This window comes from Papaver somniferum, chromosome 6, assembly GCF_003573695.1.
Source record: "Papaver somniferum cultivar HN1 chromosome 6, ASM357369v1, whole genome shotgun sequence".
Classification (NCBI taxonomy): Eukaryota; Viridiplantae; Streptophyta; class Magnoliopsida; order Ranunculales; family Papaveraceae; genus Papaver; species Papaver somniferum.
The window spans coordinates 75295582-75367670 of NC_039363.1; the positions used below are offsets into that span (position 1 = coordinate 75295582).

Sequence of the window (72089 nt, forward strand, 5' to 3'; positions counted from 1 at the left end):
GGCGAGGTATACTCGGCTCGAAATACCAAATGTGTATAATCCAATTCTATATATATAGCATACGACTTTTTGTCTCAAAGAGTAGGACAGTAGATAGACTTTTGAGTGATAGAGAAGTTCAAGTCTCCACATACCTTTTAGTCGACGAAGTTCCACCAGTTCCTTGAGTAGTTCTTCTTCTTGTATGATGATCTCCATGGAGTTCATGAGCTCAACTACACTTTCTATCCTAGTCCGATACTTAGCTATAATAGACTATAAATCAAGACTTATAGTTTTTATCACTAACATTGACAAACATGCTTGAGATAGCAACGCATGAGAGTTCGACCGAGCGGTGCTCTAACAGAAAGTATCCTAATTAGGTGAAATCTCTTACGACCGCTCGTTTAAAGACTTCTGTGCGATCAATAAGCTATACGAGTACCGTTGAGGGGAAACTAGATAATTGCAGTGTTATTAGTTTTCGATTGATTTGATTGACTAATGTTTGTTGAAACTTTGATTGCACCTAGTTTGTTTATTCTTTAGAATCTTCTCTTCTAATATAAGATTCACTCAAACTAGATCGAAGTATCGACAGGATCTTTAGAATTGTTTGTAGATCTAAAGACACCGTGTGTTAATCCATAGTTAACAGACTCCGTTCTGTGTGTGAATGATCACAAGAGATTCAAGTTGTGTTGTGCAGGTGTTTATTGAAGATCAAAGAAGATTTGAAGATGAAGAACATTTAGTTCTCATATCTTTTGTGTGCACAAACCTTGATCGGCTGGGATCCAACTACAATCGGATTTATTTGATTGAATAGTTGCGTGATATCGACATCGCTTTATAGTTTCTCGTTGAGATCTATCCTTATTGATTGCGAATCTAAACTTGACTACTTTGGTAGTCATTGGATATATTGATCTAACCAGGCAAAGGAGTTTATTAGATTCAACGGAAGAGCCTTTGCGTATGACTTGAGATATCTTTATCTTGAAAGAATCGCAAGAGTTGATACCTAACCGATTTTTTGTTCCTTTACTGTTTGGAATACGATCCAAAGGAATTGTTCCAGTACGTGCACTCATCGAAGTCGGAAGCGCAGGGATACTGAGGAAACTAAGTGAACTAGGGGTAGTTGCTTGGTCTCAACTATACGAAGTTGGTGTAGATTTTGTATAACGGCTAATTCTGAGAGTATATTATACTGGACTAGGTCCCAGGGTTTTTCTGCATTTGCATTTTTCCTCGTTAACAAAATCTTGGTGTGTGATTAACTTTTGTTTTCCGCAATTATATTTTTTTATATAATTTGAAGTAAATTATACAAACGTTAACTAAAATATACTTGATAGTGATCCTATAGAGTTTGATTAAGTCTGAGCCTATTATCAAGTATCACACTTTGGTAGTCGTATTGTCTTGATCTCGTGTCGATAGACAATCACATAAAGTGTGAATACCGATTTGTTGCATTGTCTAGACTTTGTCCATAGAAGATCACTTTCGGTAAGAGGACTTATAGGTGGATAAATAAAAGATTGTGGTGTATTTGGTTACCCTTGTCTTTTCAGTCGCATAGCTAATTAGACTAGCTTGCATAGACAAGAATTTCGAGTCGAGAACTAATTATTTAGTTTACGACATGAACATTTGTTCATACTTGATAAAATTTTGGTGGAGAACAATCTAACATTTGGAACCAAATAATGATTCAAGTTTATCATTCAAAAATAGCCTGTAACAGTGATCTATGTGGTTGATGTTATTGAAGAATGTTTTGGATTGATTTAGAGAAATATAAAACTAATATATATGGACTACACGAAAACGGTTATATGTCTGAAGCAGTATTACATGTACTTGTACACGTAGCGGAGTAGCTGTATATCGACTTTCAGATTTGTGTGATATGCGTATTCGTATGTACATCATGGGGAAATCTGTTTGTTTCGTGATCCGGATAGGTATGCATATTTGTATGCAAACCATTTTGGAACTGTGGTAAGGGAACCGGGTTAAGTTAATCAAACCGGTATGCGAGCCATTACAATTCTATGTTCTAGAACTAGTTTAGTACCCAAACTGGTAGGTGAACTGAATAAGTTCTATGAACTCCGAAATCGGTAAAAGTCTTAAGTATGTAAACCGGTACGTGAACTGTAAAAGTTATGTCAACTCTGGAACTTTGAGTTGCACCTAATTTTATAAACCGGTACATGAACTGAATAAGTTTTGTCAACTCCGGAACTCGGTTATTGCTTATAAGTTTGCAAACTGGTTCGTGATCTGTGACTCCGCCGACTCACGAACGATTCAAGTAATTGTACCTTGTACATTTACCAACTATGTCGATTATGATTCAATTGCAATTAAGTTATTTCTACGAAATGATTTTCATTTGATCAATTATCTAATTAACACTAGCTCATTTGATCACATGATTGTGACTCAAGATTAATGTCTTAGTAAACAAGAAAATGATTGTTAGGCTTTAAAAGTTCAAATCGGCTAGTTTTGGCTAACCAAGTTGGACATAGTCTTTATACACGGTTCGGTTACAGTTTACCTAACCAGAGTGTATATCTTGTTTATGTGAATAAGATTCAAACCTATTGGAGATAAATCTCGAGCAAATCTTAGAGAAGATAATACTCAATACGATAGAAAAAGTAATATCAGAACACACAACTACAGAGAAAATAGTTGGGTCTGGCTTCAAAATCCCAATGAATTCTTTAAGTCGTTAACCTATAATGGTTTTAGGAAAAACCTAGTTTAAAGGAGAATCAACTCTAGTCACAACTATTATCACATAGGAGGTGTGGGGATTAGGCTTCCCAATTGCTAGAGTTCTTCCTTATATAGTCTTTAAATCAGGGTTTGCAATCAATGTTACCTTGGTAACAAAGCATTCAATATTCACTGTTAGATGAAACCTGATTTAAGATTCAAGCTAATATCTTTCCACCGTTAGATAGTCTTTAGCTTGTTACTCACAAATGAAATATACCTTCTTTTAGATATGGGCAACTGTACCTAAACGTGTATATTGAGTTGGCTCAATAACAGTTAACCGAAGTTAGCCATATGAACACTTTTATCTTAACCTTGTTCATCTTAAAACTTCTAGATCAATTGATAATCAAATGAATCTAGTTGTGTTACTCATAGAGTTGTTCAATTGTTTATATTCTCATAGAAGTATACAAGACACAATTGAAGCAAAATCGGATTGATTCAAAAAAATCAGTTCATGAACATTTTAGCCACGGTTTGCAAAGATTGCATTCCTTAATTTATAAATGTATTTGTTCATGAGTATGAAATCATACATAATTAATTTAATAACTTGAACCACTTAAGTTTGCAAACGGGTACGCGAACTTAAGTTCCAGACATTGGTCACAAGCGACAGTTTGCAAACGGGTACGCAAACTTTAGCTCCGGACCGAATTCAGTTAAAAACGTTTGCGAACAGGTACGCAAACTTGGTTCCCGGACTTCAACAATTACATCAGTTTGCGAACGTGTATGCAAACTTAAGTACCCTGACTTAAACATTTGAATAAGTTTGCGAATGGGTATGCAAACTTCCGGTCTTGAATTCTATCAAAACAGTTCGTACACTAAATACACAAACCATTATGTATCCAGACATGGGTTTTAGCTCTTAACTCCAAATTCAATCATTGAAACATTCTTAGAAGACGACAATAGTTGTCTCACACAAACTAGCTTATAAGAAATTTTCAAGTGATCGAATGATCAATACGAAACATTCCGAGCCTACATGAAATGACTGTCTCACACAAATCATGTAAGATGTTACCAGCTAATTTTCACATGATCATCTTTTGACTTTCTTCAAGAATGATGATGAACGTGGTTAAAGCAAAAAGCTTACGAACACATATTTCGAGAAAGATATAAGCGAATTAAACTCAGCTCGAAATATCATATGTGTATAATGTAAAGTATATATAGCTATACGACTTTTGTCTCAATAGGAGATAGAACATAATAGACTTCTGAGTGATAGATGAGTTCAAGTCTCCACATAGTTTATGAAGTTCCACAAGCTCCCCTTAGTAGTTCTTCGTCTTCAATCGATGAACGTCATGAAGTCTAAAACTCAATTACACATTCTATCCTAATCCGAGACATAACTATAAGTAAACTAGAAATCAAGACTTATAGTTTTGACAACTAAACTTCACAAACAAGCTTGTGATAGCAACGCTTGCGAGTTCGACCGAGCAGTGCTCTAACAATCTCCTCCTTTGTCAATTTTAGTGGCAAAACTATCAATACATATGGATTACAAAATAAATAAACTCTGTAGCTCCTCATCCAAATGCTTGATTTCCTTGGTTCTTCATCACTCCAAGTACTCCAGAGATTCTGAACATGTTCAACTCAGCATCATAGTTGTTGAAGATCCGTATCCATAACAATAAGAAAAAAATTGTTCTCAATTATTGTTATACGGTGTCATAGTATTATTACACATCATCAAAGTTCAATTGTATCACAACTTTGAAAATAATACTACGGTGATATGTATCACTCCCTCTTAGTCAATACTTTATCTCACAATGAAAACCACTCCCCCTTACATAATGATCCGTAAACCATATGTATATGTAGTGTGAACTACAAAATAATTCTCCCCCTTTTTGTCAATATAAATTGGCAAAGGTACGAAAACTAGCGGGATCATAATGAAATTCTCAAAGAGATACTTTATGACCAAAAGAGAACATATCAACTTTGTTTCGATGATTTCACATAGTCGAAACTTAGTGTATTCATAAAGGAGTTAATAAATATACAAGATAACTCCTACAATATTCCACAGCCGCACTCCCCACAAAGATTTGGCAATTAAGTACAAGTTTAATTAAGAACTCTCCCCCATAAAATGTCATTCCCGAAAGAACAACAAGAGCGACCTACTTTTGCAAGAAAAGAAATATTTATTTGGACATTAACGAATCACTTGAAACATGAATTTGTATCCAATAAACTCAATTAAGTTAACCACAAAGGAACCTTAATGACTAATTTAATCGGAAATGCTCAACATAAGAAAACTTACGGAGCCACACAGTACTTTCACATAGAAGTGGATCAGGGAAAGATCAATACTGCGGAATATTCAAAGGTTCATTCTATTTTTCATAAATATTTGCATAATGATACCATAAACTTAGTCTTTGACATATATTTCAAAAGTTCATTCTATTTTCCATCAATATTTGCATAATGACTCAATAGACTTAACTTTTGACATATGTGGGACAATCATAGTTCACGGACGTAAACACACATATCCCATAACATTTTTTGCAATATACGAAATCAATAAAGATTAATACTGCAAAATCATCTTCCAGATAACTTAGAATTTAAATAAATAAATCTAAAACATTGCAAGATGAAAATCGTTGGCAATAGATATGTGTAAACACAATATATACTATTCCAAACCCTAGTTATCCTTCTTAAAACACAATAATAAACTCTCATAAGAAGTTTCCTAGACAAAATAAACACCAACAAGCTAAAAACAAAAAGAATCCTAAACTAACAAAATCGATCATGAAATGAAATCAAAGAGCTCTTCTGAAACCTTCACAAGTTTTGAGACCTTTGAGCTTGTGATTGACAACATGTACTGCTTTTTCATAGAAGATATCCTCATTGAAAAGATATTTAACATGTGTCTTCATGAGAACAAGGTCAGAGTTAACCTTTTTCAACTCATTTATTAACACATCGAGACCTTTCATAGTACAACGAGCTGCAATTTTGCTTCCTCAAAGTACTTAAGAAAATCATGAACCACTTCGGCCGAAACCATCTCATCATTCTCAACATCTTGATGAGTATAAGCATAATAGCATGAGACATCAGAATAATCCTTAGGATTTTGATATTTGATATCATCTACTATGGTTCTTTTCTTCTTCCCGTTGGACTCGAAACCAATACCTTTATCAAGAAAACCTCTTGTAAAATCACAAGTGAGAGGAGGTGAAGACATTCTTGACAAGAAGAAAATAACCTAGAGTACGCGTACGTGACTCAATAGGATTGGTATTTAAATGGTTTATTATGGAATGACTTTAGGGTTTCTAAAAATTGGTTTGTGACAAGTCAATGTGGATACCCGTACGAAAACCAATATAGTCCCAAAAACTTAAAAATTTTTAAAGTACCTCTTTACAAGGTAAAAGAATATAGCAAAAATTTTGCTACAAGAAAATTTTCTTTCACAATTTTTGGCTCAATAAATTTTATATTCTCACAAAAGGAAAAATTTAGAGCACAAAAGTAGCTCACAAAATGTAAAAAAAAAAAAAAAAACTTTTTCAAAAAGTGAACACTCTATTCTAAACCAAACAATACTTCAGGCAAAGCTATCTGTACACAATAGTTTAGCTATGGACGATAAGAAAATAGCTCAACTAAACGGAGAGCATTATACCAAGAAGTATACCTGATTACTAGCAAATCTTACTCAACATGATTTTTATGAGTAAGAATTCAACCCTTGTGATTATTTAGCACAAGTATGAGCTTTATGCTCATCAAATGAATATTCTTCGTGGTTAATCCTATTTTTCCTTTTAATTTTTTGAGGAAACCCTTTTTGATGTGAAAAAGTATCATAAAACTTACTGTCGTCAAAATAAGAGACTAAGTTTGAATCCTTACTAGAAGAAGTTTGTATGGAGGATTTTGACAGCCTGTTGATAAGATCCTTGTATCCTTCAATTATCAGATTAAGGTTTTTTTTCATATCTTCATTGTTGTTTCCGCCTACTGGCACCTTTCTCACATCTTGACCATCATCCTTCACTTTAGGTTGAGAAGGACCTTTCTGAAATCTCCTTAACCGATTTGTATTAATACTACAATTATTTCGAACGTTCGATGAGCATATTGAACTGACTTTTCTAGAAGAATTTACAGGGTGAGTACTGATAGACACATTTTTGTGTCTAATTTGTCCTCAATGTCCGTATTGTTGGAACTCTATTTTTGTACTAATTTTGTGTTTTTATGTATTTTTAGGAAATAAACATTTTTGGAAAATTCGGCTCGAAAAGTTGATTTTGACACCCGGAAGACAAGTGTTATTCGGACTCTCGCTTTTGGATAAGGGGTAACCTAATTACTAAGGGGCACCCCCAGGTCACCCCCAAGGAAGCTGCTATTTGCACCCCTACTCTGGATAGGGGACTACCAGTTTCTTCCCCATTTGAAACGATTTTGGCGGGAAATTTCTAAACAGTTCTGGCAGAATTTCGATCGTTAAAATGAAGGGGTTATGGGTCGATTCAATGGTTGAAATTTGGTGTAGAGATGTGATATAGGTTAAGGAACATAGTATGGGTGACATGATCGATGAAATTTGGCTGGAATGTTCGGTATGATTCACACACCCAAAACAGAGCACGTGTACTGTAACACGAGCAAAATTGAAGTTCTTGTGTGCATGGGGGAGTTCTGCTGGCGTTGGAAGAGTGTTGAGGCGTGAATAAGTCGAATGGGAGCGTGCAGGAAGCAAGTTGACGTGAGAAAATTCTTTAAATGGCAATTATTTCTCTATTTTTGGCAGCGAGGAATAATCGAATTAAAGAGAGTATATACGCAATCAATGATAGGATTTTTGGCCTCAATTCACTATAAATACACGTACAATTGAAGTGAGCCGGGGGGTCGAGAGTTTTGGGAGTCGATAGGAGGGCCAGAGAAGCAGAAATCACGAGTTTTCAGAACTCTGCTGCTGCTGCTGCTGATGATGAAGAACGTGAAGAACACGAAGAACGGACCTGCCAGAGCAGTCGTTCTTCAACTATAACAGCGACAGCGGAACGTGGGTCGTAGTTTTCCAACGACTACAGCACTTAAGAGATATCGTTCTTTGTAATGGATTATGCAACGATTATAAACGTTGCAAACACCTGATTTTCACCATTTTCTCTCCGTTTCATCATTGTGAACCATTTTTTAGCCATAATAAATTATTTTGAGAGCATTTTTACTATGATGAGTTAATTCCCTCGTAACCAAGGCAATGGAGGAAGCTATTCACACAACATAAATGGGTAACTATTTCATTTAATTATATAATTCACCTAATCGCTGCTTTTGCAGAGTTTTAAATTGTTTGAATGATTGTCTTAATTATTTGTTATTCAGTTTGATAGGTTATGCTTGGTTTAATCTCTTGATAATCTATGCTTAAGGTTTACAAATAATGTTTGAGAATCTGTATGATTGATAGTGAATTAAAGATAAAAGAGGACTTAAGAATTGAATAGAGTTTTGAAATATTTATCATTCAATTTTGCATAATAGTGGAATCTAGTGTCTTGGTTACCTCTCGCACCCATTGTTAATAATTTTGTATATAATTTTATTAAATCTTTAAATTTAATCTTCACAAGTCCGAGAGTTTGAACCTCATTACTACAACCCACGAAAAATATATAATCAAGTACTAAAACCAATCGGTTTAGACATCCGAATGTCAGTTACACCTTTGAGTCGACCAAAGTAATTGTCATTCAGCTTCAGTTTGCTCTTCCGTTGAACTTGTCCTTTTGAATCACAAAAAAGACATACTTTATGATCACCAGAGTGATTAGAGAGTGTAGCATTAGTAACATCGTTAGAATATTTCTTCCTTCCATGAGCTGTGGTAATTCCATGATCAGTGGAGGAACCAAACACCTCTTTAGTGACAGGAAGGGTTTGCAGTTTAGCTTCTGAAGCAGTTTTCATTAGAGAAAGATGATTAGGACTAGTCATGTTTTCTAGTATGATAGAAGAGTCAGAAGCAATTAGTATGGCGGACTCCTCAGAACAAATTTTATCTTGAATATCGAGATTACTCAGTAGTCGTTCTATTTTACGAGCATCCTCTTTGAGTTTAGCCTCGAGTAAGGTTCGAGAAGAACAGACTATAACAATTTCCTCACGAAGAACCCTTAATTGGGAATCACGATCTTTTACCATACCAACCATTGTATTAACTTTTTGTTTCAGCCTGTTGATTTCAACTGCCTGGATTCTAACAAGTTTTAGAATCATTGCACTCTCTTGGGCTGCTTCCCTTTCTACTTCAGAGTCAGACTCGTCAGTAAGATAATTAGGGTAACACATATCAATACTTGTCTGTTTCGTGTGAACAACATGTTCATCTATGTGCGAGATAGACAAGTCTTTCTCTTTTATAGATTTCATAGATACAAAACTTTTATCTCTGGTGGTGCGTTTGTCAGAGATAACACAGTTGTCCATAGAGTCAGATTCCTACAAACACATACTTATGAGGTCTTAAACGTGTTTGCCTGCTCTGATACCAATTGAAAAATCGGGGGTCTAACAACCACACCCAATATTTCGTTTAGGCAATCTGTATGGAATAACTCCAATATAATTCCAAGAGAATAAACTAGACAGTCAGACTCAATCAAGACAAATATATCCAAGAGTTATATCTCAATTTCTCAAATCAATATGCAATCGAACATATAGGAATCTGTGATCTGGATCAATATGAGAAATAACTTGGATGGTACCAAAGACCAATATCCAAGCGTCAATCAATTTCAATCAACAACCAAAGGTTGGATTTACCAATTGATTGAACTATGTACAACCTGTAATATTTCAATTATATAGAAAATATAATACGGAAAAGAAATAAGACATACACCAGAAGTTTTGTTAACGAGGAAACTGCAAAGGCAGAAAAACCCCGGAACCTAGTCCACATTTGACCACCACACTGTATTAAGCCGCTACAGACTCTAGCCTACTTCAAGTTAACTTCAGACTGGAATGTAGTTGAGCCCTAACCAATCTCACACTGATTAAGGTACAGTCGCGTTCCTTACGTCTCTGAATCCCAGCAGGACTCTACGCACTTGATTTCCTTAGCTGATCTCACCCACAACTAAGAGTTGATACGACCCAAAATCGAAGACTTGATAAACAAATTTGTCTCGCACAGAAAAGTCTATTAGAATAGATAAATTTGTTTCTCACAGAAATACCTACAAAGTTTTTGTTCCATCTTTTGATAAATCAAGGTGAACATAAACCAATTGATATACCATACTTATATTCCTGAAGAACAACCTGGAAATATTAATCACCTCACAATAACTTAACTATATAGTAGTAGAACTAGTTATTGTGGAATCACAAAGAATGAGACTAAGATCTTTGTGATTACTTTTTATATCTTACCTATCGGAGATAAATCTCGAGCAAATCTTAGAAAAGATAGTACTCAATACGATAGAACAAATTAAGATCATAACACGCAACTACAAAGAAAATAGTTGGGTCTGTCTTCAGAATCCCAATGAAGTCTTTAAGTCGTCAACCTATAATAGTTTTAGGAAAAACCTAGGTTAAAGGAGAATCAACTCTAGTCGCAACTAGTATCACACAGGAGGTGTAGGGATTAGTTTTCCCAATTGCTAGAGTTCTCCCTTATATAGTCTTCAAATCAGGGTTTGCAATCAATGTTACCTTGGTAACAAAGCATTCAATATTCATCGTTAGATGAAACGTGATTTAATATTCAAGATAATATCTTTCCACCGTTAGATGGTCTTTAGATTGTTACACACAAATGAAATATACCTTCTTTTAGATATGGGTAACTGTACCTAAACGTGTATATTGAGTTGGCTCAATAACAGTTAACTGAAGTTAGCCATATGAACACTTTTCTCTTAACCTTTTTCATCTTAAAACTTCTAGATCAATTGATAATCAAATGAATCTAATTGTGTTACTCATAGAGTTGTTCAATTGTTTATATTCTCATAGAAGTATACAAGACACAATTGAAGTTAAATCGGATTGATTCAAAAGAATCAGTTCATGAACATTTTAGCCACGCTTTGTAAAGATTGCATTCTTTAATTTATAAATGTATTTGTTCATGAGTATGAAATCGTACATAACCGATTTAAGGACTTGAACCACTTAAGTTTGCAAACGGGTACGCGAACTTAAGTTTTGAACATTGGTCACAAGTCGACAGTTTGCAAACGGGTACGCAAACTTTAGCTCCGGACCGAATTCAGTTGAAACCGTTTGTGAACAGGTACGAAAACTTGGTTCCCGAAATTCAACAGTTAAATCAGTTTGTGAACGGGTATGCAAACTTAAGTACCCTGACTTAAACAGTTGAATAAGTTTGCGAACGGGTATGCAAACTTCCGGTCCTGAATTCCGTCAAAACAGTTCGTACACTAAGTACACAAACCGTAATATATCCAGACATGGGTTTTAGATGTTAACTCCCATTTAAATCATTGAAATTCTTAGAAGACGACAATCTCTGTCTCACACAAACTATTAGCTTATAAGCAATTTTCAAGTGATCGAATGATCAATACGAAACATTCCGAGCCTACATCAAATGACTGTCTCACACAAATCATGTAAAATGTTACCAGGTGATTGTCACATGATCATCTTTTGACTTTCGTCAAGAATAATGATGAATGTGGTTAAAGCAAAAAGCTTACCAACACATATTTCGAGAAAGATATAAGCGATTTAAACTCAGCTCGAAATATCAAATGTGTATAATGTAAATTATATATAGCATATGACTTTTGTCTCAATAGGAGATAGAATATAATAGACTTCTAAGTGATTGATGAGTTCAAGTCTCCACATACCTTTTGTTGATGAAGCTCCACAAGCTCCCCTTAGTATGTCTTCGTCTTCAATCGATGAACGTCGTGAAGTCTAAAGCTCAACTACACATTCTATCCTAATATGAGACATAGTTATAAGTAGACTAGAAATCAAGACTTATAGTTTTGACAACTAAACTTTGTTAGAGCATTGCTCGGTCGAACTCACATGCTTTGCTATCTCAAGCATGTTTGTCAATGTTAGTGATCAAAACTATAAGTCTTGATTTCTAGTCTATTATAGCTAAGTCTTAGACTAGGATAGAAAGTATAGTTGAGCTCAAGGACTTCATGGAGATTCATCATACAAGCAGAAGAACTACTCAAGGAACCGGTGGAACTTCTCGACAAAAAGGTATGTGAAGACTTGGACTTATCTATCACTCAAAAGTCTATCTACTCTATCTCCTACTCTTTGAGACAAGAAGTCGTATGCTATATATATATATACTTGGATTATATACATTTGGTATTTAGAGCCGAGTATACCTCGCCTCTATATCTCGAAATATGTGTTAGTAAGATTTTCACTTCGATTAATTTTATCTTTACCTAGTGACGAAAGTCATGATATGTTTCAATCACTTTGAAAATTGCTTTGACGAGAAATAGTGTAACAACTACATAACGTACTCTAAGAATGTTCCAATCTAGTTGCGTCCGCGAACCAAGTCCGCGAACCGGTGAAAGGTCTTTTGCCGAGATTTTCTGCTCGAGTTTGTAAACTCTGCCCGGTTGCTTAAGTCCGCGAACCTAGTCTGCAAACTTAAAAAAAATTATATATCTGAAGATGATTTATGAACTTAAAACCAATTCAAGTGAATAAAATCATCTTTGCGTCAATTGTGTCTTCTGTAGTACATAAGATTTCCTTGCAATTGAACAACTCTCTAACTAGTTCATTTGAAGTCATTTGAACTTGTTATGGTGAAGAAGAACATGGTTGATATGAAATGCTCATATGGCTAACCTTTTGGTTAACTATTATTGAACCAACAAGTGCATACGTTTGGATACGGTTAACAAACCTAGAAGCGTGCATTTTCAAGTGTGTGTAACAAGCTAAGTTTTCGGTCTAATGGTTGAGAAATATTATCTTGAATCTAAATCAGGTTTTCATCTAACGGTGGATATTGTTTGCTTTGTGACCAAGGAAAAACCCTGATTTGAAAGACTATATAAAGGAGACATCTAGTATTGTGCAAAACTAATCCCCACACCTGATGTATGATATTAGTTTGCATACTAGAGTCGATTCTCCTTTAAACTTTGATTTTCTCCTTCAAAAACCAGGTTAACGACTTAAAGACTTCATTGGGATTGTGAAGCCAGACCGATACTACTTTTATCTTAGTTGTGTGGTTTAATCTTGCATCTTCTATCATATGAGTACGATCAGATTGATTGGATTGAGATTGATATCTCCGATAGGCAAGATATAAAAAGTAATCACAAACATCTTCGTCTCATTGTTTGTGATTCCTCAACATATTGTTTCACTACCATACGATTAAGATTGTTGTGAGGTGACTGATAATTATAGGTTGTTCTTCTGGAATATAAGACCGGATTATCAATTGGTTCCTGTTCACCTTGATTATTATCAAAAGATGGAACAAAACCTTCAGGGTGTACCTGTGGGAGACAGATTGATCCTTTGACAGACTTGTCTGTGTGAGACAGATTTGGTTATTGTCATAGCCTGCGATTTTGGGTCGTAGAAACTCTTAGTTATGGGTGAGATCAGCTAAGGGAATCAAGTGCACAGTATCATGCTGGGATCAGAGGCGTATAAGCATAACTGTACCTTGGATCAGTGGGAGATTGATTGGGGTTCAACTACAGTCCAGACCGAAATTAGCTTAGAGTAGGCTAGTGTCTGTAGCAGCAAAATACAATATGTATTCAATCTGGACTAGGTCCCGGGGTTTTTCTGCATTTGCGGTTTCCTCGTTAACAAAATTTCTGGTGTCTGTGTTATTTCAATTTCCGCATTATATTGTTTTATCTTTATAACTGAAATAATACAAGTTGTGCGTCAGATCATCAATTAGAGTAATCCAACCTTTGGTTGTTGATCGTTATTGATTGATCCTTGGATATTGGTCTTTGGTACCATCCAAGTTATTCCTTGTGTTTGATTAAAGACTCGCTGATTTTTATTATCTTGAGTAAATCAAAAAAAGAGAGAGATATTAACTCCTCGACATACTTTAGTCTGGATTGAGTCTGATTGTCTAGTTGATTCTCTAGCAAAGTATATTGGAGTTAGTCCATACAGATTGCTAAGCGAAATATTGGGTGGTGTTGTTAGACCCCCGCTTTTTCAAACTTGACAAACAAGCTTGAGATAGCAACACTTGTGAGTTAGACTAACAAAAGGGGGATATTGTTAGAGCATAGATCGGTTGAACTCACCATACGTTGGTATGTCAAGTTTGGTTTGTCATATTTTAGTGTGTCAAAACTCATCTAAAGTCGCTTGATTGTAAACTAGAGTCAACTTCTTTAGGTTAGATTAGAAAGTCTAGGAATGTTGAGACATACAAGTATTACTCCAAAAACCTGAATAATGTAAAGAAGAAACGAACTACAACGACAACATCATCCTTCCCTTTGAGGTTAATAATATTGACTTGAATTGTTTCATTCCTAACGTACCTTTCAAGTTGTGCTATACTGCGAAACTGTATATATTGTACATATTGTGTAGTATTCTAGTGATATGACATGGTCATAATTGTATGATCATAGTATTAGGGAACTAGATTACGAAGTATAACGCTTATTGTTAGAGCACTGCTCGGTCAAACTCGCTTGCGTTGCTATCTCAAGCATGTTTGTCAATGTTAGTGATCAAAACTATAAGTCTTGATTTCTAGTGTATTATATCTAAGTCTCGGACTAGGATAGTAAGTGTAGTTGAGCTCAAGGACTTCATGGCGATTCATCATACAAGTGGAAGAACTACTCAAGGAACCGGTGGAACTTCTCGACGAAAAGGTATGTGAAGACTTGAACTTATCTGTCACTCAAAAGTCTATCTATTCTATCTCCTACTTATTGAGAAAAAAGTCGTATGCTATATATATAAACTTAGATTATACACATTTGGTATTTCGAGCCGAGTATACCTCGCCTATCTATATCTCGAAATATGTGTTGGTAAGCGTTTCACTTCGACTATGTTTTTCTTTACCTAGTGACGCAAGTCATGTATGTTTCGATCATCTTGAAAATTGCTTTGACGAGAAATAGTGTAACAACTACATAACGTCCTCTAAGAAGGTTTCAATGATTGGAATGAGAGTTTAGATTACATAACCATAGTGGACATAAGTATGTTGTGGAAACACATACGTGCATAAGTCCCATGCTGGAAATCGGCTAGTAGCCAAGTCTGCGAACTGCCGAAGTTCTCAAACCCGAGAATTTCTGTTGAGTTATCCAACTGTGTTGCGTGAACCAAGTCCGCGAACCCAGTCCGCGAACCGTCGAAGCTCTCGAACCCGAGAATTTCTGCTGGAGTTTGAAAACTCTTTCTAGTACTTCAAGTCCGCGAACCGAGTCTGCAACTTGTTTAAGTTATATATCTAAAGATGATTTCTGAACTTAACTCATAAAGACTAAGGAATGCATTTGCAAACCGTGGATATAAAGTTCATGAACCGATTCATGTGAATCGAATCATCTTTGCTTCAATTGTGTCTTGTGTAGTACATGAGATTTCCTTGCAATTGAACAACTCTATAACTAGTTCATGTGAGTCATTTGAACTAGTTATGGTGAAGAAGAAAGTGGTTGGTATGAAATTCGCAAATGGCTAACCTTTTGGTTGACTATTATTGAACCAACAATGCACACGTTTGGGTACGGTTTTACAAACCTAGAAGCGTGCAGTTCATTTGTGTATGACAAGATAAGATTTCGATCTAACCGTTGAGATATATTAGATTGAATCTAAATCAGGTTTTCATCTAACGGTGGATAGCGTTTGCTTTGTGAGCAAGGCGAAACCCTGATTTGAAAGGCTATATAATGGGACATCTAGCAACTCTATAAACTAATCCTCACACGTCTGTGTGATACTAGTTTGTATGCTAGAGTCGATTCTCCTTTAACCCTCTGGTTTTCTTTTCTCAAACCGGGTTAAACGACTTAAAGACTTCATTGGGATTGTGAAGCCAGACCGATACTACGTTTATCGTGGTTGTGTGATCTGATCTTGCATCTTCTATGTACGAGTATAACCAGATTGATTGGCTTGAGATCGTGAGAGTTCTCCGATAAGAAAGATATAAAAATAATCACAAACATCTTCGTCTTAACGTTTGTGATTCCACGACGTCTTATTTTGCTACCATACGATTAAGATTGTTGTGATGTGATTGATTAATCTAGGCTGTTCTTTGGGAATATAAGACCGGATTATCAATTGGTTTCTGTTCACCTTGATTATATATCAAAAGACGAAACAAAACCTTTAGGGTTTATCTATGAGAGAAAGATTTATCCTTTGATAGACTTTTCTGTGGAGACAGATTTGTTTATTGTTAAAGCCTGCGATTTTGGGTCGTAGAAACTCTTAGTTGTGGATGAGATCAGCTAAGGGAATCAAGTGCGCAGTATCTTGCTGGGATCAGAGGTGTAGGGGTGCAACTGTACCTTGGATCAGTGGGAGACTGATTGGGGTTCAACTACAGTCCAGTCCGAAGTTATCTTGGAGTAGGCTAGTGTCTGTAGCGGCTTAATACAGTGTGTATTCAATCTGGACTAGGTCCCGGGGTTTTTATGCATTTGTGGTTTCCTCGTTAACAAAACTTCTGGTGTGTGTGTGTTATTTCTTTTCCGCATTATATTTGTTTATATAATAGAAATAATACATGATGTGCGTTAGATCAATCAATTGGATAGTCCGACCTAACGGTTGTTGATTGATATTGATTGATCCTTGGATATTGGTCTTTGGTACCATCCAAGTCTATCTCTATTTAATCGAGACTCGCAGTTTGCTTGAGTAAGATTAAACCGAGAGATTGAGATATAAACTCTTTGATATATCTTTTATTGATTGAGTTTGACTGTCTAGTTGATTCTCATAAAAATTATATTGGAGTTAGTCCATACAGATTTCTAAGAGAAATATTGGGTGGTGTTGTTAGACCCCCGCTTTTTCACTTATCTTTTACACTTCGTAGATATGACATCGACATAATCTTATATATACTGTTATGACTATGTGAATGGGTTATGGTGAAGATTTCATCCTAGGAAACAATGTTTTACATTTGTCTAAAGGAAGTACATTCATGAACTTGTTTTATGAATCGAAGGGAAATCTTTCGGCTTATTGGTACGGCTATTCATTGCAAATCTTTGGATTACCAATATGTGTGAGATGGTAGAACCGATCGTAAATTTGTTATGTATCTGGGTACAACTAATCACAAGTGCTTGACTTATGATTTGGTATGACTAATTTTTATTAATTAGTGTAACTGATCCTAAGTAATCACCATGAGATGATATGATCGATATTTGTAATTGGTGTGACCGATTCTAGTAATTGGTGTGACCGATCACAGAGTATTGTGTAATCGATCCTTGTAATTGGTGTAACCGGTCCTGGTAATTGGTGTAGCCCATCCTGGTAACTGGTGAGACCGATCACAATTGATACCATAAGAATATGGTAACCGGTCTTGGTAATTGATGTAACCTATCCTGGTAATTGATGTAACCGGTCCTGGTAAGTGTAACCAATCACAAGTATTTCCATGTTGAGGTATAACCGATCCTAGTGATTGGTAGAACTGATTGAACCCATGTATGTGTTTTGATATTTGATCAATCACATAGTAATCTTGGAATTCAGGTGAACCAATTCTAAACTTGTTTGGAAGTGTGGTATAACCAATTCCAAGAATGTAAATCCATGTAAATATTCTCAAGATAGTGTAATCGAACATGGACATAGTAATCTAGGAATTCAGGTGAACCGATATCTTAAGAATATTTTCGGTTTTGGAAATTCCTTGGTGTCCAAACATCCTTGGTCCATAAATACTTAAGTTTTCTTTTCTAGCAAACTATCTTAAGTGCCAGGAAAACTTCATACTTGTTGTTTCTGGTGGAGCCGTCTAATCGTAGAGGAAAGTATCCTAATTAGGTGAAATCTCTTACGACCGCTCGTTCAAAGACTTCCGTGGGATCGAGAAGCTCTACGAGTACCATTGAGGGGAAACTAGATAATTGCAGTGTTATTAGTTTTCGATTGATTTTATTGACTAACGGTTGTTTAAACTTTGATTGCACCTAGTTTTTTTATTCTTGAGAATTTTCTCTTATGATATAAGATTCACTCAAACTAGATCGAAGTATCGACGGGATCTTTAAAACTGTTTGTATATCTAAAGAAATCTTATGATAATACATTATTAACAGACTCCGTTCTGTATGTGAATGATCACAAGTGATTCAAGTGGTGTTGTGCAGGTGTTTATTGAATATCAAAGAAGATTTGAAGACGAATAAGATTTAGTTATCATATCTTTGGTGTGGAAAAACCTTGATCGCCTGGATCCAACTAAAATCGGATTTATTCGATTGATTAGTTACGTGATATCGGCATCACTTTATAGTTTTTCGTTGAGATCTGTACTAATTGATTGCGAATCTAAACTTGACTACTTTGGTAGTTATTGGATAGATTGATCTAACCAGGCAAAGGAGTTTATTCGATTAAACGGAAGAGCCTTTGCGTATGACTTGCGATATATTTATCTTTAAAGAATCGAAAGAGTTGTTACCAAACAGATTTGTTGTTCCTTTACTGTTTGGAATACGACCCAAAATAATTGTTCCAGTACGTGCACTCATCGAAGTCGGAAGTGCAAGGATACTGAGGAAACTAAGTGAACTAGGTAGTTGCTTGGTCTCAACTATACGAAGTTGGTGTAGAGGCTTAATTTTGAGAGTATTCAATTCTGGACTTGGTCCCCGGGTTTTTCTGCATTTGCATTTTTCCTCGTTAACAAAATCTTACCGTGTGATTTACTTTTGTTTTCCGCAATTATATTTGTTTTCTGCAATTATTATATACAAATGTTAACTCCGATATACGTGATAGTGATCCTATAGAGTTTGGTTAAGTCTGAACCTATTATAAAGTGTCACACTTTGGTAGTCATATTGTCTTGATCTCATATCGATAGACAATCACACAAAGTGTGAATACCGATTTTTTGTATTGTCTCGACTTTGTCCATGACGACCACTTTAGGTAAGAGGACTTATAAGTGGATAAATAAAAGATTGTGGTGTATTTTGGTACCCTTGTCTTTTCAGTCGGATAGCTAATTCAACTAGCTTTCATAGACAAGAATTTCGAGTCGAGAACTAATTATTTAGTTTACGAAATGAACATTCGTTCATACTTGATAAAATTTTGGTGGAGAACAGTCTAGTATTCGGAACCAAATAATGATTCAATTTTATCATTCGAAAATAGCCTGGAACAATGATATGTGTCATTAATGTTATCCAAGAATGTTTTAAATTGATTTAGAGAAATATAGAACTACTATTTTCGGATTACACGACAGTCTTACAAACTGAGAAAAATGTTACATTTCTGAAGACGTATTTGAAAAAGCGGGGGTCTAAAAACACCACCCAATAATTCGATTAGCAATCTGTATGGACTAACTCCGAAATACTTTGCTAGAGAATCAACTAGACAGTCAGACTCAATCTAGATTAAAGTATCTCAAGGAGTTAATATCTCTCACTTGTTTTGATTTACTCAAGCTAAAACAATAGCGAGTCTTTAATCAAACACAAGGAATAACTTGGACGGTACCAAAGACCAATGTCCAAGGATCAATCAATATCAATCAACAACCAAAGGTTGGATTTCCAATTGATGATCTTAAAGCACAACCTGTATTATTTCAATTATATAAAAATATAATGCGGAAAAGAAATAACACAGACACCAGAAGTTTTGTTAACGAGGAAACCGCAAATGCAGAAAAATCCCGGGACCTAGTCCAGATTGAATACACACTGTATTAAGCCGCTACAGACACTAGCCTACTACAAGCTAACTTCGGACTGGACTATAGTTGAACCTCAATCAGTCTCCCACCGATCCAAGGTACATTTGCACTCCTACGCCTCTGATCCCAGCAGGATACTGCGCACTTGATTCCCTTAGCTGATCTCACCCACAACTAAGAGTTGCTACGACCCAGAATCGCAGGCTTTAACAATAAACAAATCTGTCTCACATAGAAAAGTCTATCAAAGGATAAATCTGCCTCCCATAGATAAACCCTAAAAGTTTATTCCGTCTTTTGATAATAATCAAGGTGAACAGGAACCAATTGATAATCCGGTCTTATATTCCCGAAGAACAGCCTAGATTAATCAATCACCTCACAACAAACTTAATCGACTAGCGAAATAAGATGTTGCGGAATCACAAACGATGAGACGAAGGCGTTTGTGATTACTTTTATATATTTCCTATCGGAGAACTCTCACGATCTCAAGTCAATCAATATGATTGTACTCGTACGATATAAGATACAAGATCAGATCACACAACTACGATAAAAGTAGTATCGGTCTGGCTTCACAATCCTAATGAAGTCTTTAAGTCATTAACCTGGTTTTAAAAGAAGAAAACCAAAGGTTAAAGAAGAATCGACTCTAGCGAGCGCACTAGTATCACACAGATGTGTGGGGATTAGTTTTTCCCAATGCTAGATGTCTCCTTTATATAGTCTTCAAATCAGGGTTTTGCCTTAGTTACAAAGCAATCCATATTCACCGTTAGATGAAAACCTGATTTAGATTCAAGATAATATTTCTCAACCGTTAGATCGAAAACTTAGCTTGTCACACACACTTGAGGTATACGTTTACTGGGTTCGTGAAAACCATGCCCAAACGTGTACGTGTATGCTGGTTCAACATAGTAACCCAAAAAGGTTAACCATATGAGCTTTTTATATTAACCTTGTTCTTCTTCACCATAACTAGTTCAATTGACTTCAAATGAACTAGTTAGATAGTTGTTCAATTGCTATGAGATCTTATGTAACTACACAAGACACAATTGAAACAAATATGATTCGATTCGATTGAATCGGCTCATGAACTTTAGCCACGGTTTTCATAAAGCATTCCTTAGTAGTTTAAGTTTCATGTTCAGAGCACATCTTTAGATCATAACCACTTAAGTTCACAAACAAGTTCGCGGACTTAAGATAACTGGTTGAGATTTCCAAACTCAGCAAAAATTCTCGGGTCGAGAACTTCCGCCAGTTCGTGGACTTAGCACACAAACGAGTTTTTGGAAATCCCAGCGGAAATTCTCGGTCGAGAACTTCCGTCAGTTCGCGGACTGGGTTCGCGGACTTGGCAAGCCAATTCCACAATCCCACCGATTTCTCTTGATCAACAAAGTTAGAACAACTTCGGTTCAAGGAATACATGGTTACGTAATCTAAACTCTCATTCCAACTATTGAAACATTATCAGAGGACCTTATTCAGTTGTTGTTCACAAACCTTTCTCGTCAGAGCAATTTCCAAAGTAATTGAAATGTTTCATGACTTTCGTCACTAGGTGAAGATAAACTTGATCAAAGAGAAATGCTTTTCCAACACACAATTTCGAGATAAAGATAAGCATTGAATACTCATCTTGAAATATCAAATGTGTATTATCCAGTCTATATAGCATAAGACTTTTTGTCTCATAAGAAGTAGGAGATAGAATAGATAGACTTTTAAGTGATAGATAAGTTCAATTCTCCACACACCTTTTTGTTGATGAAGTTCCATGGTTCCTTGAGTAGATCTTCGTCGTTGTATGATGAATCGCCATGAAGTCCTTGAGATCAATTACACTTTTCTATCCTAGTCCGAGACTTAGCTATAATAGACTAGTAATCAAGACTTATAGTTTTGATCACTCACATTGACAAACATGCTTGATATAGCAACGTATGCGAGGTCGACCGAGCTATGCTCTAACAATCTCCCCCTTTGTTAATTTTAATGACAAAACTATTAATACATATGGAATACAAAAAAGATAAACTTTAGTGGATCCTATTCCATAGTCTAATCTTCAATGTTCCTTGAAATATCCGTCCTTCCAAGTACTCCAATGATCCCAAAGGTTGTAAGTTTAGCACCACCGTTGTTGAAGATCCGTAGCTATAACAATGAGATAAATCGAGATTCTCGATCATTATTATACAGTGACATAGTATTATTATGTAACATCAAAGTCCAATTGCATCACGACTTTAACAAAAATACTATGGTGATATGTATCGCTCCCCCTTAGTCAATACTCCATATCGATTCTGGAAACCACTCCCCCTTACACAATGATCCGAAAACCATATGTATTTGTAGTGTGAACTACATTATTTCTCCCCCTTTTTGTCAATGAAATTGGCAAAGGTAAAAGAACGGGATCATAATGAAATTTCCACAAGAGACATTTCATAGACTAAAAGAAAAAATACATACAAACTTAGTTTAGATGAAATCATGCATTCATCAAGGAGTTTTAAGATACAAGATAACCTCTCTAAAATTCCACAGCCGCACACCCCGCAGGATATCACCATTAAGCACAAGTTCAAAAGAACTCTCCCCCATTTGATGTCATTCCCGAAAGAACAACAAGAGTGAACTTAATTTCGAAAGAAAATAAGGTTTTTTTAATTGGACACCAAAAACCAAAGGAATGATTTTCTATATCCAATACTCAACCAAATTAATCACAAGTAAACCCATAATTAATTTAATTGGAATACGCAACTAGATCAAACCACAAAAGTGATCGATTTAATTGAAAGTGCTCAACATAAGTAAACCTATGGAGCAACGACTAAGTTAATCATATGGAGGTGACTAACTTAACCGTTCAAATACTCAACATAAGGAAAACCTTACGGAATTTATGACTACATTAACCAATAGAACATGATTAGTATAGCCGTTCATATACTCAACACAAGAAATTATGGAATATATGCAAACTCAACTAGATTAATTACAAGAGAACCTATAATTAATCTAATTGGAATACAAACAATCAAACTAATCACCGACGTAATCAATCTAATTGTCTTGGGCTCAACATAAGAGAAATTATGGAACCCCGACTAAGCTTATCATAGAACATGACCACCTTAGCCGTACATGCACTCAATCATAAGAAATAAAACTTATGGAGTACAAACTAAATAACCAAACTAGTTGATTAATTTAGTTCCTAATGCTCAACATATAGCATCTTATGGAACAACCAACCAAGCCAATAAGAATAATCGACTTAGTCGTATTGTGCTCAACATAATACACACAATGGAGCCTTCACGGTAATACATAACAAAATGGATCAATAAAGATCAATACCGTGGATAACATACAAGGATCTATTCTATTTTCCATCATTATATGCATAACAATATAATAGACTTTATCCTTGTCTTACAAAAGATTTTAATCCTATTTTCCATCAAATTCATGACTGCATAGGCATAACTTTTGTAATTGTCAAAAGTCCATTCGTTCTTTCATCAATACGAATATCAATTTATAAACGACTTTACTTTTGACAAAATTTGGGACCTTCAAGTTCACGGACGCAAACAATACATATTCCATATAAATATTGCAATACTTCAAAATCAAACAGATTAATACTGCAATAACCATCATCCTCCAAATATTTTTAGAATTTAAAACCATGAACCTAAAAAATAATAAGAAGAAGATGAAAATAATAGCTATGTGTAGTCACAATCATCGCTATTCAAGTCACTAGTTATTCTTCCAACTAATCCAAAAAGAAGACATACTAGGCATATAAGAAGATGCATCACTCATCACCTTCATCATCGGACAATTTCCAAGAAGATTGAATTGAGTCTAACTCTTCCTTGAGCTCGGGACACTTGGTTCCAATTAACGACACTTGATCTTTTAAGCACTTCACTCTTGCATTTACCTTGCGCACACCCTTGTAAACCTTCTGAATAAGCCTCAAGGTGGTAGGGTCTTCAATATCAATAGGAGTACCTCTTTGTCGCTTGCGAAAATTTTCCCTTATACGCCGAAAGGTACATGGACGAATAAGTTTGGGAATCCCAAGAGAATTTCCAATAAAATCAAGTCCACGATCACTGAAAATTTGGCTAATTAAACAAGGATAGCCCAACATCTTGACGTGAGAGGTCATCGTCATCATTTGAAAGATGGTAAAACCACAAATGTCAAGATTTGTATTACCGGATTCAAGGAAGTAGACTAATTCCGCAAAATCATAACTCCACCAAGAATTCTCAATTGTGGAAGGACAAAGGTTAGAGATACCGAGTTTTCCAAATGCTATTAAAGAAATACTAAGATCATTAGTAGGAAACTTTCCTTGACTCCACACAACTTTCTTTCCACAAAGTCCAATAGAGATATCATCATATGATGGACATTCATCACTTGGTCTAGGTAACCGTACGTTTCCCAACGGTATTTTGGTGACCCTTAAAATTAACTCTCTATTAACAAGAAACCTTTCTCTATTTATCATGGATTTGAATTCCATCTTGTTAAAATCAACATCATAAATGTTAGCATAGAAAATCCTTGTTAGAGAATCAAAACCTTCACCAATACCATTAAAGATATTCCCAAGATTGAACTTTTTGAAGAAATCTAAATCCTCTTCATGTCCACTAAAGGTTTCCAATCTCTTTTCTAGAATAAAACCTTTGGAAGCAATTCTATCAAAAGTTCTCGCACAAGAATCATCCACAAACCTAATTCTAAGAGAATTTTGATCACAGGGAGGATTCAAGCTAGGGTTTTTTGAGTTCTTTGAATTCGTTTTCATGCTCCTAGAGATCATCATACAGAGATATACAAGAGGAAATTACTTACTTGAAGAGAACCTCAAACACCCTTCCTTTTGATTTCTTCAGCGAAGCTTTAATGGTGGAGAAGCACAAACCCTAATTCACATACGCGGACGGAAGATGAGGAAGGAGAGGGTTCGTGGACCACATACATATATATCCCTCATTCATGGGCTTGGACTTAACACGAACTGAGACCCTCATAAGACTTATGGAATTTTATTAGCCCATTTTCACATTAAAGGTATGCAACCTACAAACATGTGAAAGAAAATATAAGCAATAGAAATCTAACCAAACATAACTCAAACCATTTCTTGCCCCACTTCAAGATATATACAAATGGAGAAAATGCCAACCTTGTTACCAAGAGGCATAATGCGCAGAAAAGTTCTCATGCGACACGTCTGGTTGATAAGTGTGAACAGTCCATGTAGTATAATCAAAATAATGATGATAGTCAGGATAGCTGGAGCTTTCAACCCTTTGTTTGTTCGGTCTAGAAGGAGGATATTTCCCATTTCTGGGTTGTACAGTACTAACGGATTTAATACATCCAATACCCTTTCCGGAATAATTCTTAGACTTAACAGAATTAAGTTTTTCTAAGAATTCAATAACACCTTCGAACGCTTTAAACAAATCTTTATCAATTGATCCATTACGATAGTATTCCTCATAGAGATCAAGAGTTAATCTAGTGAGGTTCCATATCCTTGAGCGTGTTGAACGTTTTCCCGATCTTTCCTTCTTTTTATTTTTTCCTTCTGATTGCTTCTTAACATCGAAATCTCCCCTTTTAGATGAAGTGAGATTATCATGAGTACCCAGGGGTTTTAACCATAATAATCTCTGAACAATCTTTAAGGAACTCTGGCGTGCGTTACAGATGCCAGGAGCAAGCTTTCCAAAGAAATTTCCCACAGGGAAATTTATAAGGAACGATCAAACACAAACTTATTAGGTTTACCGTGTTTGCCTGCTCTGATACCAATTGAAAAAGCGGGGGTTTAACAACACCACCCAATAATTCGATTAGCAATCTGTATGGACTAACTCCGAAATACTTTGCTAGAGAATCAACTAGACAGTCAGACTCAATCTAGATTAAAGTATCTCAATGAGTTAATATCTCTCACTTGTTTTGATTTACTCAAGCTAAAACAATAGTGAGTCTTTAATCAAACACAAGGAATAACTTGGACGGTACCAAAGACCAATGTCCAATGTCCAAGGATCAATCAATATCAATCAACAACCAAAGGTTGGATTTCCACTTGATGATCTTAACGCGCAACCTGTATTATTTCAATTATATAAAAATATAACGTGGAAAAAAAATAACACAGACACCAGAAGTTTTGTTAACGAGGAAACCGCAAATGCAGAAAAACCCGGGACCTAGCCAGATTGAATACACACTGTATTAAGCCGCTACAGACACTAGCCTACTACAAGCTAACTTCGGACTGGACTATAGTTGAACCCCAATCAGTCTCCCACCGATCCAAGGTACAGTTTCACTTCTACGCCTCTGATCCCAGCAGGATACTGCGCACTTGATTCCCTTAGCTGATCTCACTCACAACTAAGAGTTGCTACGGCCCAAAATCGCAGGCTTTAACAATAAACAAATCTGTCTCACACAGAAAAGTCTATCAAAGGATAAATCTGTCTCCCATAGATAAACCCTAAAATTTATTCCGTCTTTTGATAATAATCAAGGTGAACAGGAACCAATTGATAATCCGGTCTTATATTCCCGAAGAACAGCCTAGATTAATCAATCACCTCACAACAAACTTAATCGACTAGCGAAATATGATGTTGCGGAATCACAAACGATGAGACGAAGGCGTTTATGATTACTTTTATATCTTGCCTATCGCAGAACTCTCACGATCTCAAGTCAATTAATATGATTGTACTCGTACGATAGAAGATACAAGATCAGATTACACAACTACGATAAAAGTAGTATCGGTCTGGCTTCACAATTCCAATGAAGTCTTTAAGTCGTTAACCTGGTTTTAGAAGAAGAAAACCAAAGGTTAAAGGAGAATCGACTCTAGCGAGCGCTGATAGACACATTTTTGTGTCTACGTTGTCCTTAATTTCATATATTGTTGGTACTCGATTTTTTGCACTTATTATGGTATTTTATGTGTTTTTAGGTATTTTTGGAAATAAACATTCTTGGAAAAATCGGCTCGAAAAGTCGTCTAAAGCACCGGAAGGAACGTGTTATTCAGACTCTCACTTGTGGATAAGGGGCGCCCAAATGATAAGGGGTACCCAAAGGATATTTGCACCCAAGCAGCTGATCAGAGACACCCCTCATGGCATCTGCTATTCGCACCCCAGGACCGAATATGGGGCACCCATCTTCTTCTTCACGGGAAAGATATTTGGCGGGGAAAGAAATCTCAACTGTGTGAGATTCTGGTCATGATATTATGGGGATATTTGTGTCTTTAAGACATGATTATCTTCTTACCATGATAGTAAGATTTTGTACGTGTCTTGAATGGAAGGAAATCGTATACTTTTGGATATTTTCGAAAACATGGAAGGAATTATTCACGGAATTAATTGAAGATATTATCTTCATTATTTGGCTCAATTAAATGAGAAGATTTGGATATACCATACAACTCAGAAGACGTGTGAAAATGGAGAGGAAATATTCCCGTGAAATACTTTCATTAACTGCAAAGATCTTTTGGAGTAATTGAGATGATTGTCGACCTAAGATTGGCTTCACAGTATAAATAAGAGTGTCTTGGGTATCAGTGAGGGGATGGAGAGTTTGGGGATCGTTTAGAGCAAACCCGTTTTAATCATTATTTTCTCCCATTTCATCACTTGTAAACACTTTTGAGCAATGAAAAATTATTTTGAGTGTGTTTCCAATATCCGGAGCTAAACCCAATCCCTGGGGCTATAGAGGAAGCCGTTGTTTCGGTAAAAGTTATATATTTTTATTAATTAATTACAACAACTCTATTATGATTTTTGCATTGAACTAAAAATTGTTTATATGATTTTGATTAGTTAGGTATATTTTCTCTTGATAGAATATGCTTGCTTTAGGGTTTTGATATTCTATGCTTGGATTAACATCTATTCTTTTGGAAATCTACATGTCTAGGCAATACTATTAGAATCAATCTGAATGTTGAGTTGCATAATTATTGTTTTATTAAATCACTAATATCAACCAATGGTGGAATCCTAGTCCTATTCTCTCCATAATTTTCACAACATCTTTTTAATTTAGTTCGCTATTTTTATTTATTAAAAAAAATCTAAAAATACGCTTTCACAAGTCTTGAACGAATCATACTACTACAACAACTTTGAAAACACATCAAGCGCACTAGTATCACACAGACGTGTGGGGATTAGTTTTTCCTAATGCTAGATGTCTCCTTTATATAGTCTTCAAATCAGGGATTTACCTTAGTTACAAAGCAATCCATATTCACCGTTATATGAAAACCTGATTTAGATTCAATCTAATATTTCTCAACTGTTATATCGAAAACTTAGCTTGTCACACACACTTGAGGTATACGTTTACTGGGTTCGTGAAAACCATGCCCAAACGTGTACGTGTATGTTGGTTCAACATAGTAACCCAAAAAGGTTAACCATATGAGCTTTTCATATTAACCTTGTTCTTCTTCACCATAACTAGTTCAATTGACTTCAAATGAACTAGTTAGAGAGTTGTTCAATTTCTATGAGATCTTATGTAACTACACAAGACACAATTGAAACAAATATGATTGGATTCGATTGAATCGGCTCATGAACTTTAGCCACGGTTTACATAAAGCATTCCTTAGTAATTTAAGTTTCATGTTCAAAGCACATCTTTGGATCGTAACCACTTAAGTTCACAAACAAGTTCACGGACTTAAGATAACCGGTTGAGTTTTCCAAACTCAGCAGAAATTCTCGGGTCGAGAACTTCCGCCAGTTCTCGGACTTAGCACACAAACGAGTTTTTGGAAATCCCAGCAGAAATTCTCGGTCAAGAACTTCCGTCGGTTCGCGGACTGGGTTCGCGGACTTGGAAAGCCAATTCCACAATCCTACCGATTTCTCTTGATCAACAAAGTTAGAAAAACTTCTGTTCAAGGAATACATGGTTACGTAATCTAAACTCTCATTCCAACTATTGAAACATTCTCAGAGGACGTTATTCAGTTGTTATTCACAAACCTTTCTCGTCAAAGCAGATCCAAAGTAATTGAAATATTTCATGACTTTCGTCACTAGGTGAAGATAAACTTGATCAAAGCGAAATGCTTTTCCAACACACGATTTCGAGATAAAGATAAGCATTGAATACTCAGCTCGAAATATCAAATGTGTATGATCCAGTCTATATAGCATACGACTTTTTGTCTCATAAGAAGTAGGAGATAAAATAGATAGACCTTTGAGTGATAGATAAGTTCAAGTCTCCACATACCCTTTTGTTGATGAAGTTCCACGGTTCCTTGAGTAGATCTTCGTCGTTGTATGATGAATCGCCATGAAGTCTTTGAGCACAACTACACTTTTCTTTCCTAGTCCGAGACTTAGCTATAATAGACCAGTAATCAAGACTTGTAGTTTTGATCACTAACATTGACAAACATGCTTGATATAGCAACGCATGCGAGGTCGACCGAGTTATGCTCTAACAGTATTACATGTACTTGTACACGTAGTGGAGTAGCTATATATCGACTTTCAGATTTGTGTGATATGCATATTCGTATGTACATCATGGGAAAATCTGTTTGTTTCGTGATCCGGATAGGTATGTATTTGTATGTAAACCATTTTGGGATTGTGGTTAGAGAACCAGGTTAAGTTAATCAAAACGGTATGCCAGTCATTACAGTTCTATGTTCTAGAACTAGTTTAATATCCAAACCGGTACGTGAACTGAATAGGTTTTGTGAACTCCGGAATCGGTAAAAGTCTTAAGTTTGCAAACCGGTACGTGAACTGAAAAATTTCTGTCAACTCTGGAAAATTGAGTTACACCTAAGTTTGCAAACCGGTACATGACCTGAATAAGTTATGTCAACTTCTGAACTCGGTTATTACTTATAAGTTTGCAAACCGGTTCGTGTACTATGACTCAACCGACTAATGAATGACTCAAGTAATTGTACCTTGTACATTTACCAACTATGTCGATTATGATTCAATTGCAATTAAGTTATTTATACGAAATGATTTTCATTTGATCAATTCTCTAATTAACACTAGACTCATTTGATCACATGATTGTGGCTCAAGATTAATGTCTTAGTGAACAAGAAAAAGAGTGTTAAGCTTTTAAAGTTCAAATCGTCTAGTTTCGGCTAACCAAGTTGGACATAATCTTTATACACAGTTCGGTTACAGTTTACCTAACCAGAGTGTATATCTTGTTTATGTGAATAAGCTTCAAAGCTTTCATCTAACTGTGAATATTGATTGCTTGGTTCCAAATCTATCTTAACTTAAACCTAAAGCAACATAGGCTTTGAAGTCTATATAAGGGGAACTCTTGGGAACTGGGATCTTTGAATCCTGACACTACTTTTTGGTGTGTTCTAGTTGTGTCTATAGTCGTCCTCTATAGAAACACATTTGGGGTTTAGCGAATACAAAGACTTCATTGGGATTCGCGAAGCCATGTCCAGTTATCTTTTATCTTGATAACTCGAGTATCCTGATCTTAATTGTTTATTGAGCTTGCTCCAATGATCAAGATAAATAGTAATCATCAAATTTCTCTTCGTCTCAGACTTTTTTGATTCCACAAGTTTTATACTTGTGAGGTGTATAATAATCTAGGCTGCACTTCGGGTTGCATAAGTCCGGATTTTGAGGATAGCCATACTTTTTTCATGTAGATGTCGATTTCCATCACCCGGATCTTTTGTTTGATCTGATCATCCGTTTAGATTGTAAATCAGGAAATCAATCATAGGCTTAATCTATGGGAGGAGATTTAGTTTAAAGTCTTCAATTGAGTTGAAGCAACTTTTAGTTGGTGTGAGACTGTATAAGGGAATCAATTGCGCGGAGTCCTGCTGGGATTCAAGAGGCGTAAGGAGCGCGACTGTACCTAAATCAGTGAGAGACTAAGTTTGGGCTCAACTACATTCCAGAATGAAGTTAATTGGTAGTAGGCTAGTGTATGTAGCGTCTTAATACAGTTTGGCGTTCATTCTGGACTAGGTCCCGGGGTTTTTCTGCATTTGCGGTTTCCTCGGTAACAAAATTTCTGGTGTCTGTGTTATTTTTTTTCCGCATTATATTGTTTATATTTATAATTGAAATATCATAGGTTGTGCGTTGATCAATCAAAGTAGATACGTCCAACCTAGTTTGTTGGATACGACTTGATTGATCGTTGGACATTGGTCTTTGGTACCATCCAAGAACTCTCTTTGTAATTAGGTTCACACGGATCCAATTCTATAAACGTTCTAATCTCAAGAGAGATAGAGATGTAACTCTAGACACTTTCCTTGATTGAGTTTTAACTCTCGGAGTTTTGTTGAGTTTGTCCATATAGATTGCCTACGAAAAAGTTGGTGGTGTATTTTGGTACCCCCGGTGTTTTCACCGAATTTAAAAAATAAATAAATAAATAACTAGTCGGTTTTTTTTGTTGTTCGTAAATTTCAATATTAAAAATCTTAATAAAATCACGTTGTTTATTAAAAACAAGAAAAATCTCGTCTCAAGCCTATTTTACCCAAGTTCATCTCACTAAATCAAAATGTCCTCCTCCCTAATAGGTCTGTATTTGATTCTATTCTTATCACTTCTGAAGAATCCAAAATTGGTGGGATATGGAAACTAATTGGGGGATATTTTACCGTAGAAATCGGCATGGTTTTTTAATACGGACAGTTGCGATCGACATGGTTTTTCAGTATCGGCTGCTAAGTAAAATATCCCCCAATTAATTTATATATCCCCCAATGAATTATTCCTTCTGAAATTTACCACTATATAAAGCATAAGAAGAGTCCTGGTGGTTGGATGGCCTTGGGAATTTTTTATGAGAAAGCTTATTACCGTATAAGTTGGAACTTTTTAAAAGTTGTGATGAAAGCTCTTGGTTCCCAATCTCGCTGGATTTTGGTTGGATACTCGAATGCTTGTCGACTGTTAAGTATCAAGATCTTTTGAATGGATGTCCTGGAAAGACCCTTTTTCCTCAAAAAGGTCTTAGCAAGGTGACCCTTTGTCACCTTATTTTTTTGGGTCTTAAGATTCTTTTGAGACTTATTGGTCAAGGAGACTGACTGCAAGTATATTAAAAGGATCCCAGATTACTTCTAATGCTCATGTCATTTCTCACTGAAAAGGCAAGGGTACCCAAATATACCTCAAGCTAAAACTTTTCCTACCTATAAGTCATTTCTCTCCGAAAGTGATTGTCTATGGACAGAGTCGAGATAATACAACTAATCGGTTCACACTTCGTGTGATCGTCTATGGATATGAGATCGAGACAATACAACAACGAAGTATGTTTACTTGATATAAATGTTCGAACTTAACCAAACACAATATGATTGCTTATCAAGTAAATAGGAATTAATACTTGTGTAATTTACTTTAATTATAATAAAACAATTATAATGCGGAAAATAAAAGTGAATGACACAACAAGATTTTGTTAACAAGGAAACCGCAAATGCAGAAAAATCCCGGGACCTAGTCCATAATTGAATACTCTCAAGATTAAGCCGCTACACAAAATTACACTTAATTTCGTATAGTTGAGACCAAGTAACTAAACCTATAGTTCACCTAGTTCCGTTTGTATTCCCACGACTCTGACTTATGAATAAGTCACGTACTTGGAACAATCCCTTTGGTTCGTATTCCAAACAGTAAAGGAACAAGAAATCTGTTTGGTATCAACTCTATTCAACCAAGTGATATGAGTCGGACAAAGGCTCTTCCGTTTATCTTAACATAAACTCTTTCTTCGGGTCTAGATATATCTTATGTTCAATCACCCAAAGGTAATCGATTAAGATTAAGCCAACAACACCTTTAATCTGAAGAACCGTGTTGATGCCGATCTACTCAATTAATCAATCCAATCTACCACAAGGATAAACCGATTATTAATTGGATCCTCTTTTACCCAAACAAGTATTGTGCACACCAAAGGTTATAAAACCCAAGTCAGATCTTCAATATATTCTTTGTCTTCAAATCTTCTTAAATCTTCAATAAAAACCTGCACACAATCACTTGAATCTCTTGTGATGAATCACGCGCAGAACGGAGTCTATTAACAATAGATTATCACAAGATCATCTTTAGAACTAACATCAGTCTAAAGATCCCTGTCGAAACTCTGAACTAGTTTGAGTGAATCTTATATCAGAAAAGAATATTCTCAAGAATAAACAAACTAGGTGCAATTAGATTTTAACGACCGTTAGTCAATCAAATCAATCGAAAACAAAGATAAACCGCAATTATCTAGTTTCCCACCAACGGATCGTGCTAGAGATTCTCAATCCCAAAGAAGACTTTAAAACGAGCGGCCTAAGAGATTTTACCTAATTGAATTACTCTCCTCTCCGATAGGCGGCTACATCAGTAACAAAGACAAAAGAGGAAGTCTGTTGTTACGAAGGATTAGTTTGCTAGAAAGGCAAATTTTGTGTATTTATAGACAAGGAAGTTTGGACACCAAGGAATTTCCAAAACCGAAAATATTCTCAAGATATTCATTAAAGCACAAATTCGGTTTCCATAATTCATGGAAATGCTGTGTCCAAAAATAACAATCGAAATCTCTCGGAAAATCTAATTAGTAAATGCACATTACTAATTCTGTAATTTCCCTACAAAGTGAAATTAATAACCTTAATTAAAAGATTCTTAACTTACTTATGTTTCGATCCTGGGATTCTCTTCCCTTAGCCGTTAAGGAATATCTTGAACAATTATAGAAATAAACATTCACAACACGTGTTCAAAGTTTGTCGACATCTTTACTTTGTAAGTTCTCTTTCACACTTTTAACCTTGAAACCGATTTTTCACACTTCCAAACAAGTTTAGAATTGGTTCATCTGACTTTCAAGAACTATGTGATTGATCAAACCAATATTCAATCACAATCATGGGTTTACGGTTCTACCAAAACAAGTTTCGGTTCTACCTCCATGTGAGTACTACGCATAGTCACACTAGCTTCCCAAAGATTCGGTTGACTAGGTACTAGGATCGGTTCCCCACATATATATGGTATCTAAATTATATGTGCTGCATATGTCCATAGGATTGGTTCCCTTTTCAGCTATAAACCTTGCTGCACCCCATACAAGGATCGATTCCCCTTGATGTATTGCACCCCTTACAAGGATCGGTTCCCTTTCCCTTACTAGGATCAGTTCCCTTTCCCTTACTAGGATCGGTTCCCTTTCCCCAAGGCATACATAATCCGATCATACCACAGGTGATTACTTAAGATTGGTTTTACTAATAAAAGTTATGCCAATACAAAAATCAGGACTTTGTGAATAGTTCTACCAAGAACACAACAAGTTATGAGCGGTTATACTCTATCACACATATTGGTTGTTCATAAGATATGCAATGAATAACAAAACCAATAACTCCTGGCAATTTCCTTTTCGGTCCACAAACAAGTTTATGAACTTACTTTCTTAGAACACATGTAAACATTGTTCCCTAGGATGAAATCCTCACCTCATACCCATACATAATCACAATATCATTCAAATGATTATGGCGATGTCTTATCTACAAAGTTTAATGGTAAAGCAATAAACCTCGTATTGTATTCCTTAATATTATGTCTATCTAGATTCATATATGCTTTGCAGTTATGTTTTCAATATGCACGACATGAAAGATACGTTAGGGAATGAAACAGTTCAAGTCAAATATCACTAACCTCAAGTGGAAGGATGATTTTTGTCGTTGTAGCTCCTTGCTTCTTCACATCTTCAAGACTTCGCAATACTTGTAATATCTCATATCCTAATGCTTTCAAGCTAACCTATATGAAGTTTAACTCTAGTACATAATCAAGCGACTCTTAACATGAGTTTTGATTCACTAAAATATGATAACCAAACTTGACATACCAACGCTTGGTGGGTTCAACCGAGCAATGCTCTAACACTCACAACTTTTACGAGATGATAATACCAAATTTTTAGAGGCTAAGTTGAATAATGTTAAGACAATTACCAAGATATTGGATACTTATTACACCTGGTTTGGGAAAATTATTAATTTTCACTAGTCAAGCGTTGTCTTTTCTAAAAATGTTCATATGATACTTTCCAGACATATGGCAAGAGGTTTACATGTGAAGCTAGTTCTTCTTCCCGTAGAGTATCTAGGGTGCAACATCCAATGGGGTTGACAAAAGGCAAGTAATTTTTTAAATTGTATGGTAAAGATTACTAATAAGCTTCAAGATGGGAAACTTTCTGCTCTTAACATGGCATGAAGAGATGTCCTTCTAAAATCATTACTTGATCTGTCCTTAAACCATATTATGCCTTTTGTTGGATTTTGTGTGCTTCAGGCTATAAATAAGCTTAGGAAAAGGTTTTTATGGGTATGAAGAGAATGGAAAAAAAATTGCACCCTATTGGTTGGTATCAATTTCTTCCTGTTGAGGCTTAGGGCTTAGGAATTTGGAACTTAGAGTATCATAATTTGGCCTTTCTTGCCAAAACTGCCTGGAGGATTATTATGAACCCTCACAACTTACTTGGATCTCTTTTCACAACCAAGTATGCTGATTTTTTTTCTTTATGGGTCTGACCGATGCCTAAATAATCACTTTGGTGTTATAAGAGCATTGTAAGAGGTAGATAAATTGTTGAAGATGGTCTTCGCTGGTGTGTTGGCAATGGAGATAATACTAGCGTCTGGGATGAATCATGGGTTACTAGGATCCTTATCAAAGATCTGTAGGATGTGGACCTTCAACATATTCAACATCTCAGAGTAAACCTTATAAACTTTAAAACAGAGTGTTGGAATCTTGATATCGTCGCCAACATCGTCCCTTCAGATGTTTTAAATAAAATTCAACCCATCCTTCAGATAAACAAGTATGGCCTGAAACCAACAATAGAAAAGTTACTATTGAATTTGCATATACTCTTATTTCAAAGGACATTGCTGAGGAGAAAAAATCGATTCTCAATTGAGGAAATTATGACATATGAAATCTCATTCGCATATTAAACATTTTCTTTGGTTACTTGATCACAAGAAAGTGCTGGTTCACAACATTCTTCAGTAAAAGGGTTTGAACATTATAGACAGTTGTCCGTTATGCTCATCTGGTTCCGAAACTATCAATCACCTTTTTGTCGAGTGTCTTGTTATGCTAGCCTTTGGACCAAATTTGCTTTTGACCGAGGTTTAAAGATATCTTCTTCTCATGTTAATTTTCACTGGGTTTGCAGTCTTAGTCAGTACTATACTCGTGGGCAGCAATAACTAACTAACTGTATAATCACACTCATGTTATGGAAGATTTGGATCTCCCACAATAACCTTATTTCCAATCACCAAAACTTCAGTGTGAATTTCATTATGCACCAGGCTCTGTGCAAAGCCCAAAAATTTGTTTCACTCAACTATTTTATCTCTTAAAGTTAAAATGGGACACATTACTTTGGTTGGATTTTTCTTTATGTAGGTTACGACATGTTGAATATAGATGGTGCTTCTAATTCTAGTCGACTTGTAGGTAGCGGTGAAGTTATTAGGTCTGACAACTCATTTGTTGCTTCCTTTTCCAAGTATGCTTTTACCAATGGTAACAATATGACAGATCTATGTGCCATTAGAGAAGGTTTGCATCTGGCTTCTACCTTGGGCATCACTAAGCTTCAAGCGGTTAGTGACTTCATGTACATTGTGTGTTAACGACTTCATGTACATTTTGCAACTTGTCAAGGATTTATGTGTTGCTCTTTGGTATTTGTCAACATCCTGCAAGATACGTATACTGCGGTTTCTTTATTTCAGGATGTATCTTTTGCTCACAACTATCGTGATTTGCCTGTTATGAATCAAGTGTGAGTACCCCTCTATCTTTTTTGGTTCGGTTATTATATAATGATGTAATGGAGATGCTTATCCTTGTAGTGTGAAGCCGTGTAGTTTTTGAAAAAGCGGAGGTATAACAACCACACCCAATAATTCGTCCGGCAATATGTATGGACTAACTCCAATATAATTCCAAAAGAACCATCTTATAAAGCGAGCTCAATCAAGAAATATACCAAAGAGTTATATCTCAATTTCTCAATACAATCTGCAATCGAATTGATAGAAATCTGTGAGCCCGATTGATGTGAGAAATAACTTGGACGGTACCAAAGACCAATGCCCAAGTGCAAATCAATTACACTCCAACATACAAGGTCGGATTTACCAATTGATTGAACAGTGCACAACCTGTGATATTTCAATTATATAAACAAATATAATACGAAAAAGAAATAACACAGACACCAGAAGTTTTGTTAGTGATGAAACCGCAAATGCAGAAAAACCCCGGGACCTAGTCCAGATTTGAACACCACACTGTATTAAGCCGCTACAGACACTAGCGTACTACAAGTTAACTTCAGACTGGAATGTTGTTGAGATCTAACAAAGTCTCACACCGATTAAGGTACAGTCGCGTTCCTTACGCCTCTCAATCCTAGCAGGAATCTACGCACTTGATTCCCTTAGCTAATCTCACCCACAACTAAGAGTTGCAACGACCCAAAGTCGAAGACTTATAAACAAATTTGTCTCCCACAGACTTATAAAAAGCTTCCAACACATATTTTGAGAAATAGATAACCGAGTTAAACTCAGTTCGAAATATCAAATGTGTATAATATGAAAATCTATATAGCTTTCGTCTCATTAGGAGATAGAATAGAAGATACTGCTGACTGATAGATAAGTTTTAGTCTCCACATACCTTTTGTTGATGAAGTTCCTCCACGCTCTTCTTATTAGATCTTCGTCTTCAATCGATGAACGCCGTGAAGTCTAAAACTCAACTACATATTCTATCCTAGTCCGAGACATAACTATAAATAGACTAGAAATCAAGACTTATAGTTTTGATTAACAAAACTTGACAAACAAACTTGAGATAGCAATGCTTACGAGTTCGAACGAGCAATGCTCTAATATTTTTTGGTATAAAGTTCGAGACCTTCGGGTTAGCCAGAATAAAGAAAAAAAAATTAAGACCAAAATGAACCCACTGAATGACAAGCCTACAACTGAGATACAGTAGATGTAATAGCGTAAACAGACAAAATTTTCAATCTTTTTAAGGTACTTCAATGCTCATATCGTATTTTTATTGATTCTCTTCCGAAAACATCCCTTGATCTAGACAAGTCAACGAAGACAAACCTAAATAACAAATCCTCCAAGGTCTACACAGTCTTTATGATACCTCAATCAAAAGATCACCAGACGGTGTGACTGTTTCCTTGCACTGTTTGTGATGGAACATAGATATGACGACAGTAATCGACGCTGTCACACATCAATGTAATTTTTAACAAATATTAAGGGCATTATGATAAAGACGGATTTATGCATGATTTTCAGATAAGTATTCCATCTTTTTTCTTTATTGTTATTAACTCCTTGGTCAATTTCTTCTCCATTTTCTTTTCACAAAATTTTCAGCACTCTTCATTTTTCCTTTCTCTCTTCTCTGTTCTCTCTCAGTTAAAATTTACATCTAAAAGAAAAGAGATCAAAAATAAAAGAGAGAAGGAGAGAAAAGGGTTTTCATTTGCTGGTCTCTTTGTGCGTTCTGCTCATGTTTTCCTTTCTCTCTCTCTCTACACCTCCCTAACAGGTGGTATTAGGGTTTGATTGAGAGAATATTGCTCAGCTGCAGATTCCCTAAATTTGATTTCTAGGGTTTTGTTGCTGTTTCTTGATTATCTATCCAAAGTGCAATAATCAATGTAAGTTTAATTGTCTATTGATACTCATCGCTTATAAAATCATTGAAAATTTTAGATTTTGTGATTGAATTGTATAAGTCTAGGATTTGAATTCTGAGCATATCGTTCCTTTGTCATTCTTTACGTGCAGAAAATTCATAATATGTTGTGGGCTCAATGAGTCTTTTTGGTGAAGTGTGAGAATGGATGGAGGGGATTAAGGAAAAAAGTATTTGATTTATCACTGGGTAGGGTTGAAATAGCTGCTGAGAGGTGTTTGGTGAGGTTGGTGTTAGCACTTTTAGGATGATAAAACAGATACTCGGAAAGTTACCAAGGAAACCATCTTCAAAATCTACGCCAAGCGGAACGGTTAATAATGATGGAGGGGTTGTTTTAGGTGCTTCTTCAATGAATTCATCTCAAGGAGTGAATACTGCTGGGGCAGGTAATAATAACTCGAAAGGAAGTTCGACTTCCGGGAAAAATTCTAGTTCAACAGTAACTGCTTCCCGTTCTAACAATTCATCTTCTGTATCGAATGCCTCTAGTACGAATAAGTTGAAAGATGGGAAAAAATCTGCAGCTGTTGCTCTCCAAACAGGGCAGGTTTTGCTTAACAGTGTTTATGAGGCATTACCCAGCTTCCGAGATGTTCCTAGTTCTGAAAAGCAGAATCTTTTTATTCGGAAGCTGAACATGTGTTGTGTTATATTTGACTTCCCGGATCCGTCGAAAAACATCAAAGAAAAAGATATCAAGCGGCAAACCTTGCTTGAGCTGGTCGACTATATTACATCTGTTACCTCTAAGTTTAATGAGGTTGTTATGCAAGAAATCACGAAGATGGTGGCCGCTAACTTATTTCGCACATTTCCATCCTCAAATCACGATAACAAGTTCCCAGAGAGTTATGACCCAGAAGAGGAGGAACCCACTATGGAACCAGCATGGCCCCACTTGCAGGTTGTTTATGAGTTCTTACTTAGATTCGTTGCTTCTTCAGAGACAGATGCCAAGCTAGCGAAAAGATACATCGATCATTCATTTGTATTGAGGCTGCTAGACCTTTTCGATTCCGAGGACCAGAGGGAGAGAGAGTATCTAAAGACGATACTCCATCGTATTTATGGGAAATTCATGGTACACCGTCCATTCATCAGAAAAGCCATTAACAATATCTTTTACCGTTTTATCTTCGAGACGGAGAAGCACAATGGGATTGCGGAGTTGCTTGAGATTCTAGGAAGTATAATTAATGGATTTGCGTTGCCGCTAAAGGAAGAACACAAACTATTCCTTGTTCGGGCATTACTGCCTCTGCACAAGCCTAAATGTGTATCGATGTACCATCAACAACTTTCTTATTGCATCACTCAATTCGTTGAAAAAGACTTCAAACTTGCAGATACAGTGATAAGAGGCCTTTTGAAATACTGGCCAATTACTAATAGTTCGAAGGAGGTTATGTTCCTGGGTGAGCTGGAGGAAGTTTTGGAAGCTACGCAGACAGCGGAGTTCCAGCGCTGCATGGTCCCTTTGTTTCACCAAATTGGCCGCTGCCTCAACAGCTCACACTTCCAGGTATCGTATTCAGATAACAGTTCATTGTGTAGTTCAAATTTTAAGTTTGACATTCCCCAAGTGACATTACCTTTTCTATGACACTTCGTGTTTCTTCTGTGACAACAAACTATGACTTGCCCCAAGCTCCTTTTCCATTTAATGCTCTTTCCTCCTTTCAAAGGTTATGATGTATGCCATCTTGTCTGTCAATCGCTTCTGGTAGTTTAGAGTGCTTTGACATGGTGATTCTAGGGAATACACGCTAATAGATGGTGTATATTAGTGATGTTGCTTATATATTTGCTTATTTTTTGTTGGTGACTGTAAACTGAGTTTATGGATCAAGTAAGAGCAATTTAATTGTAAAAGTCAACTATAAAAGGTCCATTGTAAGACCCAAGTAAGAAGCTGTCTAGGCATGAAACCAACTAAAAAACACTCAAGAAAAAAAGAATTCCTCCGGTATATCAGCTATACGGAAATGTAGGTCATAAAGCTTCCTTTAGATGAGCTGGCTATTATTCTCAAGAGATACTGCTCTAGTTGTACCTTCTTTTGGTAAATGCTGGAACCGCCATCAAGAAAGCGTTACTCCAATACGGGATTGCTTTAACAGAAGCTAACCTTGTATCTAACAAATTGGGCCAAGTTTGCACAGGTTCACCTTACTTATATACTATCTAATCGTTGGTTGGCATGTTACATGGTCGTAAGGTCTGCAATTGCATATTCTTGTCATGATACACCTTACTTATATACTTAATCGGGAATAAAGCACTAGAAATATTAAAAGCTCGCGACTTTTAATATTTTTTTATTTTTTTTGTCACGAATTTCTCCTGCGTAGTACCTAACTGTATGCATTTTGAGAAGCTTGAGCAGTCTGTTGCAGGTAATAGTTAGAGAGGATAGAGTAACCCTTTTTAACGATTAGCAGCCTATGATATAAGCTTAGGACTACGACTGTCTTTGAGGTTGCCTTTGACAAAACAGGTTCACGTGGGATAGGTCTAGAAGATCTTATTGAGCAATGGTGAAGTTTATATGCTTGGCATGATTGTAGAATACTAGAAGGGAAGTTGAAAAGGTTGTTTTGTTAAGTCAATGATGAGCATTAGTCGTAACTCGTAAGAAGTTGTCTCCAGGGAATTAGGATGTGAACTCTACCATTCTTGAGAGAAACTCAAGAGTAAGTTAGAGATAGACATCAAAGAGATGTCTCAGTTTTCTTTGTCAATGATGATGAGATTAATTCTTCTGAGAATGAACAGAATTATTTGGTTTTTAAGTATCAAAACACAGAGGAGCTACAAACTTCCAGTCTCTGGGTGTTGGATGTTCCTTTTAGTTAGGAATGTTTCAAGTTACCTCAACGGGGTGCTTGAATGAATAAGAGAGCATCATTATTTGATGTCAGTCCAGGCATATTGAAGGGGCAAACTTATATATATATATATATATAAGTCCTGTTCATTTAAAGCCCTGTTGTTTTTAGTCTGACTTTCTTTCCTCAAAATTGGTTGTGAACATATTATGGTTTTTGTCTTCAGGTAGCTGAACGCGCATTGTTCCTTTGGAACAACGATCACATCAGAAACCTTATTACTCAGAATCAGAAGGTGGTCCTTCCCATAATCTTTCCGGCCTTGGAGAAAAATACAAGATTACACTGGAACCAGGCTGTTCAGAGCCTGACGTTGAACGTCAGGAAAATTTTCTCAGATGCTGACCCAGAGCTCTTTGAGGAGTGCTTGACCAGATATCAAGAAGACGAATCTAAGGAGAAAGAAATAAGGGAAAAGCGTGAATCAACGTGGAAGCGATTGGAAGATGTTGCAGCATCCAAGGCTGTGAGCATCGAAGCAGTGCTGGTGCCTCGGTTGACGTCATCCCTTTCCCTGGGTGGTACCACCACAAGCCCAAGAGCTGCTAATGGTAGTTGAGTGGATGGTGCCAAGGTTGTATGAGTTATTCTTGTTGCTATCTCGGTACTAAAGACCGGAGAGAAGAGTTCCAGTACTGATGAGCTCCTCTTCGCCTCTATTTCATTCTTCGTGATGAGAATGAACCCCACACCTGCACGCCCGAAGAAGATGAAGCAGAAGGCGGGTTTTGTTCTGTGGCCCTGAGTTTCAGTCTTCTCCTCTGTTTAAGTTTTTTTTTCCTCTCATCAGCCATGGAATGTGTAAGTGTGTGTATCATATTGGGATTTGGTTTAGGAGGTGGTGTTTCTGCGGATTTCCTACCTTTTGCTGCTGCTGCTGGTATTATCTTTATTTTGTGTAATACTGGAAGAAAAAATGTACCTGTTTTCCTTTCTTTTCTTTTTTGCCGGTGTCTTTTTTTTTTGCGTTCTTCTTCAGGGCTTCCTGAGGTTTGCCGTTCCATTTTGAGTTGTTAATAGATTAGCACCAAATGTATAGACGTATTCCTGTGATACTATGTATGGGACACTAGCAGTCTAGCACTGCCAACCTTTTGTCTCATCTTTCTCCATTGAAAACATAATGTAAGGCCCCAAATCAATCTTAAATGGGCCTCTAGGAGCGAGGCGAAAGATGATACATCACATCTGGACTGGCTGACCTTGTAGGATGCAAAGACAGGACTATTCAGCTAAAGCACATAATGGGCAAATCTCCACAGGTGACGGATAAAACAAGTAACTGAATCAAGGAACAAAAATCACCATACATTCATGGGTCATTCAAGTGAACACGTCAGACAGCAATGGGTATAATAATACTCATTGGATTTTCTGATTCCTTAAGCTGTTGTTCATGGGAAGAAGATCAAGCTAGTGTTGTTCAATAAGAATCGGTGGTACCATGTTGGTCTTACAATTCCATAGACCGATAACTACTGGATCATCTCCAATTAATGGTTTCCATAGGCAAGGAGGAGGAAAGTTTCAGAGGAATCAGCAGAAGTTTCGTTTGAACGCCCAAGCTCTTCCCTCCAGAACCCAGGTAGCTCTTCAATGAAAATGTGAGAATAAAATTGGGTTTTATCATAGAACCGTAAAAGAAATATATTTGAGTTACTTCCATGAAGTTGATACTTTGTGTAATTAACTGAGATATGAAGTTTATGGGTACTATTTGAATGCTTTACTTTTTGCAGAGGATAATGGAAAGTATTTCAGTTAGTGGTGAAGTGGGTGGAGCTGGTGGATCATACTCATACAATGCTTTGAAGAGGTTGGATCAAATATGGACTAATCTTTGTTCTATCCAAACAGGTAATGTCCATTTGGATTGATGATTTACTACTTACTATTCAGACTGAACCATCTGATCCGAATTGGATAAGATTGCGAATTTAGGGGAACGTATGAGTGGATGTTGATTAATGTATTCTTGTCTCTTGCAGCTCCAGAACAACCATATCAAGTAGTTTCACAGTCCCCAGGGACATTCAACGTTTCCGATGTTGGTCCCAAAGAAATACTTACATTTGATGTGTTAGTTTGCGGAGGTACTCTAGGGATTTTTCTTGCAACTGCGTTAAGTTTGAAGGGACTTCGAGTAGGCATTGTTGAAAGGAATCTCCTAAAAGGGGTATATTCTGAAGTTCACTCTAGAAAAAGAAAACAAATACTTCATAATTTGTACCAACTGCTCAATATAACCATCTTTACATGTGCTGAGATTGGCTTATCTTGTCTGTTCATCAGAGAGAGCAAGAGTGGAACATTTCGAAGAAAGAGCTCTTGGAACTTGTGGAAGTTGGCATTCTGAAGGAAGATGATATTGAACTAGCAACAGCAATGAAATTTAATCCTGTAAGTTTACAGTGCGAAATAATTCTTGTGTACTCTTATGTTTTAGGTGTGACAGAATCTAAGCACTGCTTCTCTACAGAACAGATGTGGATTCGAGGGAAAAGGGGAAATATGGGTAGAAGACATTCTTAATCTTGGTGTTTCGTAAGTTAGAACTTTTGAAAATACTATGCTACTTCTACGTTCCTATGAAATAAATGGCGTATAAATACATGACATTTTGCTCTCTTTACGACGCTATAGTCCAGCTAAACTAATAGAAGTAATGAAGAAACGTTTTACTTCCCTTGGTGGCATCATCTTTGAGGGATGTAGCGTGTCTAGCATAAATGTATTTGATGATGCAGCAGTACGTATACTAAACTTTTTACCCCTTCAAATGCATTATTGTAGTAGCATGACTGGATGTTTACCAGTACCCTGCTCTTCAGGTTTTAAAACTCGCTGAAGGAAAAACTCTGTCTTCGCGTCTCATCATTGATGCGATGGGAAACTTTTCCCCCGTGGTAAAACAGGTTAGGTTGATTACTTGCACAAATATCGTACCCTGATCAAGGATGTTAAGCGTCAACTATGCTCGTTTACAAAATTTAGTTAGGAAAATGCAAAGAGAAGATGTGACACACTGCTAAGCATATTTGCAGATAAGATCAGGAAGGAAGCCAGATGGTGTTTGCCTGGTTGTCGGTTCATGTGCTCGTGGTTTTAAGGATAATGTAACAAGTGATGTCATATTTAGTAGTTCATCTGTAAAGAACGTTGGGAATGCACAAGTGCAGTATTTTTGGGAGGTAATTTGCTATACCATATTCCTTCACAAAGAAATGTGTAATGTAACTACATCAGAATCTTTGAAAATAATGTCTACATTTTGTTTAAATGTTGCACAGGCTTTTCCAGCTGGGTCTGGTCCTACAGATCGAACTACCTATATGTTCACTTACGCTGATCCTCAACCAGGGTGCCTGAAATTGGAGGAGTTATTAGAAGACTTCTGGGATTTGATGCCTGCTTACCAGGTTTATATCTCTGTTCCTTTCTTGCCATGAAGTTACACATCCTTGTTGTCCATCAGAACAGTCACACGTCAACATTTGTGACACTGACTCCGATTCCCTTAACTTACAGTTTTTCTCATTTTCTCGTATATGTAGGGTGTTTCACTTGATGATCTAGAGATACTGAGAGTCATCTATGGCATTTTCCCTACATACCGTGACAGTCCACTTCCATCTGCTTTTAATCGTATTCTACAGGTTCTTACCTTTCACTGTACTATATTAACCTGAGTTATAAACAGATCCTCAAGAGAAACTCAGATTTGTGCATGCAGTTTGGGGATGCCAGCGGCATACAATCACCAGTCTCATTTGGTGGATTTGGAAGCTTGACTAGGCATCTTGGCCGATTGTCAGATGGTATGTTCCCTAATCCTTCTTTACTAAACTATTCTTTACATAATTATAAACAAGCGAACGAAGACTAACATGCTTAGGTTTCATCTTCGTGGATTCAGGAATTTATGAAGCAGTTAATAATAATTTTCTTGACTCTTCTAGCTTGTCCTTGCTGAATCCATACATGGTTTGTATCTTTTGACACAGTCCACTACATGGTTTGCTCCTAACTCCTCAGAATCTCATAATAAGTTTGTTATGTGCAGCCAAACTTAAGTTCATCCTGGCTGTTTCAAAGAGCAATGTCAGCAAAACCAGAAGCTAATGTTTCACCAGATTTTATTAATGAACTTCTCTGCGTAAATTTCCAGTGTATGGAGGTATACACTTATGCTGAGTTTTTTTTTCCTTCCTTTTAGCTTAATATGTGCAACTACTAACTTCATTATTCTCAGAGACTCGGCGATCCAGTACTCAGACCATTTCTTCAGGATGTTATACAATTTGGTCCTCTAGTGAAGACATTGGGCTTAGTTATGATAACCAAACCTCAAATTATTCCTTCTATATTCAAACAGGTAGAAACTCAGAAGCACTGCCTCCAGTCCAGCTATGATTATCAATATTGATGTCTATTTACTGTTGTGAGGTATTTGAATTGTTTATCTATGTTCCCCGCCTTAGCGAATATGGAACTGGGTTAACCCTCTTCTTTTTTTTGGCAGGTGGGAGTTCCTGTGCTCATAAGCTGGTCTGGACATTTTTTCATGTTGGGTTACTACACATTTCTCTCAACCTTTGTTGATCCTGTCATAAGGTAAATATTGTGTGGTTGTTGATTTCCAGTTACTACAGAGTACACGTATAAATCTGAAATTAAGAACAACACGTCTATTTGGCTCCGTGAGGCAAACAGAAGCCTGAGATCCTGGAGTCGCGGATTTTTGGGTTCAATGGACAAACCACAGACCCACACTCGTGCAATGTTTAAGATAGGCCGTGTTTGCTTTTCGGTCGTATTTTGCAATCCAATATCTTTTGGTAAAATGTGATTTACCTCACTAACTGCAATTCTGCCGCTAATATATTGTCTGTTGTTTTCGGCTGAATCGCTCCATTTTGGGATTGATATAATAGACCATGGGTGAATACACTGCCGGCCAAAATGAAGTATGACTGGAGAAGACATCTGGAGGCTTGGAAGTATGGATCTGGATTAGATTACACGCTATAAGGGTTTATTCAACATTAAAGGAACACAACATAAATAGAGCAATCGATCCTTTATGATGTTCTACAGTGCAAGAATTAAACCAACTGTTCTTCAACAGCAGCATGTTCCAGAGTTTTCCTAGACTGGTGAAGTCTGGAATCTGAGTATTTCTAGTTTCTCGAGAAGCTGATTTTCAAACGACAACCCGACTACAGATAACTGAGAGTTGTGTCATATGCCTGATGCTCTGTGAGGTCTTTGCGCAAGTTTTGGCATGATACTGTAGCTACTGTCTTTCTGTACCAAAGAAATTTGTATAATATAATATAAACAGACATCATAAATGCTCACAGAATTATGGCATTTTCAGATCTCCCAGTGTATGTATTAGACGAATGAGCCTCATTTCTACACATGGTGTGGACCAAACTCAGCGCTTGTTGCCAGCCCACGAGAAACGCTTCGTTCAAAAATAACCAAAATACATTGCCTTATTAATTTTAATCAAGTACACTTAGTATAAATTAACTACTTGTTTGTTAATTTCAATGAGATCCTGTAAATGTTTGCATGTGGGTTGGTGTTGGTGTTGCTCCTATCTCATGGTCAGCTGCTATAGCCGTATGCTTCGGGGTCTTGCCTCAGACCACTCATCTGGATTCACATGTTGAACCCACGTTTTCTCCTTCCCTGTTGTCCGGGTCTCAATATATCTACTTATATGACGACCTGCAGCCGTTCCATCCTTGTACTGTTGCTATACCTTTTTAATGAGTTCTCAACAAGCACACATAGGTTTATAATCCTTTTTTTTTTGAATGCATTGCATTTATAAATACTTCGCCATTTGGAAATGTGGTTTAATCCTTACTGCGAATGCGGCAATTTCTCACTTAAGTTTGTCGGTTGACAGTCATCGGAAAGTTGATCATGCACTAACTACTTCTGTAACAACAGCAAATTTTGGGCAAAGCCAGTAATGCAGTAAATTGTCGTGTGAGGATGCAAGATTGCAAGGTACTTAGCAAGCAAGCGAGATGAGATATGATGGCAACCCCTAGACCTAAAAGATAACTGAATTTTTTAATCTTAGCTAATAAAAGTTCTAATGGTTTATAATGACGCTTGCAACTGGATTATCATTTTCCCTCTAATTCCTTTGTTGTTTTCTGTTAGGTGAGCATGGGCGTACGAGATTTTTAAGTTAGATATTTAGATTAAGGCGGTACAGTTTACCAAGATCGAGATGTTTGTTCACAAACCACGTTTAATTTACCATTCAAAAATAAATTAACACGTACGACTGGCTTAAACCTGACTAAACTCAATAGATTGTCGTCACCAGGCAAAAACCGTTTAGAAAATAAACAACTACTGGAGTGTAGTTAGTATCAAACTGTGAATTACTTATAATGATTCTACGTATGATTTATAAAACTCAATGGATTGATCAAGAATCTTATAAACAATTAATTAGGGGGACAATAAGTTAAAGTTTGCGGACACCCAACTCAAAATCAATTGACAATGAGTAGAGATCCTAAAAAATTATAAATCACGTAATCTTAGTTGTCCATATAATATGGGACTAATAATCTCAACAAATAATTGGAAATCATGGAGGGATGAAATTGAAAATTTGGAATTATCTATCCATATGCATAAACAGACAAAACACAGCACCATTAATTAATCATCAAAGTATATATATCATTATTAAGATCTTATAGTTTTTTTCATTTTTAAACTTATACAGATTTCTAACCAAACAATGAAGCTAATAATTCCTCCAAAGAACAAAGGAAAAGAAGCTAACAATTAACTAGATACACTAAATTAATCAAACAAAAATCACATTGTGAACTATCAAGTAATTAATCTATTACCTTTCTGTACAAATTCTTTCTTATGTAACTCTATCAAATCCAGTAAAGACCCCATCTTGATCAGTCGCATCTTCTATGATCTTAATTTGATGTGATTGTGAATCATGAGCTGAGCTCATCCCATGCCCATTCACTGATCCTAACTGCAAAAAAAAAAAAAAAAACTCTTTGTTTCGGATCAAACTATCAACGATTGTGCAGAGGATTTGATCCGGTGGGGATTCTTCTTTTCTCTGAATCCAAATCTTGGGCATCACCAGTTGAGAGTGAAGGAGGTCTAACTGGAGTTGGATGAAAAACTACAACAGTTTGATGCTGATTATTTGTTGTAGCGAAATGATCATTGTTCTTCAGGAAATAAGTTTTGCTAAAACCATGAATTGGAGTACTTAGAGAGACAACTATAAGCAGAAGAAAACTAAGATGATGTAAAACATTACCGGAATAGAATTGAGAACTTCTCATTATCTCCAAAATGTGAAATGGGTCTTTGCTTGATTAGCTTGAAGTGTGTATATCAGGTTTTTTGTTTAGGTGGTGGATTTGATGATTATAATGAATGATGATTATGACAACAAAAATAGCACCAACAATGGCTCTCTTTTGGTGTTCAGAGAGAGAGAGTGAGAGAAAATAAGTAAGAATGAAAGAGAAGTGGGTTTTCTTGTTTTGTGTCTTGGGGTCTACAGATTACAATTATATATGCTGGTGAATTCTCTTTGCTGTTTTATGAACACCAACATTTGATGTTCAAATCAAAGTTTGACTATTTGTCAAACGCTTAATCTGACGGCCGAGTTAAATTTGGTGCTGATGGAAAGCGTTAAGGATAGGTCCAGCAGGAGGCATAGAGGCGGTGATTTGTTGGGCTGCCAGAGAGGTGGTGGGGTTGACATAACTTGAAAGCAAAGAGAGATGTGTAGTCAATGTCAAATATAACCTTTGACATTCCAGAACATGTAAAGCATTTGTGTGCAAAATAACGAGGGTAACCATGTCATTAAAAAGTCAAAGTCCTATTAGAAAGCTGATTAGCTTTTTCGTATTTTTGTTAGATAATTATTAACGAAAATTTTGGATTTATATTGAAAATTATGCAAAAAGTCAAAAGATCACTTTCGTTCTATTTAGCAGACACTGTTTCTAGTTCACACAATGATGGTCGTCACCGACTCAGATGATGAGATTTTGAAGAGAGAGAGAGAGACAGATAAAGAATGATGAGATGTTTCCAAGATGCAGTAGAATTCCACGATGCCCTGCACAACAAATATCTTTTATCTTCTTGTTCATGGAATTTGATGTTCATAGGCACTCGATATACTTACTAAATTATACATCTTCCGTGTAGGCTGTAGCACCTGTTACTCTTAAAAGAGGACTCTTGTTTTTAGCATTGTCAAATAGCGAAAACTTTAACAATCCTGATATGTCAACCGAAATTTGTTGTTTCATGGAGCCGGTTGCAACTCTGTTTTAGGCGGGCTTCGATATCTGTCAGAAATAGTAGTGGAACAAGAAAAAAACACACTAAGGATCCACTTCTAATAGGACCCACCACATCACCCAAGTAGTAACGAGTCGTCGGGTACAAGTGTCGGCTACTGTTCTTAAGAAAATGTAGAATCGGAATTTATTTTCTTCAGTCAGATTTTCTAGATCCATTTTAATGAAAAACGTTCGCATACACAGATGAAATACTCAATTATGATGACTCTATTAGTCATAGAGTCATCATTAAATGTCCATCAATACACAATACTATTATCTTGTGGTGTTGCTTTAAGAGAAAAAATGATGAATATGGAAATGATGGATAAGTTGGCAGATAACTAGGGTAAAGCACGGCCTTGTGTTAATCAGTTTTGGGGTGACTCTCTACACCACGCCACCCATGCATTACTAGGCACTAGCAGTACATCTTTTATTATGTGTTTTTTTTTATATCAAGTCGATTTTAGTGGGAGGTTGAACATTCTATAAATAGTTTGTAAATCAATCAATACTATCAACTTCCAAGAGTTAATTCCCAGTCTTAAATCAAAATAAAGTTGATTGATTGATGGGACGAAGATAGGTCTGTGCAGTAGTAACTACTAACTAGGACGATTGTTCGAGTTTAGAGACCACAGTTTAGATTAACCTTAACATTGGGGGTTTTGAACTTTGAAGGTTTAGATTAAATCTCGACGAATCCGTGTGGTCGTTTGGCCATGGATCACTTATCTGCCTGGAGCTCCACGGTCCCAATTGGTGAATCAACTCAACATATTCGACTCGTTACCTCTCCTGCTTCACCCTCTTGGTATATTTCAGTGATGGTCGGGGAAATATAAAAATTAAAATACGACATATTCCATAAGCTGTTCTGCAACACAACTATAGAAAAGGTATTAAAAAATATACTCGATATTATGTATATATTTTGTTATGATCATTCTTAGGCAAGATATTAGATGTATACAGTAGGATATCTTTTGAGTTGTTTTATTTCCTTTGTATATGGTGAGTACAACATCTATATATTTCCTGTACTTGTAAGGGTTTAACCAAGACTGAATAATATCAATTCTCTTTTTCAACTCATTGTTTATGGTATCAGAGCCAAAAGCGAATTAATCAAATCTTTTATACGAAGTTTTCTTTCTTTTGTCTGTGCCGAAATTTTGCATCATGACAGGATAGAATCGACATCTAATGAAAGAAAAATTGATCCAACTTCACCATATTACCTGTATCCTTCGTATTATATGGGTATGATTATTTCCTCGGTGATAATTATGAAGAGTGGTTTTGATCAGTGCGTAACGCGTTTCGAGCCAGAAGAAAATAGTTAAGAATGATACATGGGTTATTGTTGATCTTCCTCCCGGCAAAAAGGCTATTGGTTACAAACGGGTATACAAGATCAAGTATAATTCAGATGGTACTATTGAGCGATTCAAAGCTCCTTTAGTTATTATTGGTAATAATCAAGTGGAAGGTGTTGATTATCATGAGACATTTGCTCCAGTTGCTAAAATGGTTTCTGTTCATACATTTTTAACGATTGTTGTTGATCGTGATTGGGAGCTATATCAGATGGATGTAAATAATATTTTTTTTCATGGTGATCTTGATGAGGTATTATGCAACTTCACCTCGTTTGTCCAGTGATTATACTGGTGTTTTGGGGTGAAAACTGATTCTACTGAAAATGGTAAATTTGCGTGTGCCGCCGAGAAACGAATCTAAACCTTAAACAAATGCACTGCACGGGAGTACTTTAGATTCGAGAGATCAATCTGTACAACTCTGTCCTAAACCAAGAAATGGTCGTTCCAGTCTTGCTTCGGTCACAAAATAAAGGAGAAGGGTTGATCTTAGGGAGGGAAGCGAAGAAGGTGTTGAGATCAGAGTGGTTAACTCTGAAGGTGTGGTTGTTTTATGACTTGTATCAGAATGTGGAACTTGCTTGCGGAATGTAAGATATAAGTTCTTGGTGTTTTCTGGATACTTGTATTGATAACACCCGTTCTGTGAAAATAGATTAAAAATCTGTTCATACAAGTCATAGTTTGAACGTACCCTGGCCTCATAGGAAGTGGAGGTAGTTGAGGATCGTGCAAAATATTGAAAACCACGTCCCTACTATAAGGGGAAGACTGGTTAGTTTACATCCACTACTTCTCTGTTGCCACTAATTGTCCGCCTTTCTTGACACTTTCTTATAATGAGCGTGTTGCACGCTGCATGCTGTAGACCGCAAATCAATACCCTGATGAACATCCCCCAGTTTGCGACATGTTTGATGTCTCGAGTATTTTTGTAGAAAAATATGCAGCAGGCTGCTGGGTGGGTCTTGTTTGCAAGACCTAATTATTTGACCAATCACGCGTAAGTTAGGCGGCGGGCAGTCGATTTGTGAGATTTGCCGCAAAAAGGTAGCATATAATGCTTTTAGGTCAAATAATTAAATTATTTGTGAAATCGATATTTATAAAACATCGTTTGTAATCGATGCATATAAAGTATCGCTTTTAAGCAAGTAGATCAAAATAATCGATGCTCATGAAGCATCGTTGTATAAAGCTTGTTTAAATTAGTCGCGGAGCTTAATGTCTTAAAAGTTCGCATGACCAGCCATCTTCAAGAAGCTGCCAGGATCTATTCATGTACGCCAAAGGTGAGCTGGTCGGTCCTTATAGGAGAGTGATAGCTGGTAGCAATTTTGACATCCTATTGGTCGGCCCAAATTAGATGTAGACCGGTTAAATAAGCTAGCCAAATTGAGTGGATGAGATGATTTGCGGCAGTTATTAGCTGCCGTTGAATTCATTTAAGACCCTTGTAGGCAGCGCGACTAGCCACCTTTGGACAACCGTTCAAGAGCCGTACGAGTAGGTCGCGGCTTGGCCGATCGGTCCTCATGGAAGACGGATGGCCGCTGATCACGGCGAAATCTTATTGGCCACCTAAAATTAGATCTAGGCCGGTCGATTCGGCGATGAAATTTGGACGGCCGAGATCGTTTTGCGATAGTGATGCGCCACCGCTGGCTGTTATGGTCGTGTGGCCAACCTATTTTGAGCTAACGGTTTTAGGTGTTAGCTGTGGGCTGGGAGCAATTCGATCGACCAGGACTATATCCGGGCCGCTGGTGAGCATATCCGTACCTTGCCCGTTGATTAGAACTAAATCTAGGCCGGTCAATTCGGCCGGCGAAATTGGACGGCCACTATTGATTTAAGACTGCCATATGCGGTCTTAATTCCATTGAAATCTTTTCATCCGTGCGGCTGGCCTACTTTTGGCTATCGATTAGGGTTGTTCCCAGCGTGCTATAAGAATTTCGATTGGCTGGAATAACAGTGGGCCCGCCAGTGAGTATCATGGAGCTTGTCTGTCCGCGCTGGGAGAAGGCCAGTCTCGTGGAATTGGCTGGCCAAAACGTATGGTCGTGATTGTTTTGAGGCTGACATGGGAAGCCTATGTTCAATTCCCTAAGGAATTAAGCGTGTCGACCAACCAACTTCCACTTTTAATCAAAAGTGTGTGCTGCGCATTTAAAGCGATCTGATTGGTCGGTGGGAAAGAGGGGCCAACAGCCAACAAAATAGATGAAGGAGCACCGGCCAAAGGGAGTTTGAGTTAGGGCAAATTGGTCGTCCAAGTGGCACGGCCAAGCCCTTTCTGCCACGGCTCCTTATGGTCGCAGTTTCCTCTTTTCTTCCTATTTCATGTTTTTGGTATGGTTTGCTCTTACTAGCTCCATGGTGGATCAATTTTCTAGTTTGCCTAGGTTTGGTATCGACCAATAGGGTTCGAGATATTGCGCAGGCCGCAAAAAACCTAATTTTTGCAAATTGATAAAATTAGGTTAGAAAATTTGAATTTTGTGAGCTACCACAAAATCAATCAACTTTGGTGAATTTTGCGCATTGATACAAAAATCACTAATTTTATCTCAGAGGGCAGCATAACTTTGCGTGCTACTGATTGAGTTCGTGCACATCTTAATCCCGACACTTCGGGAAATTCATGCTACTCAGCTGCGAGCGAACATTAATTATCATGTCATGTCAACATCAAGAGTTCGGCTGGAGAACATGGCATAAAATAGATACTCGACAGGCCATGCATTAGTGAGTAATGTAGGTGGAAGATAAAATTTATAGAATATTTGGGATTGTTGCTGCATGCACCATTCTGGATAAATTATATATATAAGTATACTGAGTTGCTCAATACATATGTGAGTAAAGAGGCCTGGGCACTCATTACTTTTAAATGGCTCTGTTTCTTTGCAGAATGATGACACATTAAATACAGGGTTTCACAATTTAAGCCTTAAACTGAAAACCACCATCAACAACTGGTAAAGTGTGTCGTCTCTGTATGTCTCTATATGGTATTCGTTAGGCTCCTCATAATTGGTTTGCTAAATTTGCAGGTACTCTAAAACCTTTTGGGTTTGTGCAATCATATGCCGATTACTCAATGTTCACATTAAAACGTCATGATAGTGTGCTTCATGTTTTACTTTATGTTGATGATTCGATTATTTCTAGGAACAATTCCGCTACTATTGCTTCTTTAAAGCCTATTTAAGTCAATGTTTCCATATGAAGGATTTGGGCATCCTCAATTATTTTCTTGGAATTTGAATATCCCGAGGACCCGATGACTTGTTCTTGTGGTAGAGAAAATATACATTAGATAAATGAGACTTTTTGGAGAGAAGCCAGCTAACTCTCTCATAGACGAGCATCATCGTCAACATTGTTTTCCTGCTCTGATACCAATTGAAAACGCAAAGGATACCAAATACACCCAACTTTTTTGTTTGGCAACTTGTATAGACAAAACTTAATACAACAGCAAGAAGACCAACTTAATAATCCTTGACAATGTGTATTCAAAGATTATATCTCAACCTCTACTCAATTAGTATGTATATACACACAAGGTCCGTGAACCTGATTGTTAAGCAGAGTACTTGGACAATCTCAAAAATCAATATCCAAGATCAATCTAGTCGTATCCAAATAATTCAATCGGAATTCTGCCAAGTGATTAAACTTGTTATCTATCTTTCAAGATACGAATTGTACAAGAAACTAGTCTCGTAATCGATTACAGTTAAGCGGACGTATCTACTTAGATTGAACACGTACAAAAATGTGTAAATCCAATTATAAAGATAAACAATACAACGCGAGAAAAGGAAAAACACAAGATACCAGAAATTTTGTTAACGAGGAAACCGCAATAGCAGAAAAACACCGGGACCTCGTCCAGATTGAACACCACACTGTATTAAGCCGCTATAGACACTAGCATACTATCAGACTTCGAACTGGAATGTAGTTGAGACCGGATCCACCATTCAGACGATTCAGTTACAGTCGCGCTCCTAATGTCTCTTGAACCTCGCAAGGTTCTACATACTTGATTCCCTTAGCTGATGCCTTTTACAGCCTAAGAGTTGCTTCAGCTGAAGTTAAGACTTTTGATACCAATCTGCCTCTAACATATAAGCCTATTTGATTTTCGTTTAACTCAAAGATAAGGTGTGGAAATCTGTTTGCAATAGACAAAGCTAGCAAACCTCACAAATCCGGAACTTACGACTCCCGAAGAGCAGCCTAGATTCTTAACCACCTCTCAAGAACAATCTTCAAAAGATCTACCAAGATAAGTATTTAGATATGCATTTTGAGGAATCACAAAGTCTGAGACGAAGAGAACTTTGCGATTAATATCTATCTTTCCTGAAAGAGATTACGAGAACTTCGATAACAGAAAAGCAAGATCAGGATTCATGAACCATCAAGGTAAAGATAGTCGGACCTGGATTCACAAATCCCCAAAGTGAAGTATTTTATTCGTAGACCTAATTATGTTTCACAGAGGAAATCTAAGTCAATAGAGGACGACTCTAGAATCAACTAGGACAAAAGTGTCAAGGATTGATTTTCCCAGTTAACAGAGATGCTCAATTTATAGTATTCAAAGACCCGGGTTAGCTTAGAATTCAAGCTAAGATAACTTGAGAATTAAGCAAACACTTAATATTTTCAAAATAAAATAGAATAATATACACATAGGTTTGGTTACGAAACTGTGTATAATGACTGTTTGGCTTAGCAAGTTAGCCAAAGAACTAAAAGCTATTTGATGTTCATTTAAACACCTAAGAAATTAATAATGATTTACACAAAATAAATGTTTAAGTAATCAATGAAGTCTTAGAAGTGTTTAAGAGAGTTCTAGCAGTGTTAAACATATTAAAATAATAAGTCTTTAAAAGTATCTGCTAAATATTGTAGGAACAGTTGGTACAATGGTTTGCCAACAGTAGGGTTTGTTGACGAGTGCTACGGTTCGTGAACCGGGTTTGCCAACCCTACTAGACTATCGAACTCAGTTGACCATAATTCGTGAACCGGGTTCGCCAACTGCTCGCCCAATTATCCAACTTATAAAATTCAGTTCGCCACGGTTCTCCGACCGGTTTCATGAACTTTTCCCAACTAAACTTGCGGTTACTGGTTCGCCAACCTTCTTTTATTTCTGTATCTCAAATATATATGGTTTGCGAAATGGTTCGCCAACTTACCCTGAGTAGAAATATCAATAAGTTCATATTTCTCTGTTATGATGTTTGAAACATTCCAAAGTAAAATGAACATTTACATGTGCAATTTTAAATTGATCTACAAATTAATTCATCGAATTAATATTGTTTAAGGACCGTTGAACATCTTATTTTCTAAATCATATTTTGAGATATTTCACAAGACAAGCTTGACTCGAAACTTCTTCTTTGTAATTTTACTATAAGTCATACGACATAGTCTCAATAGATATAATGATGGTATAGTGAGTAAAATAGAATGATTCAGTCTTCACATACCTAATACAAAAGTTCTCCAAATTTCTTCGTCGATCTTCAGTCTTCAAGGGTGATCTTTGATACTCAAGCTACAATTCTAACCTAGTCAAAAACTTGATTTAATTGACTATAAATCAAGATATAATTTTGATCGTCTAACATTGACAACAAGCTTGAGATAGCAACACTTGTGAGTTCAACCGAGCAATACTCTAACATATACTACTACAAAGCGGTGTATATACTTAGAGAATACGTCATTTATCAGGTTGCAGAAGCGTTCGTCAAGCCGAATTGCATTACACGGTACTCGTAAGAGCCATACCCGGTTACCATTATAATGTTTGGTCCATCTCCTTCTGTTATGCGCACTTGGTAATAACCTGAGCGCAAATCCATCTTGGTGAAGAACTTAGCCTGATATTCTATCGAACAAGTCGGACACTAGAGGACTTGGGTATTTTTTATTTACGCCCAGCTTATTCAAGGATCTATAGTCTACATACATACGAAACGATCCATCTTGCTTCTTTTGGAATAGTCTCGGAACACCAAATGGAGATTTAGAGGTTGTATATAACCCGCCTCTAGCAGTTCAGAAATCTGTTTGTGCGTTTCCTCGAGTTCTAACGGTCACATATGATATGGTGATGGTGCTGGTAGCCTCGCACCTGGTACCAACTCTATCATATGATCGATCCCATGCCATGGCGGTAGCATCTTAGGAAGTTCTGCAGGCGTCGTGTCTGCAAACTCTTCTAAGAACTCAGCTATCCCACCTTTAACTTATACTACCTTTTCTGGTTTGATCTCAACCAACACGCCTAGGAAAGAATTCAAGCCTTTACGGATACCTTCTTTCACCCGAATCACAAACAAACATGGCTTAGGTGTGTTGTCTGGATCATCACTTTGTCTCATCCTAGGGACACATGGGTATTTAGGGTACTAAACCAATATCCCTTCTTTACGAGGAAGTGGCGACACCTTCGCCGCATAAAAGAAATTCATGCACAATATAAAGTCATAATCATCCATGACCGTTACTAAAAACAAAAATATAGTATTTCTTTCCATTTTCCAACTTGAACGACCCCATTGCGAATTTTCCCTCAATCGGTGTTTGGTTCTGAGTTAACAACCTTGATGGTGATATCCGCGCTTGTGACTGTTAATTTCGATGCTAAGCCAACGTATGGATGAAGAAAAGACTCAGTACATCGGTATCAGCCATCGCTAATACCCACTCTCCGTTGATATTCACATCAATGTATACCATTCTAAAGAAATTTTGTTCTTGGTGTGTTCCTTACTCCTTAGTAAGCGACGACCGATCGATGTTCCAATGTTGGACCATACCAACATCATGTTGAGCCTTCCCAGCATCGTATTGTATCTCATTGGAACTTTCAGCGTGTCTGGTACCCTTAGTGTAGCTATGATATGTATAAAAACTATTTTTACCCTTCTCAAGTTATTTCGAGGACATCCTTCGTGTCTGACCAGCAAGTAATGATTTTTGGATATAAGGTTCAGATACCTTTTGTTACAGCACGGTTGAACCCACCAAGCGTTGGTATGACAAGTTTGGTTGTCATATATTTAGTGAATCAAAACTCATTTAAAGAGTCGCTTGATTATTTACTAGAGTCAACTTCGTATAGGTTAGCTAGAAAGTTACTAGGATACGAGACTTACAAGTATTACATGAAGAATATGAAGAAGTAAAGAGCTACAACGACAACATCATCCTTCCTATTGAGGTTGGAAATATTTTACTTGAACTGTTTCATTCCTAACGTATCTTTCAAGTCGTGCATATTGAAAACATAACTGCGAAGCTCTGAATGATTATACTCTAGTTACACATAGTATTAAGGAATTACAATACGAAGTATAACGTCTATCTTTTGAACTTCGTATATAATACATCGACATAATCGTATGAATGCTGTTGTGATTATGTATGGGTATGGGTGAAGATTTCGTCCTAGTGTTTGTGGGTGAAAACTGTTTCTGCCGATTTTGGTAATTTTGGGTGTGTGGATGAGAAACGAATTTAAACTCCAAACAATGTACTGCACGAGAGTACTTTTGATTCGAGAGATCAATATGTACAATCCTGGCCTAAACCAATAAATGGCCGTTCCAGGATTTCTTAGGTCACAAAGTGAAGGAGAAGGGTTGGTCTTAGGGAGGGAAGCGAAGAAAGTATTTAGACCAGAATAGTTGTTCTGAAAGTGTGGTTGTTTATGACTTGTATCTGAAAGTAGAACTGGCTAGCAGGATGGAAAGCTACCAGGTGATTTCTAGATACTATATTGTTGCCGACCAAAAACTTGTTGTTTGGTGAAAATAGGTGAAGCCTATTTATACAAGCTATATTGAAACGTACCTTGTCTCGTAGGAAGTGGAAACGATTGAGTGGTGAAGAATAAGGTAACGTATAACTGTCAGACGTTATGCTTCCATGATGAAGGAAGTGAATTCGTGTAACTGTCAGACATTACGCTTCCATGATGAAGGAAATGAATTATTTGCACCGTTACTTTTACCACCACTAATTGTCCTACTTAATGACACTTTCTTGTAACGGGCGCACTGCACGCCGCACGCTACAAACCGCCAGACCAATACCCCGATGAGCATCCCCCAGTTTGTGACATGTTTGATGTCTCGAGTATTTTCGTGGAAAACATGTAGCACTTTGCTACGTGTGGTAAGTCAAAGTCAATGGACTTACCGCAGGAAAATAACATGTAAGGCTATTAGGCTCGTATTGGCTAGTCGCCTAGAACTTGCCACAAGTTTGTCAGTTTGGTGGCATACTTCGGTGGCTAAGATCGCATCTCATAAAGAAGGATGGACGTTGATTATGTCCATATCTTTTCGTATATCAAAGTGGTGCCATTGGCATTAGTAGCGCTTGGCATAGCCACGACATAGTGGCATGCCAGTGGCATGGCATAGCGGCATGCCAGTTGTGTGGCCGTGGCATATCGACATGATTTGTGCATGCTAGTGGAACGGTGGTGCAAGTGGCGCTCGGCGTAGCCATGGCCACTGGATTTAGGCGGCTGGTCACCTAAAAGTTTCCACAAGTCTGTTAGTTTGGTGGCGAACTTGGATGGATGAGATTGCATCTCAGGAGGAAGGGTAGCCGTCGATTATGGATACCTTCTGTAGGTAGTGGCGCCTTTAACGCGCGCCGGAGGCGTTGCGGCATGGCTCATGCATGCTATTGGCATGGTTGCGTAAGTGGCATAGCCGCGCCTGTGGCATGGCGACATGGCCAAAGGTGGGATTGGGTGCCGTAACCAAATTAGGGTTTGGCACTGTGGCCGAAATTAGGGTTTGGCACTGTGGCTGAAATTAGTCGTCGTGGCCAAATTGGGGTTTTGTGCCGTGGACAAAGTTTAGGGTTTGGCGGCATGGGACGGCTTGTGCATGCCAGTGGTGCAGTGGTGCAAGTGGCGTCTGACGTAGCCATGGACACTGGATTTAGGCGGCTGGTCACCTAAAAGTTGCAACAAGTCTGTTAGTTTGGTGGCGAACTTGTATGGCTGAGATTGCATCTCAGGAGGAAGGGTAGCCGTCGATTATGGCTGCCTTCTGTAGGTAGTGGCGCCTTTAACGCGTGCCGGCGACGTTGCGACATGGCTGGCATGGCTTGCATGGTTCGTTCATGTTGGTGTTAGACTCGAACATGGCACGGCAATATCAATTTTGATGGCTACATTGATATGTGGAACATTGTTTGACTAGGTTGGCGCGAGAACTTTTCCCAAATTAGGTTTTGGCATGTTGATGCGGCAGATTGGCATGTTGGCACGTTACTGCGGCAAAGTCGCATGTTGCATGCTGACTAATATGTTGTTGTGGCAGGGCACGCTTGGCTTGCCAGTTAGTATGCTGGCGCAGCAGGGTGCATTTGGCCTTTAATGTACGGTGGCAAGTTTAGAGTGACTTGATTGGCCAAGAAAAGGGGTCCGGCCAAACATAAGTCGCGGCTACACTTCCGTTGAGAGTGCGGCGGCTTTAGAGCGGCCGATGAGCACGAAAGTGCGAAGCATTTTCACTCATAAATACATTAGCTGGGACTCATTTTATCACTAATAATCTTGTTTTAAGTCTTTTCAAGGAAATAATCTCTTTTGGAAAAATAGCTCGAAAAAGTGTTAAAGGCAACCAGAGGAACTGATAAAGGCACCCATCATTTCAGATACGAGCACCCAAAAAATGGATAGAGGCACCCTCTTCTTCTTCATTTGAAACCTATTCACATAATTTATGGGAGATCTCAAAGATTTAAGGAAAAGATATCTTCTTGCCTATTATACATGAAGTTTTCATATCTTGAAGTTAAAATAGATAATATATTGATGAGTTTGTTTTATTGAAAAGGAGAAAGAAAATCTGTGGTTTTATTTATAAATAAAAAAAGATAATATCCCCAGGATTTTATTCTACCAAATAGAGGAAGATGTGTCATAAATGGAGAAAGAAATTATTCCTGAGATATCTTTCATTAAAGAGAAGATCTGGTGGAGTTATGGAAGAATATTTTGAAAAGATGTTTGAGTAATGGGTTGTTGTGTATAAATAGGGTGCTAATAGGACCAAACAGGCATCCAGAGAGGGGGAGTTCTGGAAGAGAAAAATAGTTGCGTTTAATTTTTCTCCTTTTCTCTTCTTTGTAAACACCATTTGAGCAATAAAAATAAATTTTGAGTGTGTTTTCATCATGAGAAGTTAAACCCCATCATTGGGACGACGGAGGAAGCCGAATTTCATACATGGTAAAATTATTTTACTCTCTATATGATTTTTGCACTTATTTTAAATTGATTTATCATTTGAATTAATTAATTATTATTTTATTCGATGGATCATGCTTGCTTAAATGTTTGATGTCCCATTCTTACGATTTATAAATAATGTTTTGAGAATCTACCTTGCAAAAATAAGAGTCAGTATATTTTATTTATTGAGCTATAATTGCCGAAGAATAAATAATTAAACCTTATGATATGAATTCGGTGAACTCCTAGTCCCAGTAAATCTCTCTTTTATTATTTTCATTAAACCTTTAAATTTAATCTTCACAAGTCTTAGAGTTCGAATATTTATTTACAACAACGACAATCAAAAAATCATATCATTTTGGCGCCGCCGACGCGGATTTGTTTTTAGATTAATTTTTAGGTTTATTTTTTTTATTTTGTAAAGTATTTTTATTTCATTTTAGATTTATTTTTTTGCCTTTTTATGCGTTTCTTTTTTTATTTGTTTTCAGGGACTTTTTGAGGATGATGACTTCTTCTGAGGAGACGTCACCTAAGATGACGCTGGCGGAATATAAGCGTAGAAAGTCAAATTATCAGGAAACCTCATCTGAGATGACGCTTGCTGAATATAAGCGCAGGCAACATTATGGAGTTTCTACTCTACATGTGGTAAGTGAAGAATCACCTTTAAAAATATATGAGAAGTATAACAAACACACACCGCCTAGTTTGGAACAAAGATTGAGAGTTCTTGAATGTCAAAAATTATATGCTGATGATGATGAATCTTGCAGTGACTCTCTGTTCCAAACAGAACATATAGATGACCCTGTGGATGATTGTGTGGATGATTTGCCTAATTCCATAGATGAATCTATCCCACAAGATAATTCACCCAACTTAGAGGTTGTTTCTAGACCCCTAGACTTCCAAAAGTTGCCTAATTTAGGGTTAGAATTGTGTGCTTCTAAAGTGTTGTTGGATTACTTTGCATCTAAGAACCGAGAGGACTTGCCTATTCCTGATATCGTACATGAGCCAATTGAAAATTTCCTAGTCCCAATAATATCCCCATATTATGTTCTTTACACACTTCCTTGTGTTGTAAAAACTTAGTTTGGAGGTAAGTCTCTGTTTTTGATAGTTTCAGTGTTTGCGCATCGTGATAACATAAGTATGAAGCTGTCATTTGTAAATGTTGTATTTTGGGTTGATCCCCAAATTTTCAGGTTGTTAGTTTATGGGGATCCTTTTTGTATATTCCAATAGGTGTATTTTTTATTTTTATTTTTATTTTTTATGTTTTCGTTTACTTTTTGCATTTCCCATATTAATATTTGTGTTGGATGAGTCAATTACATTGAGGACAATGTAATGTTTAAGTGTGGGGGAGAGGTTAACTTTTTACTTTATTTTTTCAGGAAATTCCTTGCATACCATGACCAGCTGTGTAGCGGTCTGCTCCTTTTTCTTGCATGTTATGACCAGCTGTGTAGCGGGTCTCTTTCTCTTTCTCTTTATATGACCAGTTGTGTAGCGGGTCTAAAAAAAAAAAAAGACCAGCTGTGTAGCGGGTCTCTCTTTCTCTCTTATTATATGACCAGCTGTGTAGCGGGTCAGTTTTCTGTTTTGTTCGAGGACTGGCAAGATGTAAGTGTGGGGGAATTTGATGAGCACGAAAGTGCGAAGCATTTTCACCCATAAATACATTAGCTGGGACTCATTTTATCACTAATAATCTTGTTTTAAGTCTTTTCAAGGAAATAAACTCTTTTGGAAAAATAGCTCGAAAAAGTGTTAAAGGCAACCAGAGGAACTGATAAAGGCACCCATCATTTCAGATACGGGCACCCAACAAATGGATAGAGGCACCCTCTTCTTCTTCATTTGAAACCGATTCACATAATTTATGGGAGATCTCAAAGATTTAAGGAAAAGATATCTTCTTTCCTATTATACAGGAAGTTTTCATATCTTGAAGTTAAAAGAGATAATATATTGATGAGTTTGTTTTATTGAAAAGGAGAAAGAAAATCTATGGTTTTATTTATAAATAAAAAAAGATAATATCCCCAGGATTTTATTCTACCAAATAGAGGAAGATGTGTCATAAATGGAGAAAGAAATTATTCCTGAGATATCTTTCATTAAAGAGAAGATCTGGTGGAGTTATGGAAGAATATTTTGAAAAGATGTTTGAGTAATGGGTTGTTGTGTATAAATAGGGTGCTAATAGGACCAAACAGGCATCCGGAGAGGGGGAGTTCTGGAAGAGAAAAATAGTTGCGTTTAATTTTTCTCCTTTTCTCTTCTTTGTAAACACCATTTGAGCAATAAAAATAAATTTTGAGTGTGTTTTCATCATGAGAAGTTAAACCCCATCACTGGGACGACGGAGGAAGCCGAATTTTATACATGGTAAAATTATTTTACTCTCTATATGATTTTTGCACTTATTTTAAATTAATTTATCATTTGAATTAATTAGTTATTATTTTATTCGATGGATCATGCTTGCTTAAATATTTGATGTCCCATTCTTATGATTTATAACTAATGTTTTGAGAATCTACCTTGCAAAAATAAGAGTCAGTATATTTTATTTATTGAGCTATAATTGCCGAAGAATAAATAATTGAACCTTATGATATGAATTCGGTGAACTCCTAGTCCCAGTAACTCTCTCTTTTATTATTTTCATTAAACCTTTAAATTTAATCTTCACAAGTCTTAGAGTTCGAATATTTATTTACAACAACGACAATCAAAAAATCATATCATTTTGGCGCCGCCGACGCGGATTTGTTTTTAGATTAATATTTAGGTTTATTTTTTTTATTTTGTAAAGTATTTTTATTTCATTTTAGATTTATTTTTTTGCCTTTTTATGCGTTTCTTTTTTTATTTGTTTTCAGGGACTTTTTGAGGATGATGACTTCTTCTGAGGAGACGTCACCTAAGATGACGCTGGCGGAATATAAGCGTAGAAAGTCAAATTATCAGGAAACCTCATCTGAGATGACGCTTGTTGAATATAAGCGTAGGCAACATTATGGAGTTTCTACTCTACATGTGGTAAGTGAAGAATCACCTTTAAAAATATATGACAAGTATTACAAACACACACCGCCTAGTTTGGAACAAAGATTGAGAGTTCTTGAATGTCAAAAATTATATGCTGATGATGATGAATTTTGCAGTGACTCTCTGTTCCAAACAGAACATATAGATGACCCTGTGGATGATTTGCCTAATTCCATAGATGAATCTATCCCACAAGATAATTCACCCAACTTAGAGGTTGTTTCTAGACCCTTAGACTTCCAAAAGTTGCCTAATTTAGGGTTAGAATTGTGTGCTTCTAAAGTGTTGTTGGATTACTTTGCATCTAAGAACCGAGAGGACTTGCCTATTCCTGATATCGTACATGAGCCAATTAAAAATTTCATAGTCCCAATAATATCCCCATATTATGTTCTTTACACACTTCCTTGTGTTGTAAAAACTTATTTTGGAGGTAAGTCTCTGTTTTTGATAGTTTCAGTGTTTGCGCATCGTGATAACATAAGTATGAAGCTGTCATTTGTAAATGTTATATTTTGGGTTGATCCCCAAATTTTCAGGTTGTTAGTTTATGGGGATCCTTTTTGTATATTCCAATAGGTGTATTTTTTATTTTTATTTTTTATGTTTTCGTTTACTTTTTGCATTTCCCATATTAATATTTGTGTTGGATGAGTCAATTACATTGAGGACAATGTAATGTTTAAGTGTGGGGGAGAGGTTAACTTTTTACTTTATTTTTTCAGGAAATTCCTTGCATATCATGACCAGCTGTGTAGCGGTCTGCTCCTTTTTCTTGCATGTTATGACCAGCTGTGTAGCGGGTCTCTTTCTCTCTTTTATTATATGACCAGTTGTGTAGCGGGTCTAAATAAAAAAAAAAACCAGCTGTCTAGCGGGTCTCTCTTTCTCTCTTATTATATGACCAGCTGTGTAGCGGGTCAGTTTTCTGTTTTGCTCGAGGACTAGCAAGATGTAAGTGTGGGGGAATTTGATGAGCACGAAAGTGCGAAGCATTTTCACCCATAAATACATTAGCTGGGACTCATTTTATCACTAATAATCTTGTTTTAAGTCTTTTCAAGGAAATAAACTCTTTTGGAAAAATAGCTCGAAAAAGTGTTAAAGGCAACCAGAGGAACTGATAAAGGCACCCATCATTTCAGATACGGGCACCCAACAAATGGATAGAGGCACCCTCTTCTTCTTCATTTGGAACAGATTCACATAATTTATGGGAGATCTCAAAGATTTAAGGAAAAGGTATGTTCTTGCCTATTATACAGGAAGTTTTCATATCTTGAAGTTAAAAGAGATAATATATTGACGAGTTTGTTTTTATTGAAAAGGAGAAAGAAAATCTGTGGTTTTATTTATAAATAAAAAAAGATAATATCCCCGGGATTTTATTCTAGCAAATAGAGGAAGATGTGTGATAAATGGAGAAAGAAATTATTCCTGAGATATCTTTCATTAAAGAGAAGATCTGGTGGAGTTATGGAAGAATATTTTGAAAAGATGTTTGAGTAATGAGTTGTTGTGTATAAATAGGGTGCTAATAGGACCAAACAGGCATCCGGAGAGGGGGGAGTTTTGGAAGAGAAAAATAGTTGCGTTTAATTTTTCTCCTTTTCTCTTCTTTGTAAACACCATTTGAGCAATAAAAATAAATTTTGAGTGTTTTCATCATGAGAAGCTAAACCCCATCACTGGGACGACGGAGGAAGCCGAATTTCATACATGGTAAAATTATTTTACTCTCTATATGACTTTTGCACTTATTTTAAATTGATTTATGATTTGAATTAATTAGTTATTATTTTATTCGATGGGTCATGCTTGCTTAAATGTTTGATGTCCCATGCTTACGATTTATAACTAATGTTTTGAGAATCTACCTTGGAAAAAATAAGAGTCAGTATATTTTATTTATTGAGCTATAATTGCCGAATAATAAATAATTGAACCTTATGATATGAATTCGGTGAACTCCTAGTCCCAGTAACTCTCTCTTTTATTATTTTCATTACACTTTTAAATTTAATCTTTACAAGTCTTAGAGTTCGAATCTTTATTTACAACAACGACAATCAAAATATCATATCAATAACCTGATTGGTAGACGAGGAGTCTGGACGACAAGTATGGGCCCAGCCACAACTTATGTGCACGTGGCGAGTTTAAAGCGACCTGATTGGTCGAGGGAAATAGGGCCGGTTTAGGATGGGGCGTGGCCAATGGCAAGTGGCGTCAGCTGGCCTAAGGCATGAACACGCCTCCCTTTGCTGCCGCGACTCCCTATTTTTCTGATTCTGGGAGAGGTTTTGCACCTGCTAATCCATGGCAGATTAATTATCTAGTTTTCCTAGGCTTAATTTTGACAAGCAAGGTCTGGTATGCGCGAGGCGCGAAACCCTAACTTCTGCAAGTTAGTCAGGACAATTGATTGAATTCTATGTGTTGACACAGAGCTCTTTTAAGTTGATTGTCAGAGAGGAGCATGCTTTTATAATTAAATACCTTATTCAAAGACCTTATCCTTGATATTTGGAGATTCGTGCTACTCTGATGTGAGTGAACACCAATCGTCATGCCATATCAATATTAAGAGTTCAGCCGGAGAACATCGCATAAAAGGCATTCAAAGGAACTTATATTAAGTGAATATAGGCGAGATGACGAAATTTTCAGAACATCTGGGATGGTTGCTACATTCGCCAGTCTGGATAAGTTTCATGTAAATATATTGAATGGCTCAATAAACATGTCGGTTAGCACTCACGGCATAGTTTCTTTGAAGAGTGGCGCCACATCAGATGCAAGGTTTTACGATTTTAACCCTACGCTAAAAACCACCAGCAACATTAAGTCCCCTGCTTAGCACGTAACAGTGGCATTGTTGCGGGGTAAGCATGAGATGGTGACAGACAAGAGTAAAATCGAAAGGACAAGACGTGAAGAGATTGCCAGGGAAATTCAACTAACCTTTAGCGGAAGGCGTGAGGAATCTGTGATCCTTGCGTTGGCGGCTTTTGCATAAATTCGTCTTGGCCATGGGATGTTGGAACCAGTGTTGCATATTTGGATACTGGTTAAAGAATGACTCATGGCGCTGCTGGCTAGGGCATTGGCTAGGATACGGTTGGAGTTAGCTTGGGCTGTAGATGGCGCTTATCAGGAGCAGAAAAGTTGGCTCCGAGAAGGACACAGGTTGTTTGCATCGATCATAGAGCTGATTGTTGGCATTGGCATAGAAGATGGCGCTGGAAAGGACGCAGGTTGTTGGTTCATCGTCTATCGAGCAGAGAAGCTAGCGCTGGAAGGATGCAAGCTGTTGGTGCATTGGTTATTGAGCAGAGAAGCTAGTGTTGGAAGGATGCAAGTTTTTGGTGCTGGCTAGGGCGTGGAGCTATTGGCGGCGGCCCACCACCTGACGCTGCTGGCTTGGCCGCGGAGATGGTGCTGGCTAGGAGCGGGCTCTTGGCGCTAGATTGGCCGTGGCCTGTTGGCGCCATGAAGCCTTGCTGGCACGGGTCCGGTTGCCTCTTTTCATGTGTAACCAAAAATAGGAAACCTTCCTTCTTTCAAACTCCCAAAAGTCGTGCCTATAAAAGGCGTTGCCCATCTTCTTTATCCCGTATCATCAGTTTTATTCTCACTTATTGGAGTTAGCGGCAAAACAATAGCAACACATCAGGTGAGCATATTCCAGGTATGCATCTCTGTGTTTCTTCTTTTTGTTTACTCTTCTGTGTTGGTGCAAACCCTGGCCATAGGTATGTCCGTTATAAATTCGTGAAATACTTTAATGTGAGTAATTTCCCCTTTTCAGTAGTATCGCAATAACATCAACCACCTTGTTTAACGATAATGAAGCCAATTGTTCATGTGAAGTAAATATGCATAATCGGGTAGACGCCATTCAAACCTTCTCACAAAAACCTAATTTTAGGGTTTCCCCTTCTTTTTTTTTTTTTTTCGAACGTGATTATTCCCGTGGAACCCTCTTGGCCTAGGGTATATCTCCCGTGGCATAAAGTTGGGGCGGATGTCAGTCCCCATTCCTTCGGCTACCACTCCTTTGGCTGTGCGCCACCTTTGGCCGTGTATGCTGCGGCTTGCGAACCAATAAATTGGCTTGTGACCAAGATGATTTCTTTCGCCGTTGACAAAATGATTTTCATGCTCCCTTTTTCTTAGTAGTAACTTTTATTGGTTTTGCTCCGTTGAAGTTAGTTCAATAGTGAAAGAAGTATAAAGAAATTCCGTTAGGATGTCACCTGAGAAAAGTCCCGCCACTACATTGAAGAATGTTGGCAACTCCAAACCAAACACGAATGATGATTTTTTTACAAATTCTTCCACACCTAGGAAAACCCATCCCAAGTATGTGGCGATCCTTGTGACCGGTTCAGAAAATGAAGGAGAGGTCTAGTCGGTTCGGCCGGGGCATGTAATGCGGTTTTGCCTTCAGAGGAAAGAGTATCCTGCTTCTCCCATTGACTTCAAAATCTGTCAGAGTCCATTGCGCTCTTTTGATAAATGGATGCACTTCAAGATAATTCAAGACTGTGTGAGGGCCAATTTGACCAAGGCGCAAATCATTGATGCTATCATGGCTTCTGCAACACTTCAAATTAGGAAATACATCCCGGGCTTGATCACTTTTATCTCCAGATGGTGTCCAGATACTCACACGACCATATGTAGGTGGGGTGAAATGATCATCTCTTTAGAGAGTACAGCAGTCTTGCTGAACCTTCCCATAACAGGGAATCTTGATATCACGTTGTCTGACGATGAAGAAAAAATGCGCGCCACTCTTGTCGCGAAGTCAAAAGGATTCATTCGGAAGGATTACGAGACGAAGTGCTTCTATAGATGGTGGGTGTCTCAATGGTTCCCAGATGAGTCAGAGCTGGATCAAGTGAATATTATGCTTCATGTCGCGGTATTCCTGGTTCTTTGGCTATCCAGAGATATTCTCGATGATGTCTCTGGTAAGAAGGAGATAAGACAGGAGCTCATTAAATTCGCCATCAAATTGGCGAAAGGTGTCATTCTTCCCATTGGTGGCTTGTTTCTTGGCTCTTTGTATACCCATTTGGATCATCTGGTCGCGGACATGTACGCTTCAAATGGTTATATGAAAGTAGACTCGTATGTCCACGTCGCTTTTCCCCAAACATGGTTGTGGGAGCATTTCGAAAAATATGCTCCCAAACCGTTGGCTTCACTTCCCGAGTCTTGTGGCGGCTCCAGAATACTGCGCTGGTTGAATAAGCGCCCAAAATCTGGATCAAAGCTCATCGACTTCCTTGATAATTCCTATGCCGTTAGATTTCGTCCTTGGGCTCCAGTCTGTGCGTCCATAGATCAGTCGAACACTTTCGCCGTTTCTTTGAACTTGATTTTGATTTCTGCTGGAGAGAATATGAGCTTTGAAGAGGTTGTATTTATGCAAAGTTGTATCCCCGGACACGTGTCATCTTTCTTCCGGGGATCTTGCAAGGCAATCTCTTATAATATTGACAGGGCGGCTCGGCATATGGGATTTGACCAAGGGGTCCCATTTACTCGTCACGCGTTTGCTCCGGGAGAATTGTTGTCGGCTGCTCTTGATGCCAGTGTTCTTGCGCCAGGTAAAAGCCTCCCATTCTTGCTCTCAGAACGAAATTCAGTGACAACCCCCAGGTACAACATGTTCTGAAAGGATGAGTTTCTTGTCATCCACGGATTTGTGAATGATGTGGTGGAAAGTTCTCGTGGCGCCTTCCCCTGTCACTTTCGCAGAACATCCATTGTTGAGGGAGCCTTCTACTACTAAGCGAAAATCTCCCAGCCCGGATGTGGACAGTCCTCAGAAAAAGGAGCGAAGGTCTAAAAACCGTGCGGGTGGTTTTCAGTCGAATCCGTCGGCTCTCGTGACTTTCAGTTCCTTCAACATATGGGTATGCATGGCTCCTTCTCGATTTGATTGGTTCACACAAATCTTTGTTTCATTGCTGAGCATCTTTTCTTCTTTTCTTTCACAACTCAGGGTCTTGACAACACGAATCCCTTTGCCAGACTTGCGCACAGTCAGAAATCAACGACTAAGTTTCCTGAAGATGAAAGAGAGTCATAAGAAGAGGAAATTTCGGAATCTGGTGATGATGATGAAAACACTTCTGAAAGTAGCGTCGAGTCTTCCTCTAGCGAGTCCGCATTCTTCTCCTCTTTTTTTTTTTTTGAAACAAAACTAAACCGTAATATCGCAGGAAGGAACAGTTTCTGAAGGTGGCCTTGAGGTGGAGACTCGTCGCGGTGAAGATGTAGCTTTGTTCCCAACCGTGGAAACCGTGCCTGCTGGTGATTTGGAAATGGAGGTTGAAGACGTCGCCGCAACCTAGATGGTGGAAAGTACTTCGGCGACTATTGGCGCAATTGTAGTCAGGAATCCTCTGCCGGTCGCAAATTCAGTTGCGGGCGCCATTTTTGCTCCTCCATATTTGGTTCCTTTTCCAGATCATGTGCTGATTGGAGGCTTGAGTGTGCCGGGCAAGTATGCGAAGTTATACACTAAGATATGGGAGAGGTACGGACATATTGCCACAACCAAAAAGATCACTAGCCGGTTCGCGCTAGTCATGCGCGTGGAAGAAGCCTTATATTCGATTGACGATATGTGCAATGTGACTGGCCATACCGTTTCCGAGGATGTAATCTCGAGCTATAAGTTCCACCGGGACATGTGCGTAAACTTCGAGCTCAACGCTCCCTGGTTTGTTGAGGGTTTCTCCGAGATCCAAAAGTTGCAGGCTGAGGCGACCGAAGGCCACTCCGCGGATGCGATCAATCAATAAGAAGTAGAAATCGAAAGGTTGCCCAAAAAATTGAGGCTGAAACAGGCGGCTCTCCAAAGCGCGAAGGTTTTCTCTAAGAAGAGCAAGCCATTGCTGAATGATTCTCCTTGAATATCTTCTGTCTTCTGGACTTCTTTTGCTTAGGTTTTTTGTTTTTGTTTTTTTGGATTGATATATAATTGTTACCTATGAGGGTTTTGGATTATTCTTTGGAATAGATTTTAGATTTATGTCGTTTTGATCATGACTGTTAGTAGCACAAATATTCCAACAGAGTCATAGAATCGTGAATGTTATATAACGGTAGAAAGTATGGGATTAAATTTTGGGGATAACATGGCTATCAGTTTCTATTATCAATGTGAAAACTTGAAGTAGTATATTATGTACTTTGTCTAACAAGACTTACTCGCTTTTAGGATCTCCGAAAATGGATCTTCTGGGCGTAAGTCTGAGTTTTATGGGTGATGCCTTTATGACTGTGA

General features: G+C 37.3%; 2 protein-coding genes across 3 annotated transcripts; both read left to right on the plus strand.

Annotated features, from left to right (window-relative positions):
• Positions 1 to 38409: 38409 nt before the first annotated feature.
• LOC113288014 (serine/threonine protein phosphatase 2A 59 kDa regulatory subunit B' gamma isoform-like) lies at positions 38410 to 42581 on the plus strand. Its single transcript, XM_026536940.1, has 3 exons — positions 38410 to 38707; positions 38838 to 40270; positions 41803 to 42581. Exons 2-3 carry the CDS (start codon positions 38993 to 38995, stop codon positions 42193 to 42195), a joined length of 1671 nt encoding a protein of 556 aa, XP_026392725.1. The 5' UTR covers positions 38410 to 38707; positions 38838 to 38992; the 3' UTR covers positions 42196 to 42581.
• Positions 42582 to 42726: 145 nt separating this feature from the next.
• LOC113288013 lies at positions 42727 to 47130 on the plus strand. 2 transcript variants are annotated; one of them, XR_003330425.1, is made up of 16 exons: positions 42727 to 43221; positions 43376 to 43493; positions 43625 to 43812; positions 43929 to 44036; positions 44116 to 44180; positions 44280 to 44385; positions 44468 to 44551; positions 44681 to 44827; positions 44927 to 45055; positions 45191 to 45292; positions 45370 to 45454; positions 45553 to 45620; positions 45700 to 45813; positions 45889 to 46082; positions 46159 to 46250; positions 46571 to 46596. XR_003330425.1 is itself a non-coding variant. In XM_026536939.1 (16 exons), exons 1-16 carry the CDS (start codon positions 43081 to 43083, stop codon positions 46665 to 46667), a joined length of 1767 nt encoding a protein of 588 aa, XP_026392724.1. In that variant the 5' UTR covers positions 42727 to 43080; the 3' UTR covers positions 46668 to 47130. The 2 variants fall into 2 exon arrangements, 1 of the variants encoding a protein (XP_026392724.1); XM_026536939.1 differs by having other exon boundaries at positions 45889 to 46011; positions 46571 to 47130.
• Positions 47131 to 72089: the final 24959 nt, after the last annotated feature.

Excerpts from the sequence above, each read along its gene's own strand:
- LOC113288014 (XM_026536940.1), top strand. The coding sequence starts at position 38,993 with ATGATAAAACAGATACTCGGAAAGTTACCAAGGAAACCATCTTCAAAA. Across the intron at positions 40,271-41,802 it reads TCAACAGCTCACACTTCCAG|GTAGCTGAACGCGCATTGTT; the intron begins GTATCGTATTCA and ends TTTTGTCTTCAG.
- LOC113288013 (XM_026536939.1), top strand. The coding sequence starts at position 43,081 with ATGTTGGTCTTACAATTCCATAGACCGATAACTACTGGATCATCTCCA. Across the intron at positions 45,621-45,699 it reads CCTTGCTGAATCCATACATG|CCAAACTTAAGTTCATCCTG; the intron begins GTTTGTATCTTT and ends TGTTATGTGCAG. Across the intron at positions 45,814-45,888 it reads TAAATTTCCAGTGTATGGAG|AGACTCGGCGATCCAGTACT; the intron begins GTATACACTTAT and ends CATTATTCTCAG.